Source organism: Ictalurus furcatus, chromosome 1 (genome assembly GCF_023375685.1).
Source record: "Ictalurus furcatus strain D&B chromosome 1, Billie_1.0, whole genome shotgun sequence".
Classification (NCBI taxonomy): Eukaryota; Metazoa; Chordata; class Actinopteri; order Siluriformes; family Ictaluridae; genus Ictalurus; species Ictalurus furcatus.
In genome coordinates, this window is record NC_071255.1 from 34110182 (window position 1) to 34182270 (window position 72089).

Sequence of the window (72089 nt, forward strand, 5' to 3'; positions counted from 1 at the left end):
GATCCCTGGTGTGTATACTTTCCCCTGACTTATGGACTTTACCTAAATTATACAGTCTGACTCGGTCACAGAGGGCAACAGTGTGAGACGTGTAAGATGTGTAGTCTACAGAAAAGACCTGCTCTATGCCGTCCTTCTTTTTAGAGAACTGCTTCAAGACATAAATGATAACGACTAAGTTTATTCCAGTAAATCTGCCAGGTCAAATGAGTCAAAGGTATGCCTTTGGTCAAGTTTGCTGATTACACAGCATCTGGATCCAGCATGTGAACTTTTCTGCAAAAGGCATGCAATGCTACAGAAAAGGTTTGGCAAACACCTGTGCAAACACACCACAGGAGGCTGGGTGGTGAAGACTATTGACATACAGCATATGGTCAATTTACAGCACTCTGGGTATGGCACTTTTCCTGTATCTAGCAGGTAGGTGTGTAATGCTGCAGAATCTGTAAGACATGCTCATGTCAGAAACTTAAATGCTGCACTGACGTACTGTAACTAAGGAGTGTCTTCATGACTAAATATCAGATACATTTTTAGAACAGGTTTTATGCCTGTTGCATCAAGGAAAGTTACGGCTAGTAGCAACTAAACCAACAAAACTGACACACTCATACTGCGACAAGACAGTATAGTCAGTAAGAAAGAAGGAAAGAAAGAACCTCACATAAATAATAACAGATGCAGCTAAAACATAATGTAAAATACGGTATAATTACCTTTTGAGGTAATTTTAAAAACAGGATTATGAACTCAAGCACACTTAACCGATGGGAGTCCCATCCTCACTGAAGAGTTTAAGAGAATCATTCAGTTGCTAATGACTCTCTCCTTTCTGAATCCGTTCTGATCCAGGATTTGATGATCCGGCATTTGATCCAGCCTGCGCTCAGTTAAGTGCAAGTTTTATGCTCGCTGTTAGAGAAAATTCAGTTTACAACCTGTTGGTACAAGGCTGATAAAGTTAACAGAAAATGTACAGCTGGTGTAAGAACCCAAGGCATTTGAGACAATGTTCATGGTTTAGTCTGTTCAGGTTTAGCAGCTGAAACCTGTTTGCAGGTTGGGTCATAAACTGAAGTTATCCTCATCAGGGGTCATCAATTTTTTTACCATGGTTATATTCTCCTGTGTAGGTCTGACCTCCCTGACCTTCATCCCACCCCCTACACTACCAAACTAAACACCTCAACACCTCCCAGACGTTCATACTTCTGACTCTTCGACACTCTTATCCAATCACCCACTGATTCACAGCAAACATGCTAACAATGCTAATTACCATGAAAAGAAGAAGCCTTTATTTGTCAAATTTACATTACAGCACAGTGAAATATATATATTTTTTCTATGTCCCAGCTTGTTTGGAAGGAGGGGTCAGAACGCAGGGTCAGCAATGTTATTGTGCCCTATATGGTTAAGGGTCTTGCTCAAGGGCCCAACAGTGGCAGTTTGGCGGTCAGGGGGCTTGAATCCCCAACCTTCTGGTCAGTAACCCAGAGCCTTAACCGTTGAATCACCACTATCACTGCCACAGTGAGTCACAACTGCAGAAGCATCTATATATTCTTGCATTAAATCCAAACTTCCGAGCTAAAACTTCCCTACTCACTTTATTAATTTTAATAAAATCGCCAATTAAGAGTGTGAAATGTGCAAAATCGGATTTAACAATCCACAATGAATTGCATCATGCCCACCATAACATTCTGTCTGGTTCCTATCCTGCTTTGAATTCACAAGAGCATTAAAACACATGAATATTGTCCCTCAGTCCTGGACTGTGATCTCATGCTCCTGGCCTCTCTAATTCTCTTTTCTCATAACTGGCCAACTGCAGAGGTTCCAGCTGTGGTCATGGGTGGGTGAGGTTCAGCCCAGGCAATGGGACAGAAAGAAAGCGACAGGAGAGTCCTCGATCGATCCCAGCTTGTAATTAAAGCGGCACAATCAAGACGAAAGACTGAAAATTGAAAGGGATAAACCTATTTCTGGGCAGCAATAATGGCAAAGGCTCCATCAGGGTTGTGGTACCTTGGCATGTTGAATGACTCACTATTGCAATTGGAAAACCATTCAGCTCTAAACCGCTGTGTATTTTGAATAGGAAATGCCAGATGGGCCATCTTGGATTGTCATCTGGGGCAAAATGTCAAACGACTTTCTAGTCCTAATTCAGTTACTGGAATAAATGAATTACAGTCTGCTGACCGATGCTTGCTTTTATTTCCAAAGATTCATTCTGTATTCAACATTTCAGATTATCTACATAAACGGTAGAGAGTAAAAGAGGAATATTTATAGCTCTGATGTTTGAGCTTGTGGAAATATGTCATCATCTCTATAACAACTTACACATGGACTTGTATGGTGGATGCTTCATGTAAACTTTTTTTTTTTTGATATGGTGAAGTTTCCTGTAAGGAGATATTTATGTGAATACACCGAGATGTGATGCCAGTCCATTGTATGGCACCATACACACATTCATACACTCATTCATATTTAGGGGTAAATTAGCATAGCCAGTCCACTTCCTGACATGTTTTGGGAGGTGGGAGGAAACCTGCACAGAAAATAACCAGAGCTTAGGATTGAATCAGACCCTGAAGCTGTGAGCCAGTAACGCTACCCACTGCACCACCACGCCCTACTGTGATAACAGGAACTATCAACATTTAATTGGAACTATAAATGATTAAAAATTACAACATGTCATTCTTTAATAAACAAAAAATTGTCATTGGCAAAATGCTGAGATAACACTCTTCAGGACGTGCTGCCATTGCGAAATAATCTTAAGCTTGGTAATAATAAAGGGGCGGCTGTGGTTCAGGTGGTAGAGCGGGTTGTCCACTAATCGTAGGGTTGGCGGTTCGATTCCCGGCCCACGTGACTCCACATGCCGAAGTGTCCTTGGGCAAGACGCTGAACCCCAAGTTGCTCCCGATGGCAAGTCAGCGCCTTGCATGGCAGCTTTGCTACCATTGGAGTGTGAGTTCATGTGTGTGTGTGTGAATGGGTGAATGAGACACAGTGTAAAGCGCTTTGGATAAAATAATATATATTATATAAGTGCAGACCATTTACCATTTAATTCCATGCATACCAGGGCACGTCACACCATGTTGTTAATTATTTTCCTATAACAGCATGTCATATTTTGGTTTATTCCTTACATACTGTAAAGAATACTTTAATTTACTCATATCTTGGGGAAAAAAGTGATTTCTTTCTTTGCTAAATCATTTTCATTCTGTCTCTTTGACAGCTCTCTAAAAAGCACAGACAAAATTTAACAATCTAGCTGTAAAATGAATCTAACAAGCCCTTATTGCTCATAAGGAATTTTCTCTGCAATTCCCGTTATGCTCATAAAAACAAAAAAACAAAGCAAAAAAGATTCATATAGGTTAAATAAGCCTATGTTTGTTTGTTTTTTTATCCATCTTTCCACCAGGCTGAGAAAGAAATAAAAACCCTTTAAGACTTATATGAATTATAATACAATATAGAACAAATGGTGTTCTTAATGTTTTATTAAGTCTCTTTACAGTAGAATGTAAATGTAGGCTTATGTTAACCGCCTACTGACCACCAGTGTGATTTGCACAAATATGGTGCATGCAGTCCTTCTCACCCAGCTAATCGAATACAGATGTTGAACATGAACGACAGGCTTGTGTCTCATTGTCTAAGCCAACAGTGAATACAGATGCATAAAAGCCCCCAGCTGCTGCTTTTCCCCATGAGCCAACAAAATGGATAAATGAATCCATGCATGGGTTGTCTAAAAGCAGATTTCTGACACTGCAGTAATTTTTTACATAAAATTTCTCTCTGATCCTTTATCAGCAAGAACGACTGGATGTAGAGTGCCTTGCGACATTGAAATTGACCACATTTTAAAGTAAAACTGTAACAACCCGGAACTGAAATGGACTTAACTGGAATTATTCACTCACTGGGTAGTTTTATTAGCAACCCCTGCACACTTGCTCTTTCGTGCCATTCTGCAATCACACCAAACATCAGAATGGGGGGGGAAATGTTATCTTAGCTGGTTTGAGCATTTCAGGAACTACTGATCTGACGGGATTTTCGTACACAATGGTCTATAGAGTTCACACAGAATTGTGCAATTAACATAAAACATCCAGTGAGAGGTAGTTCTGTGGGCAGAAATATGATGAGAGAGGTCAGAGGAGGGTGGCCTGACTGGTTTGAGCTGACATGAAGGATACGGTAACTCAAATAACCCCGCTTTACAACTGTGGTGAACAGAAAAATATCTCAGAAAGCACAACATGTCAAAACTTGAGGTAGATGGGCTATAACAGCAAAAGACCACATCGGGTTCTACTGCTGTCAGCCAAAGGCAGGAATCTGAGGCTACAATGGGCACAGGATCACCAAAACTGGACTTGATTGGGGGTAACAAAAAACATTGCCTGGTCTCAGGAATCTCGATTTCTGCTGCAGATGGTAGTGTCAGAATTTGGTGTCAATAACATGAACCCATGGAACCAAGCTGCCTTGTGTCAACAGCTCAGGCTGCTGGTGGTGGTGGTGATGTCATGGTGTGGGGAATGTTTTCCTGGCACACATGGATCCCTTTAATACCATTCAAAAATTACCGACCACAATTTACCCATTTTATAAAGACTGCTTCTAGCATGTGCCATGTCACAAAATATCTCCTTATGGGTACAAATTTGTTCCATAAATCAAGACAATGAGTTCAGTGTGCTCCAGTAAAGTACACGTTCCTCTCCAATCATCAGGCCTGAATCCAATAGAGCACCTTTGAGATGTGGTAGAACAGGAAATTCACAGCATGAATGTATAAGTCATGAATCAAAAAAATCCATTGTTTAAAATAATGGAAAGAATACAGAAGGCAGTCTACCAAACGTCAGTGAACAGGAAAGGAAGCGATTAGTCAGAGAATCAACCAAGAGGTCAAGGGTAACTCTGCTCGAGCTGGAGCGATCCACGGCTTGGATGGGAGAAGGACAACTATAGCCCGGATACACCACAAAGCTGTGCTTTATGGAAGAATGCCGTTATATGAAATCCTGTTTGGAGTTTACCAGAAGGCATGTTGGGAGACTCAGCAAATGTGGAAAAAGATTCTCTGACCTAATGAGACCAAAATGTATATTTTTTTGGGTAGAAACCCAACATTGATCATCATCCTGAGAAAACCAACCCTTCAGTGAAGCGTGGTGGTGGTAGCATCACGTTGAGAGTTACTTTTGGCATCTTGGCTGCTTCTCTGGCTAAATCCTTCTACTTGGTCACTTGGTTACTTTTGTTGGATGTCCTTTTGTAGGCTGAGTCATGGTTGTGTCATATTCTTTCCATTTCTAATGTTGGATTTAATGGTGCGCTGTGGGATGTTCAAAGTTTGGGATATTTTTTATAACCAAACTCTGACACTTTTCCAAAACCAGACTTGTTTAAAACTCAAACCAATAAACAGGGAAATGTATTTATATTGAAATCATGAAATTGCTCACAGGTGGACTCCATTTAACCAAATGTGTGACTTTTGGCATCTGGCAGAACTAGAACTAATTTCACAAAAGGGGAGAATACTTGTTCAATCACAAATGCTTTTTTTTTTTTTTTTTTTTTTTTTTTTTTTAAATTTATTTGTAAATAAATGTGTAAAGTATATTGATTTCCCTCACTTCAAAATTATGGTGGTAATTGCGACAGTATATATTCATGGCATATAATCCAAATTAAGTCCATTTCAGTTAGCCTACAGGTTGTAACTCTAAAAAATGTGGACAAGTTCAAGGGATCCATGAGATTTCATGAGAAATTTGTACATATTTAGATGAGTGGCGGTGATCTGGTTGGATTGTGCATGATTTCATATGTAAAGCCATCAGACAAAATATAGACACAATCACAATCCCTAATCCCAACTATAATCTTAATTCTTAATTTGTTTGTGTGTGCAAAATTGTTACAAATTTGCAAGTGTTAAACCATCTTTGTAGGTTCATATAAATGACCTGGCTCCATTAATGACTCCTAAATGTGATATTTTTTTTGATTTAAACCTTAATAATACTTATGACCGTCTCATTAAACAAGTACACACACACACACACACATTGTTGAGCAAGTGGTAAAGACACGGTGATAGGTGGGGGAAAAAATATAGGAACTCTTGGATAAACATCTCTTGCAAGTGTTGAGCTTGATCTTAAAGCTAATCAGACTAAAAAGAGATCCAAGGATTTCTGAAGACTTGGGTCTTCCATTATTTCCCAGATAAGTAGACGGTTTGTGAATTAAACAAATCCATCACTGCTGCTTATCTCCATAGGAGTTGTGTCTTACAAAGAAAAGTCTCACAAAAGTAATAAAGTGCCCTAGGGTGAATCTGCAGGAATCCCTCATACTAAATCACAGCTGTGTTAATTCCCCTAAGAGAAAATCACCTGGGGTTTACAACTCCAGAAACCAGTGTGGAAAAAATATCCTTCCTGTCTCACCACCTGAATGTTCAAATGAGAGGACAAGTCAGAGTCCTAACATTATCACCATTGAAATTGTCTGTTACGAAATGCATGCAACAAAACTGCAGAAATAAAGTTGTGTACAGAAGAAAGTCGATAAAATGCTCTTAATTTCTGCATTCAGCAGTCAGCTGAGTTTAAGGCCAGTGAAGCTGCAAGATGTGAAAACATCTTGAAGTGTTTTTTTGTTTCCTTCTTGTACCACAGCGATTTGCCAATGATTAGAATGTTTCATTTATTAATAAACAACTAATTTGGCTTTTTATCCACTTATAGTTACATACAATGTAGAAAGTGCATGAAGCAAGATACTTCCTACAGCTGGTCTTCGTTATGGGACCGTATACAGTTTTAGGTGTTTCATTTTTAATTTTACGAAAACTTCAAGTGCAGTTAATTATTTGACGACAAATAGACGACTGCTTGAAACCGTGGGCTGTGTCAGAAACCGCGTACTTGCCTAAATGTATTTCACCCACTATATAGTAGGTAAGTACGCGGTTTGGGACACAGCCGTGCTCTCCTGTTTCCCGTCAAACGGTTGAGCGCTGCCGTGTGTGATCGTGTCCTGTCGCACAATGCGGTGAAAACTCCCACACGTCGTTAATAGTGTGATTAAAGTGTGTACATGTCTGTAACGCACGTCGATAATGCGACTAAAACGGGAATACTCCACGTGTCTTAATTCCATTTATGTTTACTTCGAGTATTCCATTTATGTTTGACCTATACGAGTATTCCATTTATGTTTACCCTGACTTTAATCGGATTAAGGTCATCAATAATCGCTGTTTACATGCTAGTTTCTTAATCAGAGTATCGTCTTAATCGGGTTCATATCGGATTATTGTCGTCCATGTAAACGTACTGATAGTAGAGTTTGGGGATACCCAGACTGTCCATGAAGCAGAGACAGAAGGTATTTATTTATTTATTTATTTCCCAGTGGTGGAGATTTACTGGTCTAAGTATAAGAAATAAAACATATTTATGTGCTGTCATTGTATTACATCCTTAAACGGGAAGTTTAGCACTTTAAATGTCCGTATTTGTGTCTGGATCCAAACCTGAAGTTCAGTAGAAGGTCATTATTTTATGAGTAACAAAACATGAAGTGTTTTAGTCCTCTTATACCACAGCAATTTGCCAGTTACAATTTTTTTTTTTTTTTTTTTAATAAAATAAGCACAGCACATCACACTTTTAAAACACCCTCTGACAAAACAGAATCAAGAAGTGTAACACTGGGGGAAATTTAGTTAAGATGATATGCTTGAGTCACTGAGTTGGATTGTATGTGTGGAAAGTTGGCTTATATTCATAGAATGCATTCGGAATGGGATATTTCTTTTCACACTGGATCTGGCCTTGCTCCCACCCCTCTCCACCCCCCCCCCCCCCAGTCCCCCCACCCCCCCTCTCTCTCTCTGCCTCTTTCATTTTTTTTTCAATTTCAAAGTACTATATTGGCATGATGGTTTACATACAATGGTGCCAAAACATCAATATAGATAAGAAAGGAGAATTAATCATCATCATCATCATCATCATCATCATCATTGAATAAAAATTATAGTATTAATTACAAACAGGAAAAACGTTTCCACCTGTTCAGTTTTCATGTGGTTTATTGGCACGGCAAATAATTGTACATTTGTATTGCCAAAGAAAGTACAAAGTGTAAAAACAGGAGAAATAAAATAAGGCAAAACTAAATAAAATAAAATACTAATAAATGTAAATAAACAAACTGAAAACAGTGCAAACGATGTACATAAATTAAGGACAATATAAAGGCACTATATACAGAATGTGTGTGTGTGTGTGTGTGTGTGTGTGTGTGTGTTTTAGGAGGGACGGGGTTTGCTCTGTAATGGGTCAAAGTGATCCCTCCGCCTTTTGAGCACTGGGACTACCCTCCTCACTCTCACTCCCTACCCCTGTGTAGGTGCTCTGTGTGTGTTCGGAGTGTGTTTTCTCTTTTCTGTGGGACTCCTGAATGGACTGAGTGCGCACTGACCCGCACTGCTGAGCCAAACGGGAAAAAACAGAGAAGGAAAGAAAGAAAGAAGGAAAAAGCGCGCAGACTGCCTGGCGGACTTGAGCTTGTTCTCTCACCCTGTTCTGTAGCCTCGGGTCTTGTTCTTGCACCCTGTCCTGTTGTCTTGAAGCTGCAGGCAGATCATGATGTTCCTGCCGGGGATGTATGCGCTCAGCTTTGCGCTGCTGCTTGGTTGCGCTCAGTGCGCCCGCGAACAAATCCCGACAGGTAAGAGTCTTATTTTTCTAACGGGACTATTTTAAAACATTATGTTTTATACAAGCTCCTGATTGTCCTGGAGGTTTCCTGGAATTTTCCTGGATGTGACTCAGGTTCATCTTCCTCCGAGACACGGTTTCTGTGTTCACACAGTAAAAGTCGCACGTCCAAAATGATCTGGGTGTGTTTGCCTGTAAAAAGGGAAAGGAGCCTTGTCAAGTCGTTATTATTTCAGAGCCCGAGGCTTTAAACCTTTTCAAGATTTAAAAGGGTTTAAAGTAGCCTTTAAAAAAAAAAAAAAAAAAAAAATCACAAATGAGATGATGAGAAAGTTCAAATGAAGATGAGAGCAAAGTTCAAATGGTCACAATTGCACTTCATACCCTAGAATAACGGTATAGTATTGATCTCAGAGGATAATTCCCCTTTATGTATTTAATAACAATAATTTAAGAAGATAAAAGGCACCGGTTTGATCATTTTATAAAGAAATCCCCACTGTAAAAACGACATATTCATTTATGAAGTGAGAATTACATGCTTTGCTCTGTCCCATACTTCTCTGACACTTCTCTGACAAGGAGAAAACCAGACCAGAGTGTATGGATATGATCCAAGTAGAACTTCACCTCAGCTGGAGCAAATCTATGATATTTAGGGCATGAACTGTTAAAGAAGGCTTTAAACATATTACCTTGTGGAAAGCCATCACTTCATAAACATGTGTTTTGTCTTTTCGACTTTCTCTGTTTAACTAAACACAGCTTGGTTGAACAGGAGAGAATTGTGTTAAAATCTATAGCTGAACACCACAAAATCGCTGCCTTATGTTGGAGAGAGTGATGCTTGATTGCTACGTTTTGACACGTGAAGACGTATACCATGTGTACAGTGGGGTTCCCACACAGATAACTCTCTGTGCTTTTGGATATCTTGCATACATTTGGCTGGAACTAACATGACGTAATTATTTGAGGTGCAACGTACAACTGGCTATATGTTAAATGTTTATTTTATGCACCATATATGGGCTAGTGAAATGATCGTCTACTTCTTTTCTCATGCTTTAATCTTTATCTGTGAATAACTCACATGCATGGCAAAAGAAGGAGCGTGGCTCCTCGAAATCCCTAATGTACCCGAGAACTAAATGTAAGCGTAGTGGGTAATGATACACAATTTACTTTAATGGTGCTCCTTCCTACATGAAGAGGAGGAGAAAATGAAGAGGAGTTAGAAATCAGTAAACTAAGACATTGTTTTGGACTTTTCTGGCACCAAGAATATCAACGGCACCGAAAGTCGTAAAAAAATAAATGTATATAGTGTATATGTCATGCTGTATGAAGTGATTGAATCCTAAGGGCAAACAACGCTTTCCTCAGAATGTGGTACGCCACCCTGTGACACAGCATGAGCAGTAAAACGATGAAAAGATGTAGTTAGCATGTGTTAGGCTTCACCCTCCCTGGTTGGTCGCTAAAAGTTAGTAGACCATGAAACCATTGTATAATGAAAATACAAGGTTTGTTGTTCTTTGGCTTGAAGAAAAGGGTTACAACCTTTTTTTTTTTTCTTTTTTTCTTTTTCTTTTCAGTTTACCATGTTTGGTGTTCGAAGTAAACATGACTACTTGAACCCAGTAGAAACATCATGGAGTTCGGAATCAATTAACAACTTTTATTTCAATTAACACTGTTATTTAATGCATCGCTCAAGCCTAATGGTTTCTGTGTAGAGATATGGATAGATATTCTATTCAGCCATCACTAAATATATGACCTCATATATTTACATCACAGCTGGAAAGTCTGAAAAAATTGAAGTGCTGCCAATGGCTCAGGATTTGAACGTGGGAAAGCTGAAAATCCATCACACTCTGTATGTTCACATCCTTTCATAGCAGTCTTCCTAGAATTTACAGGCTGCATGCTGCAGTAAACCATATTCCTTCATATCAGAGAGCAGAGCCAGAATATAACACTCTGGACTCAGCAAGCTGCGGGTGCTGGCAGTCCGAACCCTGCAGTTGGCCTTCGGGGAGAACAGGATGATGGGTTGCCACGTCTTTTATTGAAGCGGCTTGCGAGTGTTTGTTGTTTCTGTGGAATTCTGTGCAAACAGTCACACGATTCTGAATTACAGAGTAATGAGCTGGTTGCTGGTCTTTCTCATGATCGTCTTGAGCCAACGATCAGAGGGTGGATGATGGTGTAGGGCTATGAAGCGCTACTCCTGGTCCTCTGTTTAGTTGCTGTCTGTCTATCCCGTTCTGGACAGAATGCTCAGATTTTCCGAAAACAATCCATTCTCGGTGCAACTCTGGATGTCGCTTTTATACTCTCATTCAGAGAGTATGTGTGGACAGGAATAAATAGCTTAAATGTACATATATAACAGGGGGCTCGGTGGTTTAGTGGTTAGCACGCTCATCTCACACCACCAGGGTTGGGGGTTTGATTCCCGCCACTGCCCTGTGTGTGCGGAGATTGCATGTTCTCCCCGTACTGGTTGAGCTGGTTTCCTTCCCCAGTCCAAAGACATGCATGGTAGGCTGACTGGCACGTCCAAAGTGTCTGAAGTGTCTGTAGTGTATGAATGGGTGCGTGATTGTGCCCTGCGATGGACTGGCACCTGGTCCAGGGTGTACCCCGCCTAATGCCTCCTGGGATAGACTCCAGGTTCCCCATGACCACGAAAGATAAGCGGTATAGAAAACAGAATGGATGTATAGATGGATGCATAAATAATACATATTTTCAGCACTTCCAAATAACTTAATAATGTTTAAAATGGCATTGGTTTGGAAATCTAAACCATACCAATACATCTCCTCTTTTTATTGTTCCCTCTAAAAAATAAGAACTCCTAGCAGGTAGAGGAAAAAAAAAAATACCACCAATCCCCTGAGTGTGTTGGTGGACGAGATGGCTATTATTTTCAGATTTAAGCCAAGCAACAGTAAGAAAATTGTGAGGCAAAAGTCGCATGATGTGTACACTATTCGATAATATGCAGGTCCTCTATTTTCTACTGACCAATAGGAAACACAGTCCCATACCCTTTGTTTCTACTTGGCATACAAAAGCAAAGTTCATGAGTTCACAGGTCAAAGTCTGTGTGAACCAAAAGTAGCCGCTACCGTGCATCTTTTAGTCTTCAGTGAATTACCCTTTCCACATTTTATTGGTCTGACCACTGCTTTAACTTGAAAAGCAGAAGAGCATGGTTTTCAGGTGTCTCCAGTATCACAGCACCAAGGAGTCAAAAATGGTTAATGTTAAGCCATAAATGTTAGAACGCTGCAAAACAAATACATGTGCTGTTTGGATGCTTGTGAAATACAGTAGGAGTTTTATGAATTGACTCAATGAGGCAAACATGAGGTAAGTAGAAACTCCTGTTTGTCGTATTGGCAGCATGTTGGTGATTCACATTTGTTTCTCCTCATTTACAGAATCTGTGGTATCACAGAGATCAGAGTTTCATCCCTGAGCGGAAAATTTATTAAAACTCCGTAAATGTGAGGAGAGCATGACTAAATATTATTATTATTATTATTATTATTATTATTATTTTATTTATTTATTTATTTTTTAATTTCTGACTCAAAAATCCTTGAGTCATCAGCGCTGGTGGAAGTCTTGTTAGTGAATAAATACTGTATAGGAAAATTAGACGTGTTGTTTCAAATATCTCATTGGCAATATTCCAAAATCGCAATGTTACTAAAAATAAAAAGGTTGTCTATGTCTGGGACGTACACCAGTATGTGATGTGACATCCCCACTTTAACTGTGGATGCATACGTTCAAGTCAAACAAGCAGCTCAAATTCTGTAGATCTTCTGCCTCCAGTGCTACAATAAAGACAAACAACTTCCTAATCTTCATTTCATCTCCATTACTGATCGTAATAAAGCTAATCTAGAGTGCAGGCTAGGCTAATTAGCCGATGCTAGCTAGGACTGATAAAATAAGAACATTTGTGTATGTGATTATGCCTTGCGATGGATTGGCACCCTGTCCAGGGTGTACCCCGGCTTGTGCCCGGTGCTCCCTGGGATAGGCTCCAGATTTCCCCGTGTCCCTGAAAAGAATACGCGGTATAGAAGATGGATGGATGGGATGGAGGGTGTTATGTTATAGGAAATGAATCACTGACTTGGTGGACTGATGCAGCCAGACACAAAGCTGATTACAATTTTTATCAGTTAGAGAATGAGACATCATCTTTTTCTATCTGTTAATAGTTACATTTAATGTTGTGGAATGTCTACAAAACACGTTCCTGTTATCGCTTCTGTTACAGCAGCTATAAACGGTCGTTCCCTCACCAGCCCAAAAGACAAAATGATGCAACTTGTCATGTTACCTAGAAAGTGTCGAAACTATTAGCGCTTTCCCTCTGACTGTTACAAAGCACTAACACTGGAGACTCCTTCCATACATATTAAATAAATGTCTCCTACAGAAGACTTTACCATATCAACTTCACCAGATATAGGTCTTTTTAATCCGTTTATGTGGAGTATCCTCCATACAAGTCCCCGTGTAAGTTGTTACTATAGCAACTCTAAGATTTTAGAACAAGCAGATTAAACCAGTGCTTTGCACATGAGCCGCTGTTACAGATAAGTTTATGATTAATTTTCTGTACCAAGCATTCTGACAAAATCGAGAGACATGATGCAGGGCTGCTTTACCAACCTGGCTGTCTAATCTAAACAGTTCCTACAGTGTAGTGATGGAAGCATCTGAGGGTTCAACAGCATGCTTTATGAGTAGTTTATCACATAAAACAGAGGCTGTTCCTGTCTCACTCTGCGTTTTCCTAATAAAGAATTTCCTATGGCAACACTTGACCCAGTTTCGAGAGGGATGTGATGGCAATAATTATCAACCAGTTGAATGTCGTCTTTTTTATCTCTATAATTATGATTATTTTCCATCCTGGGAAAAGTTAAATACGGGAGTTTGGTGTGTTCCACCACATTTTCAGGCAGAAGTCTAGAGGATATAGGTCTTGCAGATGGAGATGATGTCACACATTAGTCATCATCAAGAGGCCATTACGGCAGACATGGAGCAACGTCATTGAACGTGCATAACCTCAGCCGATACATGACATGGTTCCAGGATTATGAGCAGAGATGTGTGTGTTTTTTTACCCACCATCAGCTCCAAGGGCCCACAGGAGCATAGACTTCTATTTTAGTCATGGACAGCTGAAATAACGTCTGACCGAGGATCATTTCCGTTGGTTTATTGCACACTCGGTCCTCAAATTAGGTTTTTGGGTCCAGAGCAGAAACACATGGGCTGCCTACCTTGGTGCAGGAATGTGTGTGTGTGTGTGTGTGTGTGTGTGTGTGTGTGTGTGTGTCTAGTTTCCAGACTAGCAGGTACTGTTTACTGCTGTTATGTACGAGAAGAACCTTTTTGTGGTTACATTAAAATTCTTCCAATTTGACACCGTAATTTCCTTTCATCTAGGTTAAAAGTAGAACGGTGAACGGTTAGGCTGGTGTGTGTGTCTGTGTGTGTGGTTTTTTTTTTTGGGGGGGGGGTGGTTCTTTGAGCTGTCAAATGTTCTACCATCCTAATTCAGTCGTGCTTTGAAATTTCTGGAATAGGGAAACAGTTTCATGTAGGATTCTCAATAGAACTGCTAAGAGTTCTCTCTGAGAGACAACCCAAAGAGCCCTTTAAGACGCTATAAGCAGTCTTTTTTCCAAGTCTCCAGTGGTGCAGAGTTGATCCATGTTTCCAGATTCTGAGTTTCTTATGGGTTCTTTGGATCATTAATGGTTCTAGGTTCTATTTGGAACCTTTGCTGAAAGAAAAATGGTCTGATATAGGGTTCTACATAGAGCTTTTAATGGTTCTCCCAGAGGGACAAAGGAAAGAGCCCTTTGGAATACTAGATGAATGTAGATTGCTTCAGATGCAGATATTCGGATATTTCAGAAAGAAAGAAAAAAATGTCTGTTCGGCTTAGAACAACTCTTAGAAAACAATCGTTCCACAAGGTTTCTTTGGAGAGTTCATGGGTTCTTAACTACTCAAATGGGTTCTAATCAGAACTGCAACAGTTTGTGCCTCACAGCTCCAGGGTCAAGTGTTTGGTTTCAGATTGGCAGAGATTGCTTTTCTCTCAGAGGAAAGCAATTCCCAAGTGTTCTTTAGATGATCAGTGGTTCAAAGGAGACATATTAGTTGCGGTCTGTGTAAAGTTTGTGTGAATGTAGGTTTCCTCCCAAGTGTCTTCAAGGGATCTTCAAGTATTCTTTGTATAGTTAAGAATTTCAGGTTTCTAGCTGGGTTCTGCAATAGGTGAACACGGGACTTAAGTCAAGTGTCAGTAATTTGAATTCTGCTTTAGATGTACTGTTTGGTGTGATTATTGTATTGGGTATTTTGTGATCAGTTACTGATTAAAAAAAAAAAAAAAACCTCTAAAAATCATTTTCTCTTTACATTGTTATTCAATTGTGTGTGTGTATTTGCCCAGTTTATTAATATACTGAATTTGCCTAAATGATATGTTAAAGGATTTTTGGTATGATGTGCCTTTATGTAGGTACCTAGCCATGTAGATGTATCGTCTATGCCGTGCTCTGTCTCTTGCACTCCCTATTTGGAAAGTTTAAACTCCCTATGGCTATACCACAGATCAGAGTTGTATTGAGGTCAGTTATGAGGGTGGTAATTTGAACTGGCAGAACATCGAGCACACTTTTCAATTGATTGGAATGTGTCTTTGTCCCAGGGCTTTTTGCCAACAATGAGCATGGCCTACTTTTTCCTGGATTAAGCACGTTTCCACTATTAATTATTTTATTATTCGAAGGAATTTTGGTCCCAGGGCACTGTGAATTAGCTTATAAATTGGCTATAAAATGATGTCTTACAATTAAAGACCATGCATAGACCCTAAATCCTTAGCCTTGTGTTTTTTTTTAATTATTTTTTTTTATTAGTTTATGGATTTGTTTCGGATAGTTTATTTTTCCAATTCATTCATATGAAATGACTCATTTTCACAAACCTTTCGTTAAATTCATTAAAAAAAAAAGTAATTTACTTACATATATTCCATATGTAAAATCTCAGTAATTAATCGCCAGTTACAGTATGCGATTTGAAGATGATCAATTGCGCTTCATATTAGTGCATCTCCTCATGTATGTAATTTTACACAGCTTCAGGATCTTTTGTAGGATACAAAAAAGTGTTTTCGGACTAAGTGGATTTTCAGGAATACCACAATTCTTGTGTAAACGCTCCTGAAAATGATTTATGAATAGATATCTCCATATACAACTTGATAAATGTCAAAAATGTTAGATTTTGTTCTGATAGTACGCACAATATATGAGTAGATCAGAGTTCTGATGCCAGACTCTGACTGCCAGAGAACCAGTACTGGGCCCTTAAACAAGCTCCCCAACCCGTGTACCATCACTCACTTATCCATAAATTAAAATTAAATAAGACCACCTGTTTAAAGCGTAAGTGCTTATGTGATGTAAATATTTTGAGACTTCATTCCATGCAAGGGCTGTCCCGCCAAGCATTTGTCCATTTTCAGCACAGATGAATTTGATTTGCGATACAATAGAACCATAAAACTTAAGCACCATGATTATGAACACGTGCTGTATCTGTTTCCATGTACAACAGAACAGCAGCTCCAGTGTGCCATATACGACCCTCGCCTGCTGCATGCCAGACTAATTGAGCTGTGCTGAATAGAATTCCGAGCACTAAAAGTATGTCGTTGTTGACCTGACTTTCTTTTCATACACCCAGAGGTGCTGCCAAACCTAAATATGATCATTTATTGTCTCATCCTTATTATGTCATTGATGAGACCTTTTGATGTGATGCATCGCTCAACCCGAATAGTATCATTATCTATTGACAGATATTAGACCTTGGCCTTCCATCTAATATCAGAAAAAACAGTCACTGAAAACCCAACAGAAGTGTCTGAATTTCTCTTGCTGTGTGTGTTTGCGTATAGCTGTAGAATTCCTCTGTAGGAATTTCCATTTTTAATATCCGTTCACTTGATTTGTTGATGAAGCGTCAGTGAAGTACTACTGAGTATGAGCAACATTTATAACGTTTTAGATTTCTTGTCCTTTTTTAAACGATCTGAATTTAAGCTGAATAAATTTACAAGAAAGCCATTTGACTCAAGACAAATGCCATGAAGAAAAATATACATGAAGCATATTTGTGCAGGTAAGGACGTGACGGTTTACAGCAGTGTGTTGGTTTAGACCGGGGTTAAGCGAGCAATGAAGGTCTTTTTTCTCTCTCTTTCTGTGTGTTTACTGTGTTCTCTGAGACTCAGGCATCTGCAGTGCTAACATTTACACAGACGACTATAGTGCGAGTGCCCAGGAAAAGGGGGGAAAATCCCTTTGGGCTGGTATTCATGGTAAATCTGCATTCATAGGCATGGCCGTGCCTAAATCTGGGATACCATAGTAATGAAAAACAAAAAATTAGTGCAAAATGAACGCGTATTTGAATATACTGAATGATAGAATAATATTACATTTATGATCAACTTTAAAAATGTTTTGTGGTGTATAATATAGTGCCAGTATCTGATTACATTTTGTGTTACACAAGGAAAGAGCTCGCTACACTAACTTTTTTTTTTTGTACAGAATTACCAAGTTTTTGTGTTTATGCAGAACTGTGTAAATAATCAGGGGGAGGGGGCGTCATCTAGGATATGTATTATAGCAAAGCCTATACACTTGCACATTCATAGAAATATCCTACGGTTACATGGTTGCCACACAGGCTGGTGTGAACATTTCAGAATCTGCTGATCTCCCGGGATATTCAGAACAACATTCACAACGACTTCTAGAGAATGGGGTGAAAAACAAACAAACAAATCTATTAAGTGGTAATTCTGAGAGTGGAAGTGCCTTGTTGATGTGAGAGGTCGAAAAAGAATGGCGAGACTGTTTTGGTCTGACAGGAAGACAACGATAACTCTAACCACTCTTTACAATCACAGTGAGGAGAAAAGCATCTCAGAATGCACAACATGTTAAACCTTGACGCCGAATGGAAGAAAACCACATCGGGTTCAACTGGATAGTCAAAGACTGGGAAAAGACCATGTCTAATTGTGTAACTTTTCTTTGTACAACTTTAACATATCTGCATTCTTCGTCATTCATTGTTCATGGTTGGAAAAGTAAAAATAAAGTCTGCAGTAATGTTAAATGGCCCATGTGCCCTGACTTTTCCCAGGTTTCCAATGAGTTCTACATGCTTTAACTCCAACTGTGGACTCTGAGTACTCTCTTGAACCAGCATGAAGAAAGCATATGGAAGAATCATATTTCAAACCATTGTAGCATGAAGAGATCTGAAGAGATTTAAAATCACATGGCCAGACAAAAAGAGGTTCCGGTCTATACCACGGTTGCAGTCACTCTGTTGTGAGGGGAAAACACTGTTAACATACAGTATGGGAAACTGTACCTAGGGCTCAAATCAGACAGTGTATAGACAAATCATCCAGACTAGCCTCTGTATGCAATGCCATAGACGCATGGAGCACGAACTAACTGTGTGGTTTACAGTCAAGATCGATCAGATATACATGGAAAGAATGCAGTGCTTGCAAACTAATCCCAGAGGAGAAATTGCATGTGATTGATGATAAACAGCCACTAGTGTGAAAGTGATTGTGATTTCTTCTGTCAGTTTTTGATTTTCTGTGCCAAAGAAATGGACAAAAGATGTTACAATCTCATCATTTTCTAACCTCTACCCAAAAACATTCCACTTTCAGTTTGTCCCCATGAAGGAAGACTACAATAGATTCCCTTTTCAGGAAAGGCTCCAAATTGTTCCTCATTAGAAAATTTTATTAAGGTATCAGAACCATTCAGGAACCATTACTTTGAGTGTACACTCCATGCGCAGATGCTGACTAATCACACAATCAAACCAGCTTCATGTGTCTTTGTGCTGTTTGTCTTGTACCACAGAGAAGGAAGTGTCTCCAGCTGTGTTGGTGTTGGAACAGAAGGCCCAACAATCTCAGTGACATCTGCAATTTAGGGAATAAAGCAGTTTATACTACAGCACTGACACATTCTCAAATCTGATTAGGAAGGAGATGTTGATTAATTTTCTAAAACAGCAGCTCTGTCAGTAGTACTATTTGCAAGGCAAATCACAGGTTTCTACTAATGCTGATCTCCTGAAGGCTTACGTTCCATCACGCAATCTGCGATCGATTAACGTCCGACGCTTAGTAGTGCCTAGTCTCTTTCCAGAACCTTCACACTGACTGTCCCTCGGTGGTGGAATGAACTTCCAACCTCAATCCAGACTGCGGAATCTCTCACCATCTTCAAGAAACAGCTGAAGACCCACCTCTTCCGTGAACACCTAACTAACACCTATCATACCAACCCCACATTATCCTTTCAAAAAAACAAAACAAAACTTGACTCTGGCTCTTACACCTCTACTCTGCGTGCTTTGCTTTTCTAGAGCTCAATTAAAAAATCTTGTACGGTAGCACTACTTGTATTGTTCTCCGCTTGATATAGCGCTTTGCTTGTATTTCCTCATTTGTAAGTCGCTTCGGATAACAGCGTCTGCTCAATGAATAAATGGAAATGTAATGCGCTCGTTCGAAAACATTTTTCTATAGTTACAACTTGCAAAGGGACGTCTACGATGGATGCTCCACATAAATAGGTTTAGAAATGCATTCAGCTGTGGGGAAGTTTCCTTAGACGTTTTTTTTTAGCATTTACGGAAGTAGTCTTTTCCGACACGGGAAAATCTTCAGGACTCGCGAGCGGTCTACGCTTTCCAGCTTCTGATTAACATAACAAGTTATGTATATATTTATTCTGTCTTAACTGTGAAGGAGAGAAATAAGAGAGGCTGATGAGCGAATGATGTCCTACAACACTAAAGTACTTATAAATGGATAAAAAGTTATTTGATAAAATTGTGAAATTGATAACACGTCTGGATACGTTGTTGGAAAATCAACTTCGGGGTGGTAAGAGTGACTCTGCTTCATCACACCCCACCCCATCATTGATTACTTATCTAGAACAACACACCCCCTGAGTGCTTCATACTTTTCACTTCTCATAATGCCACCTTAGTGAGATACAGTTTGTAGAGTGTGTGCTCAGAAGTTTGCATCTCCTCTTCCTGTTTGCTGATGTTATGTGGTGATTGATAGCTATTGTCCCAATGAATGGGGGACTTCAGGTCACACCTGGGTCAAAACAATTGGAGTTGTCTGTGAGTATGGGGAAAGCATACATCAAGGAGAAAAGAATGGTCCTGTCCCTTTTTTAAGTGCACTACTGCACTTCCCCCAAAGTCATTCAGGTATATTGTCTTTAAGGCACTTTAAGTCCTTTAAGAATATGAATCTCATTAAAGCTAGTGAGAATGAGAGACATTAATGTGATTAAAGAGTGAAAGTATATGCAGAGCATTGAAATTCATCTCCATGACATGGCAGTAGCTTCATTTATTTTCCATGTCTTTTTTTTTTCCCCCACAGAGATCGTTTCACACCATCATTTTCAAAAAAGAAAAAAAAAAAATTCTCGATGGTTTTACTGTGACTGAAGAGTGAGTCAAATGTTCTAGACAAAGTGTTTCCCTTGTTTTTCTAGGAAAAGATGGAAGATGTTGCCTGCTGTATGCATTTAGACTACACAAATAGGAATGAAATCACTCTTTTTTTCGTCCGACCTACAGTATTTCTCATTAAGAACAACGATTAAAACCACACTAAAATTGTGCCACGATGAGGTAGCGTCGTATGTAAAGCGCCTCAGGCTTAACATTACCTTTGTGATTCTGTTGCAAAGGAGGAAGTGTGTTAAATGTTTTCTGTTACATTGAACACAGCTGTTTGGCAGTAATACGTTCTCCAGATGTTAGTCACCACCCCCATTCCATTTTTCAAGATTAAAATGCGAATGTGTGTTATGGAGTCATGCCGTCTGGTGCAGTCAGTGCTTTGTCTGTTCGTGACGTCAGAGAAGTGTAACGCAGCTGGAAAAGAGAAACAAGACTCCACAGACGGTGATTCAAACTAACATTCCACTGAATAAAGGAACAAGCCAGAGGTGACAGTGGTGAGGAAAAACTCCCTGAGATGATATGAGAAAGAAAAAGGGAGCTCTTTACCTTCTGGGTGACACTGGATAGTGGGATTATAAATCCTTAGTTTTCTGGCACCCTATGTGGGACTCAATGTTACTTGCCCAGTAATGATGGATCTTGATGGCCTTCACGAGCTTGGCAAGAGCAGCTCTGCCTTCAGGGTTGCTTAATACGAAACAGTCCATCCATCCATCCATCCATCCATCTTCTTCACCGCTTTATCCTTTTCATGGTCACGGAGAAACCTGGAGCCTATCCCAGGGAGCATCGGGCACGAGGCGGGGTACACCCTGGGCAGGGTGCCAATTAATACAAAACAGTGTACTCCATTATTTAATGCCTTGTGTATATGTCCACGAGTCCTTTTTGTCTACTGTTGTGCATAGTCTGGACATTTTGCCATACACCTAACATTTATTCATGCATAGTTAACATAAAGTAGTGTGTATGGATGATGGTCCTTGACAAAAGCTTTGACTTTCCAGAGATTTAGCATCCAGCAGCTTCTCAATCACCCCCCCAAAAATTGCATTCTTGTGTGTTAAAAATTAATAAACATAATTCCTTTTATGTCTGACTCAACTATCTTTTGCAGCTTCTAAGCTGTTGACCAGCACTGATAAGTGGCCATCACAGGCTAGTAGTCAAATACAGAACTCCATTTAAGTTTTTTATTGATTCATTCGTTCATCGATTTATTTCATGTTAGTTTGTACATTGATTTGTTTCTTGTTTTGACTTGATTTTTATTGTGGAGCACTTTTTATCTTTTGATTGTGATATATATATAACAGTGCCTTGACTTGATTACAATGGACAACTGTGATTGATATATAAAAAAAATCAAAAAGTAAAAGTATTTAAAGTATTTAATACTTTTATCTAGCTCTTACTGTATATTGTATGGTATGATTTCCACATTCTAACAGCACCACATTAATACTACTACTATTACTACTACTACTACTATTAATAATAATAATAATAATAATAATAATAATAATAATAATAATAATAACTTTATTTTCTATAGCACCTTTAAAAGTTGCATCTCAAAGCGCTTTACAACAGAAGAAATAAAAATACAATTAAATATAAAGGACGAGAAAAACATGCAATAAGAACAATTTTTTAAAAATACAATAAAAATCACATAATAATCGCAGAAAAGCAATTCTAAAAAAGTGAATTTTCAGAGAAGATTTAAAAATACTCAAAGATTCAGCATGCCTAACCTCAGAGAGAAGCAAGTTCTGTAGTTTTGGAGCAAAAGAAGAGAAGACCCTGTCACCCATACGGCGTAAACGAGAAGTGGGAACAGTTAACAAAAGAGAATCAGAGGAGCAAAGGTCACGCTTTGGAATGTAAGGGGTTAAAAGTTCAGACAAGTACATGGGGGCCAAACCGTGCAGAGCTTTGTAGGTAAGCATGAGAATTTTAAAATCTACATGAAACTTGACAGGGAGCCAGTGCAAGGACTCCAAAATAGGAGTCATGTTTTGGTCAGGATTCTAGCGGCAGAGTTTTGCACATACTGCAACTTATTTAATGTGGATTTAGGGTGTTTCCACACCTAGTTCACTTGAGGCCTCCGAACGCTCTCGGGGCGGTTCAGCGTGTATATGAGAACAAACCAAGTGATCTCAGACCCCCCTAAAAGGACCTAAAAGTGAACCGAGACCTCAGTTTTGTCACTGTTAAAACATAGAAAATTTAAAGACATCCATTCCTTCATCAAAGTAATACACTGTGCAAGAAAGGCAACAGCCACACAATCACCAGGTTGTGAATGGATGTAAATCTGTGTGTCATCTGCGTAAAAATGATAATTAAGACCACGAGATCTTAAGAGCTGACCAAGCAGAAACATGTAATTGCAAACAAGTAAAGGGCCCAAAATCAATCCCAGAGGAACACCACATTTACCCATGCCAATGTTGGACCTTTTGCAACATTGCAAAAACAACGTTTGCAAAAACATCCTGAATTTTTGCATGGAAGGGAAGATTAGAAATGGGATATAAGTTGTTACGATTGTGCAAGTCTAAATTTGTCTTTTTAGGTACAGGGGTTACAGCAGCAGTTTTAAATGCTGCTGACACAACACCAGTACACAGGGAGTCATTTATTGTACTTAGGACAACAGGACACAATGAAGCAAAACATGACTTGAACAAGCAAGTTGTGATAGGATCAACTGTGGAAGTGGGGAGAAATTTGAGAGAAAAGTGCCAGAGAATAAGAAATACTTATAGAGGAAGCAGTAGAGACAAGGGTATTAAGAATGCATTTACAAGCATTGTCAATCTTGGTGCTGAAGAAATCAAGAAATCTATTATAAAGGTGAGCTGAAGCAGGCACAGTAGGGGACGTGCTACATTTGAGCAATTTGTTTATGGTATGAAACAGTTTTCTGGGATTTCTTTGATTATTGATTATTGACAATGATCTGAGAGAAATACAGGGCTCAGTTCTCCAAAACCCCTGTTCTGAGATGAAATATCGAGTTACTCATGTTGTTGATGGTGGGGGCAGTGGTGGCTTGGTGGTTAAGGCTCTGGGTTACTGATCGGAAGGTCGGGGGTTCTTTTTCAGTATTGTATTCTGAATAAATCTCTTTTGATGGTAATCCATTTCAATGTTTCACAATCTGGGTTCTCAAATTGGCACATCACTTGTACTACCATCAAAGGTGGCAAATAACATGGTACTTGTTAAATAAATATTTAAGTCTGGCTTTTAAGTATCTGTACTAGAGTTTTCCTTTCACACAATATTTTAAAGTGCTTACTTTCGACACACTACATTTTCAAACATCACTACATTTCTCTAAAAGTGTACATTTGTAAAGACTTAAGGTGAATTTCGTGTAGAATCACACAGCTTCAAATATTTGATCTAAATTCCGAACAGATCTAAAGTTTAACAGATGTGATTGAGAATAAGACATGGTGACTCAGCAGTTAAGACTCTAGGTTACTGATCAGAAGGTGAAGGATTCAAGCCCCAGCATGGCCAAGCTGCCACTGTTAGGCCCTTGAGCAAGGCCCTTAACCCTCCCGTAAACCATATATCATGGCTGACCCTGTGCTCTGACCCCAACTTCCTAACAAGCTGGGATATGCAAAGAAAAGAATTTCACTGTGCTGTAATGTATATGTGACAAAGGTAGACATCTTTGTCCTTTGTGGATGTTTCTTGTACTTTTATGTTCATACTTTAAGTAAATTTAAGAGTTATTAATTTTACCAACTCTGTTCCAGACATACGATTATTCTGAGTGGAACATTTGGCTATAGCTAGATATTAGCCACAGGAGTCACACATGGTCTAACTGATGATCTGTTGGGTTTTATCTTGACTACAGTTTGGTTGCTTACTCTAAGATGGAGTACATGTTTCACTGATACTTTTTGCATTACAATAATAATAATAATAATAATAATAATCAGAATTTCTACAGAAAATGTACTTTCAGAAAATTTATTTAGATAAGTAATTGCACTTTTACTTGGGTAAAGAATTTAGATGCTTTTATTACTTCTGGTAATCAGTCCTAGCACTCATAGCACCTCTTCCTCTTTAAATGTCCTTAACAGCACTCTCACATGGACAGTTCAACATGAGAATGAGAATTACAAATGAGAAATGAGAATTAATCAATAAGCCAGTTTTCTTACTGAGAGAAAATGCTTCTAGTACCTTTGGGTGCTTGGACCCCTAAATACAGCGATTACATATCTTCTCTGTGTTTATCCATTTAACATGAGGGAACACACTTCTTGAATCAGTTCTCATCGTGTTGACATAGGTTTGAGGTTTGGTTGCAGTTTGGTTTCGAGTAACTTGAGACCCTTTTTTTATTCCATACTGTGGCCAAAAAAACAACATACATGCCATTATGGTGAAGTGGCTCTCAGAAAGCAAGGGATTTTGGCATGGCTGATGTTTTACATTGTGCACTGTACACATTTTTTTTGCCACACTCTTCTGGTTATAAGCAGCACAATATTCATACTAATAGTCATTACAGTTAGTACATACATAATTACAGGTACAATTATTATACTTTCAGTTTTCAGTTAGGGGGAAGTATAGGGTGAGTAATGGATAAAAGACCCAATTGTGACGTTAAAACAATAGAAAGAAATAGATGGCTTAACAATAATAATAATAATAATACAGTAAATAATCTGATTAGTGATTGAAAAAACTAAAATTTTTAAAATTTAATCCTAAAGATGAGTCCATATTTGCCAAATTTTAGCAGATTTATGGTCAATATCATGTGTTCATTTCTCGGGGGAGATGCAATGTGGGATAGTCATAAGTTGTGCAATGGAGCCTGAGGAGATATACTGTAGGAGGAATTTGCAATAAAGACCAACATAATAAACATATGTACTAGCTGAATGGTTAACAGTATCTTGTTATAAATATTTATTGTATTTTAGTGCACAATTCAAACTGTATGCTAATTTTTTTCTCAAATTTTATATATAATTCAAGAAATGAATGATATTGACCATAAATTTGGTCAAAGCTATGTTTAAATCCAAATCATATAAAGGCACTTTTATTTACAATTCCTTTTGGGAATGGAATTTTAAATAAAAGTGCCTTTATATGATTGGGATTTAAACATAGCTTTGATCTGGATATTTTCTATGCAATTGAATGTGACCCTGTATATTTCTTTTTTTATTAATATTATTTCAATTTAAAATGTCTCTTTCTCTAGAAAAACTACTTGTCCTCACTGTCGCCACACAAGAGACTGATGGCTTCCTCCGCTTCATGCAGTCTGCAAATTACTTCAAATATTCAGTGAAGGTAAGACTGACTGTGAGAAATGTTTCGCCAGTTACTCACTGACAAATCTGTTTCTCCTAAAGCACTGACTTTGACTTAGTCTGAATTCTTTAGAGCATTGTGTGATTTCAGAATGTCTGGGTTCTCAAAAAATTTCCCAGACTGACTGAAAAGAGTGAACGGCATTGGTAGCATCCTGAATGTCAAAAATGTCTGGGTTCAGAGTCTGAAGTCCTGCTTCAGCATGCACCTGTGATTGTTTAATTCAGTTTGATGCAAATGGCTGCTTTGGATTAAGATGTGTTTTGTTTTTTGTAAAAAAAAAAACAACAAAAAAAATCTTATGTAGAACATTGCAGTGGTGAATCGTCTATCAAAGCTAGACAGTTCTTGTGTTTTACTGCAGTGTTTAACATAACATGCAAATTGTGTTTGAATACTGGGAGCTTGGATTCAGCTGGCTTTGCTTTGGTGTCTGCATGAATGCTGCCATTTATGGAATAAGACAGAACCTCTATACTTCTCTCTTTGCTCCTGACCAGAGCACATCAGTGCCAATAAGAAAGCTAAAAGAATTGCTTTAGATGAAGAATAGGTAAAATAAGACTTTTATATCAATTTGTCGGTGGTGTTTCTATGTATAATTGAGTAGAAGGGTGTCAAACATGTGACCTAATAGTTTATAATTCGGTCCGCCGAATGATTTTAGTATCTCTGTTCGAAATTGATGTTCTTGTGGTCCGTAATTGAATGGAAAGATTACGGGGAAAAGAGCTAGTATCTGTTATTCCACTAGAGCGCAAAATAGAGGGCCATAAATTCAGCTACTGACAAAATGTGCTAATGCTGTGATTCTCCATCAATATGCAAAACATTTGGCGCTGTATCCAAGTTTCTTTCTAAGAGAACCAAGTGTTTCTTACTAAAAGAATGAAATGGGGTTTACGTTAGTTTTTCATCAGAAGTTGGAATTTCTGAGTTACGAGCTTTAATCCCAGTTAAATTAATTACTTCAGTTGCAACAATATAAAATGTTGAACATTTCAAGGAGTGTGAAGACTTACAAGGGTGCTTGAAAGTTTGTGAACCCTTTAGAATTTTCCAGATATGTGCATAAATGTGACCTAAACATCATCAGGTTTTCACACAAGTCCTTAAAATAAACAAAGAGAACCCAGTTAAACAAACGCGACAAAAATATTATCCTCATTTCCATGAGGAAAACGATCCAATGTTACATATCTGTGAGTGGCAAATGTGCCATGATACACTTCCAAAAATGTGTTGTGAAGATCAGACTTTGATAGTTCCCTGTTCTTTAAATAAAACAGGGTGCTCACTCACACCCGATTGTCATCCCATTGATTGAAAACAACTGACTCTAATTTCATCTTCAAATTAAACTTCTAATCCTAGGTTCATATACTTTTGCCACTCACAGATATGTAATATTGGATCATTTTCCTCAATAAGTAAATGACCAAGTATATTTTGTTTAGTTTCTTTAATCGGGTTCTCTTAATCTACTTTTAGGACTTTTGGGGAAATCTGATTGCTTTAGGTCATATTTAGGTAGCAATATAAAAAATTCTAAAGGGTTCAAAAACTTTCAAGCACTATAAAACCTCTTTTAAGATTATGAAGTTTTTGGTCTTCTACAGTATGTTAAATTCTGAACGATGCATTCATGTAAATGCCGATAAATTAAATCATATCATCAAGAGCTGATGTGTTATTGTTTTACTAAACATTTTTTTTGTCCAACCCATTTGATATTGACCTAAGTGTAATGTGGCTCACTATCTAAAATTAATTTAACACCCTTGAGCTAAACTGCGCTTGGTCTTTTCCAGGTTTTAGGGATGGGTGAAGAATGGAAGGGAGGAGACGTGGGACACTCAATTGGTGGAGGACAGAAGGTCCGACTGCTCAAGGAAGCGATGGAGGCTCTGGCTGACCAAGAAGACCTGGTAATCCTCTTTGTGGACAGGTAAGGAGTGATATGAGGGTAGAAAGAGGATACTAATTTAGGCTAGTTGTTGGAAATGAAAGTCCACTTTATAGACACACTTCCGGTTCTACATGAGACATGAGCTACATGTTATATGAACAGTAGGTGTTTGTATAGATCAATCTTAAGCAACCAAAAAAAAAAAACAGCGCTATATTCCAGATAGGTATCTGGAGACCTATCTTTCTGACCAATCAGATGTGTGCTGTGGTATACAATAAACAATAGATGATCTCGAGCGTTAATTAGCATTATGAATTTAAGATCGCTGTAACTGAACCTTACTGGCTGTCACCCTCCATTATCTACCTACATTATATAGGGGCAGTGTGTTTGTTTTAAGTTAAATTACAGCTACATTATTACCAGGCAGAAACAACGAGCCTCCTGTGGAGAATATACTCAGGCTGAAACACTAAAAGCCAAAACTCACAAAAGCTGTACTGTGGGCCTGAGCTAAAATCGTCTCATTAAGACTTGTGGGTCAGGAGAAGGTTAGGACTTTTCTTCACTTTGCATGTGGACCAGATGTTTCTCGGGTAGAGTAGGCAGTGTAATAGTTAGGATTTTGTGCTATTTGATATGTTACTGTAATTGGGGTTAATATGTAGCAAAATTGCTACTGGCTAACATTCCATAGAAAGCTGTGAAGCGAAATCCTGATATGAATGTAGCATGTATTATGACCCTCAGCAGGCAGTGTTAATGGCTGCACAGCAGTGCTATTATCTCAAGATATACATTTGTCCAACTACAAGAACTTATATGCTATATTTACTTGCCTAGTCATTTTACGTCCATTACTCACATTCAATTATGGCATGCTTAGCATAATGAGTGTGTCTGGCTTGCTGTAATAGACCCTGACATTTATTATCATGATGAGGACTTTAAAAAGGACCTTTAAAAAGGACCTAGTTTTTTCAGCTCTCTAGATACTTACTTGCAACGTGTGCTATTTTTGGTTGCCTAAGCCGGATCCATAAAAACACCTTTCCTCAATTCAGGGAAAGTCTTCATTATAAACGTTTCTGAGGTTTCGAGACTGCTAATTATAAATGCACGTGTCTGAATTCAGAGGTAAATTTCAGGTTATTTTATGGCTTCAGAGTTTAGAGGAAAGCTCATAATGACAGCGTTTAACCAAAGATGACTGAGGCTTGCGCTTGAGCAAAGTATTTGTAAAAATTATAGTGGATTCACCTTCTCTTCGTCTGCTGTTCTTAAAATGGTAAGGTGTCTAGTCAGTAATGGAGGGCTGGTGGATGTGCACGTTGGGATATTGCACCTTGTTTTTCAGTTTGGATAAGAACAAATATATTCATAAATAGTTTGCACCCAGTTAGGTGGGGAAAACCATTCACAGCCTACATTGAGTTTGTGTAAATTTCCATGGAAGGAGACTCCCTAATGTGAACCTTGATTCACTTCAAATCGTATAACTGTCAGTGAGTTACTGCGATTCTACGTACAGATTACGCTTTCAAGTATAGATGAATTTTTATTTTTTTTTTTTCAGTGACGCAAATTTGATAAACGTTTTGTGAAACATAGTCATTTCATATTAACAGCTTGAAAGAAAGCAATCCATATCAAATCCACAAAGGCAAAAAAAAAAGTCTTGTCATTCAGTGAGGCCAAAAGTAATGGTGCCCTTTAAAAGAAAGAGGAGTTAGCTTGTGTTTACGGTAGCTAATGCTCTGCAGTGGCTTTTCAGCTGTCTGAGTTTTGCCTTTTATGGAGTTTTGTGGGTGTGGCGAAATGTAAATCGGCAATGTCGTGAAGATTGATGGGCGCATGCGACAATGAAGAAAACCTATATTTCCAAAAGTTTTTTGTAAATCTGCTGTAGATTTTTACTTATTTTTGACTTTTATGCACAATTTTACTAAAAGGTTGATGTCCATTCTTAGTGACACAGTTAACTTAGTCGGCATTTATATTTATACTTTGGAGGACATTTTTGTACTGGAGACAATTCAATCCAAGCACAGGACTGAGCTGTGGAGTTTAGGCCTTGCTCAACGCCCTACCAGTGGCTAGGATGTGATCTCACATTCCTCTGGGTTATTAGTGCAGAACCATTAGAAGAGAAGTCTTACTATTTACAGACCAGTGCTTAGTGGGTTTGAATTTTAGCATGGGCTGAACAGTGAGGTATGATGTGGGGATAGACGTGCATTTGGACACAAGTGGAGGCCAGATGTGAGGCTGTAGAGTATGCTTCCGCTTTTGGGCATTTATGATGGATGTTCTCACAATGTATGTTAATAGTGGCTGGAACAGGAGCCTTTAAACACCTCTTATTCTTGACACACATTTTCCGGATGGTCCTCAACTGAGTGCCAGACTGGTGACAGTGCAGATGGAAATGTATTCTTAAACTTTCAAGGTCTACTTTAACGTGGAAAAAAAATCGCAGACCCCCCCCCACAGTGCAAATTTGTTACAAACAAACTATTCAAAAATTAGGTGCATTATTTAAATACAGAATGTACAATAATATTTCCATGTTTTATTGAAGCTGATCTGACATTTCTTGCATCAGTAAGGTTCTAATTGGACTGCTTCCTTGATTGAAATAGTTCTCCCTAGGACTTTTTGTTGTAGTGTAGGGACAGCTAATGGGGGAGAAGAACCATTTAGGGTGCTAAGTGGAACTTTTTAAAGAGCATTACAGTATTAGTATACAAAGGCAGTATTAGTCTTTTGACATTTGGCATATCAGTAACGTTCTATGGTTCTCCTTGAATCCTTTTCTGTTCTCCGTAGAACCTTCTGTTTTATGGTAGAATGAAAGAAACCTTAAAGATGGAGAAATGAACTAAGGGACTTTTAGGGTGCTAGATTTTTTTTTTAAATTAGAGATTGAACTCTATCAACTTTGGACCATGGCTGCACCAATAAGCGTCTAAGTGGGATCCTTCCTAAAGGAATTTTTCTTGGAAACATTTTTGAAAGAGTTCTCCCTAGAACCTCATATTGGAACTTGAAACTTTTTTTTCTGAAATTCTATCTAGAAACTCATCTTGTAAAGTAGACTGGTGAAATATTTAATGAGAAAAGCAAACTGAAGAACCTTCAGGGTGCTAGGTGGAACCTTTTTTTATTTGCAAAGAAGTGTACCTTGGTAGCTTTTCCACTTTTTTTTTTTTTTGAATAAATAAATAAATGAATACAATTTTAAGTGGATTGCTTCCTAAAGGGGTTCTCCTTTAAACATTTTCTGAAAGAGTTCTCCCTAGAACCTTCTGTTCTACTACATTTTTTTTTTAATGTCTGAACTTGACATTTTTACCCATAGAATTTATTTGTATTAAAATTGTCATTAGATTCCAATCGACATTATTTATGAACATCATAACTTTGATGAAGGTGGGTTGTGAGTTTCACCATTGTAACAAACTTCAACTCCGTTTTATAAATAGAATAGAAAACCATGGACCCCTTTTCTATACTTCACTGACCCACTTTGAGAACCATGGGTCTAGACCACCAGAACATGTAGAAATTCTAACACGAGCAATTATGTGAGTGCCATTTGAATAAAGTCATATGAAAAGTTCAGACTACAGAACCAAAGAAATAAGACCTTTCTTGCATGAATTCTTACAAATTTGCTAAATTGGGAACCATAGTGATCTATTACTTGGACTCAACGCAACTATATGTTGCTCTAGGTAATTTCTGACACTTTCTCTGTCTCTTTAGCTATGACCTCATCCTCGCCGGAGGGCAAGAGGAGATCTTGAGGAAGTTCCAGCAGATGAACCATAAGGTGGTGTTTGCTGCAGAGAGTGTGATCTGGCCTGATGCACACTTGGCAGAGAAGTACCCGCACGTCCGCAGTGGAAAACGCTTCCTCAATTCTGGAGGTAGGCAGCTGGGGAATGTTTGGAAAGGGGTGTTTCTTCGGGGTTTTTTAATGTTCATTAAGGAGACAAATTATTTGCTAAGGTCTTGCTTTGCACACGGGGATTTACAAAGCTTCTGACTCGTACACACGCCCAAACATTATTTTAACTCTAGAGAAGCTGTGTTCATCCACTGAGCTGGCAAAACCCCGAAAATTATAGTAAGCATGATGACTATATTGAGCCACATAATTATATATATATATATATATATATATATATATATATATATATATATATATATATATATATATATTTATAATATTTAATCTTTCCTGATAAGAATAGGATGGAGAAAGTGTCTTCTTTCTAAACCAGCACAGTCACACAGTGGTATTTCCTGCAGGACAGCAGGCATACTGCTCTATTCATGTCGGAGCGCTTAATGAATAGGGTATTCATCAGAGAGGGAGCGTGTGTGGGGGCGAAAGAGGCAAAAAGACAGTTGAAAGGGTCCACATATGAAGCCAGAGAGTGAGAGAGAAATAGAGTGTATGTATACGAGAACACTAGTTTTTACCACACCCAATTCCTTCGCTGTGGTTCTTCTTTAATCCTTTATCTCCATCTTTTCTTTCCTCGTGTCCTCCCAAGCTTAATCTAAACCAGGAGCTTATCATGTCCTCCAGACACTCAGTCGGCGGTCGTAGAGGCTTGGAAACCACAGTGTTTATCTATTTTAAACAGCAGAATTACCACCTTGAACATTTTGTTCAGTAATGTTGTACACACTCGCCTCCTGGTTTAGACATTGAACTTCTGACCTAAGGTCATGAGTTCAAATCCCAGCACCACCAAGCTACCACTGCTGGGCCCTTGAGCAAGGCCCTTACTTTGGATTTCTCGTTAATAGTGCGTGAGAAAAGGAGCTCTTTTTTTTTTGTTTTTAGGAGTGAAAGCTGACATTTATCTGTTTGAGTTTATGGAATATTATTCTCCTGTCGAACTCCATTGTAGCTGCATTAGCAATAATAATGTCCCCCTTTGATGCCAGTGTGGAAAACAACTGCCAAGTTCTCAAAGGAATAACAAAAATACAGCACCATCCAACAAATTAGCATCAGAAACTAAAGACTAAACACATGACAGATTTTTTAGTCAGCTTCAGTAAGCGCTTTATCCTTGTCAGGGTCCGAGTGGATCCGAAGCCAATCCTGGGAACACTGGGCACAAGCCCACACGCCTCGCATCAATTTAAAGTAATCAATCCCCCTACCAGCATATTTTTGGGAGGAAACCAATACAGACATGGGGAGGGCATGCGAAACCCCGCACACACAGTAATGCAAACTACATGCTGTCCACAAATATTTCAGTATAAACGTATTTAAAGTCATTCATGGTGGACGTTTCCTTTAAGAGCTGAGATATTAAGTGAGCAGATGTGAGAATGTGGTCCCGGCGCACAACGACTGTAACGTTCCAAAAATAACAGTCCTGCAAATTTCCAAATAAACAAGTACATAAATAAACAAAACAAAAAATCTGCTCTAGTTCGCTGGGCAAAGTTATTAGAACATCGCACACACAACATTATCAAATTAGACAAAAAACTAGCATTATGGAAACAGTGTTTAATTTTCTACACTAAGACGCATTGCAGCAATGTTGAAGGAATGTTTATGAACGTTATTTATTTAAGAAACAATTAAATGATTTTTGAAAGAAAGGCGTGTTAAAAAAATTATAATATGGAGAACTAGATCTCGTGTTAGTAGAAAAGAGCTACGTGTGTGTGTGTGTGTGTGTGTGAGTACGGAAGGCCAAGAACAAGAGTTTCCCTTTCTAATTTATTCATGTCTGCGCTCATTGATGGTTAAAATTAACTACTGAAATTATAATTCTAGACCTCGTTGCTTTATTTGGCAAGTAGTAAAGGAAATGTGTTCTTACCACATCTGAACCAGTGTTTTAATTAAGCAAGTGCTTTAAACACTTGATTCATTCTTGAACACTGTTTTCTAGTTTGTTTATTTTAAAAGACCACATTACTGTGATGTTATTTTTATTTCGTTCTTATTTGTAATACGACCTACAAATGTGTTACTGTAATATGGAGATCTTTATATCTTTATAGTACGCGTGGCCGTCTGGGAAAAGATATGATGTCAAGTCTGAATTCTGACAAACAACCAACAATAACAAGATTTATTCTGCCTGTAAGGTATTGTGAGAAAGTACTTCGCGATATACTTCACAGATATACAGTGCTTCATCGAAGTGATGTGGGAATTGTTTCGTCTACTTTTTAATCTTGCCTTAGTGTCATCCTAAATAATAAAGAAGATCATGTTGTGTGAGGAGGCATCGTGATAGACACTGCGGTAAACTCAGTCACACTGCTTAAAGATGTCCAATCTCTTGCTAGCTAAGTGTAATTTCCTTTAGGTAGCTATGTCTCGTAGTGTAATGGACATCATCTAATCTAATCTAATCAGTTTGTAATCTGATGCATTGTGTTAAAATGTCCCCATTGTCCGTACACCGCTGTTATGATGACGTATTAAAATGCAGTTTTCTTCTTTTTGGTGTAACCAGTCTTTAAAATGCTGGGATTTTACTTGTGGTTGAGATGCATGCAAAATAGAAAGCGATATTTCTGTTCAGAAAGGTCTGTAGTTTTCAGAGCTACGTGTGTGTGTGTGTGTATATATAGGTAATACAGGAGCAGTGTACTTTGTAAAAGAATATTTCATTCGTAGATGTGTCGGATAAGTCTAAAGGACATGGCGATTGTTGCATTTCTTTTCGTTTAAGGCTTCCTCTGTATATAGAGTGGGTTTCTGTTAGTTGTTCTACCCCAGAAAGGATCATTTATAATGATTGAAAGGTTTTTTTTTGTTTTGTTTTGTTTTTTTCAAAGTTACAGTTTGGCTCATGCAGTGGTTACACTCCACTCCACAAGTCTATTTATGAAACAGAGTTGAAGAAGCCACTTAAAGGAACGTTTTGTTTCCCATGGATAATCTAAATGAGGGTCTTTGGGTTAGCACTCTTTCTCCATTTTTCTTCTCCCTCAATCTATTTCTCATTTCCTCATTCCACTGTATGCTGTGTGTAGAGGCACGGAGGACGTCTTAATGATGGGCCCTAAAAGGCACGGAGACCCACAACATACCCGAACCCTGCAATTTTCCTCTGCAGCCTGTGTTCCTGAGGGAAGCAGCATGCAGGCCATGATTGAAGAGGAATAGCTGACGCCCTGAGCAGATCGTTGGACTCTCACACAGAAAGCCAGGGCCTTACTGTTTGTTTTTTTTTTTTTTTCTTTGGGGGCGGATACGTTGGGTCATAACCCACACTTTGCAGAGGTTTCTTCAGGCCCAGCGCCAAATGTGCTTCAAGGGGCATTTTCACAACCAGAATAATTGACATATAGAAACCGCTATGACTTCTGCCCAAAGCACGCGTTTCTTCCTCTCGCACACGTTCCTTTATGGAGCGCTGTAAACCCTGTGGAATTGTTTTCCAGGCTTTATCGGCTACGCCCCGTACATCACTAAGATTGTGAAGCAGTGGCAGCTGCATGACAACGATGACGACCAGCTCTTTTACACGAAGATCTACGTGGATCCGCTGCAGAGGGTGAGTGTGTGTGGTGTGTGTGTGTGTGTGTGTGTGTGCGAAGTCCAGAGCTAGCATAAGAGCTGAGCCTGTAATTCAACTCGTGATCTAACCACATGGTACTATAACATGCATGACAACACGTTACTCCCGCTGAAAACAAACAGATGGGACAAAAATACACAGTTCGGAGGTTTCATAAGGAAAAAAACGATTACATGGTCACTCTGTTCATACTCTTGCTTCATATCCTGTGTGTGTGTGTGTGTGTGTGTGTTTTAGGAAAGTCTTAATATGACGCTGGACCACAAGTGCCAGATATTTCAGAATCTAAATGGAGCAGTGGGTGAGTGAATTCACAAAGAATTCCTACATCTATCAAATGGCTTGGAATTGTGCCTTGATATACATGTAGTGATACACTGCTACACTCTTTCCTAGCGTCTTTGGCTTATTTGAGTTATTTCTACCACTTTCTATTGTTTTTACAACAACAGTGTGGTTCTTGTGGTTACACCTCGGTCAGAGTATCATTTAAAGTAATGGAGATTACCTCCAAGTATAAACAGTTTTATTTCCTTGCAGATGAAGTTCTGATGAAGTTCGGGACAGAGCGAGTTCGGATCAGAAACACCGTCCACGACAGTCTTCCCGTGGTCATCCATGGCAACATAAACACCAAAGTAAGCCGTTTCCTCAGGCCCCTTTCACACTTGGGAGGTTTTTTGTTTGTTTGTTTGTTTGTTTGTTTTTCCAGCACACAATTTAGATGCCTGTTTTGTTTTCTGTTTTTTTTTTGGAGACAAAAACTTTTCATAGAAGTGATTTATTTTACCTCCTGACTAGAGGTGTAACCAAATCCGAAATTCATTATTCATTTTGAACATATTTGTTTTAAACAGATAAAAAATGCAGATACAAACAGGAGGCACACTATTATTATTATTTTCTTTAGAAAGCTTGCCAGAAAGGTTCACAAAGAACCTAGTTGATATAATAGTGGGATTCATATCTAATAAATAATAATAATAATAATAATAACAATTGTTCTTGTTCAGGCTCTGCCCGTTGCATTACACCCCTCCTCCTGACCAATCAGGTCGCAAGTTGTATACACAGTATATACAGTGCGTTCTGGCCAGTGCTTTTTCTAGTGTGAAAGCAGACTCGCAGAACAGTACACTCTGTGTAATAAGAAGCTTCTAACTAAAACAAATGTTCCATTTCCTGTTCACAATCAGTCATGTCTGACATGTATTCCCAAACACACAGTCTTTCTGGCAAGCTGCACTCATTTCTATGATTTTACAGCCAAGATTTTTGGACGCATGTAATTAGGGCTGCTCGATTATGGCAAAAATCATAATCACGATTATTTTTGGTCGATATTGAGGACACGATTATTCGTTGACTTTAGAAACATCGTGAATTTCTTGAACTTTTAAAAAATAAATATAAAGTATTTTTAACCGTGGATTTCCTTGAATATAATTCAACTGAAAAAAAATATGTAAAACAAAATTATATATATATATATATATATATATATATATATATATATATATATATATATATATATATATATATATACGTAAATAATGTAAAAAATAAAAATAAATTAGATCACTATGCCTGTACATGTACTTTCCTTACTTATTCGAGCTATGGATAGCTACTTACAGTCTTTTTTTATGCTCTTGCATGAAATTTCCGCGTTTTCTGCATCTCTTTTTACTATATTGATGTCTCTTTTGTATGTTAGCAGAGCACATCATGTGACGCGTTTCGGCAAATCGCGTCGCCAGAAATGAACTTTAAACTTCCTTAGCCAATGAAATTATGTCTCCTGGTTTAGATAGGCCTGTAGTTTCCCGCTATTAGTGAGCTCTAGAAAGGAAATGAGCGTATTTAGTCCATCTGTCATGACGCTAGAGGAAATGAGCTTTCCAATGATACCAAATGTTATTTCTTTTTGTTCCACATCGGACTCCTTGAAACCGAATGCTTTCCAAATGGCTGAAATGGTTTAACCGTTCTTGTCAACCGAAGGCTCTCTTCCTGTCATCTTAGCTCGAGCTGAACTAAAAATGCCTCAGCCTGGTGGGGATTGAGTTTGGCCTTTTAGGAAGGGGTGAAGAAAAATGGCACGCGTTTTGTTTTTAAAAAGACCAAACAAAAACATTGCAAAACGGAATGCGGCACAGTAATCGTTTTATCTCGATTATTTTGTTTTCATAATCGTGGGAGGCCACAATCGAAATTGAAATCGAAAATCACATTAATCGCACAGCCCGACACGTGATTTCTCAGTGGGGTTTGGGTGTACACTGTGGCTTCCAAAAAATCCAGCTGATAGTGTCATAAAGGTTGAAAGCTTGAGCCAAGAAATGAATCTTATTGTGAAATACTGGGGGAAAAATATCTAAATGATAGAGTAACCTCCCCTCCCCTACCAGACCAGCTGTTTCTTTTCTTTTCTCTTCACCTCCACCATCATGATAACTTAAACAAACCCTGTCTGGGGTTGAGTCATCATCTCTTAACCTTTAGACATCTGAATGTGTTGCTCTTAATGACCATTCATCACCGACCTTGAAATGAACCTCCGTTCATTCTTCTCAGGCTCTTCAAGAAAATTCACACAATAACCTATAAATGTAAGCATGGCTCATAAGAAGAAGCAGAAACACCACTGAGCTATTGTCAGGGAGCGAAGTTAGCTGTCTGGTTTATGTCTCCTGTCTCTTTATAAACAATAAGAGCTTCTGTTTCCGTTGTACCCTGTTGACCTCAGTGAAACCAAGATCACAAATATCCCCGTTCCTAATACGGTCAGGTTTATGGTGAATCGATGTAAGACTCGAGTCCAGGACTACTTACAACACTAACAAGCCTGACTGGATGTAAATTTTGAAAACACTTGCATCTGCTGGCCATCTGTTGATGGACTGGGTGGAGGATTCACCGTTTAGTTTTACAGCACTGGCTTCCAGTAGTGAAAAGAGTGTGGTAGAGTGTGCATGTCTGTCTACATGGCGTCAATCCACATCCAGCAATCTAATCACACACAAGCTTAGAACTCTGCTGTTCTGGCCAAGGAACACACAAAATCCATCCAATAAGACTCTATTTAGTCTCTGTCAGTCAGTCAAATTTAATTCATGATCATGATATCACCAAAGGGAATAAAATGTGGATTTGTACCCAGGAACTTCTGTTGTAATCATAAAGACTGACCTGTACTCGTCCCATGGCTCATTTTCACAATTTGATCAGACCTGTATACTGTAGTGATTTATAATACCACTATCCAAGGCCCCCCAAATAGCATTAACATTTGACCGAGGCCCCACTTTTGCAAGATGTCTTTAAAACACATTAAAAATACAAACTTCTGAATATATCCCTGTTTTTTTTTAAATTAATAATTACATCTTACATCTTTACATTACATTACATTAGGAATTGATTGTGTGTGGTTGTCTGAGAGTGAGAAAGAGGAAACATACTAGCGGGAGGGATGGGCACACCAAATTGTTGTGGTCATTCGGGCGCCCCCTGGCTGCCCCCAAGAGGGCCCCCACTTTGAAAACCACTCCATTAGGGATCTAAACCTACTTCTGGATTTCTGTAAAGCTGCTTTGGGACTATGTCCTTATTAGCAGTGTACATATAAAATTGAATTGATTTAAGGTGCTAACATTCACAATAAAAGCATCAATAAGACTAGGGCTGGATGCAAAACTAATCTGTTGACATTTTCATGTTGAAATTATTTTTCATTCACATGACTTTTGAGCAAAATATCCACAATCTTTGAGGAAATAAAGGGTTCTGGAAATATCCAGAAGTGAAAAACAATGTGCTTCCGTCTGACCAATGAGTTATCTTCAGTACAGCAAGGCCTGTACTAGTTGTTCCTGGTCTGCAAAAGAATCCCTACTTTTTTTGGAGAAGTAACTAAAAAGGTGCCAAGAACAATGTCCCAAGAAGTACTATTAGTCCTGGTTGCTGTGGTGGAAATGTGCCTGAAAATATTATGAAAAATCTTCCCACATTCCTTAAAAGGTTCCTGCATCAGAAATGTGCCTAATAATAAAACCATCCCAGTTTGAGACTGACATCTTGGCTGTTTCTATTCAAATCTGTCAGCCGAAGATGATCTTCGGCTCTGGGTTTTTAATACGCAGCAGTGGAGATCGAGGCAGCTGTAAGATAAAATATGGTCAATGGAATTAACTCAGAATTAATCTGACTTTGCCAAGTAGCTAACTATGTTACGTTATAAATCTGCTTCATGCCGTATGTGTGCACCAAAAAGTGTAATTTCAGAGCTGGGATTTTAGACTTACAGGCACCAGGAATCCACCTGCGTTTGATCAAACCACTTGTACTGACATGGATGTTTAAGGACTTTGCTATGGCTCTGTAGCTTTTTTCCATTTGGAGTGTTGTTTAATAATGTTGTCCCTGAAAACTTTAGGAAGCTCCTTCCCCTTCACTATAATTCCTACTTGTTGCATGAAATCTTCCCAACCAATGGGTTTTATAATGATACAATTTTGGTAATTTTGGTAAAAATGGTACAATTTGCATGAGAATTTTTTTGTAGCATTTATATCTGGAAACTGATTTAACTTTTACACACACACACACACACACACATTTTTAAAACAAATTTAAAACTCATTGTATCCAAGTGTGCACATTTATTACACTACCACTTCATCAACATAAAATCTACTTAAAGAGTCAGAAAATATATCTGTAGTAAGATGGGTCATGTTTATCTAGGCAAAACTTGTCCCCTGACTAATTCTTCAGTTTTCTTCCTCAGATTTATTTTAACTACTTGGCTAATTACATCCCAAATGCCTGGACCTACGAGCAAGGCTGTACCATCTGTGACCAAGACATGTTGGATTTGTCTCAACTCGCAGTAAGTAAACCAAGAAGTCAGATTTCATTGAAAACTGCCTCATCATTTGGAATGGGGAGTGGATTTACTGTATATTCCTCCGTGGGAGAGTGTACATTACATTACGAGTTAATCCTGGTATGTGGGACGTTCTTGAGATATACCAAAACTGTCAACACGTCCAACAACAACAACAGTGTCTGGAGAATTGAGTCTAGGAACAGGAAACTCTGTGTTACTGTGGTACAGGAAATGGCTTTCTGGTTTTTACAGAGGGTTTACTTAAACGGGTGTCACCCAGCACTAGGCCACTTTTTAGTGGCCTAAATTTTATGGGCTTCATGCATAAGGCAAGTTTCAGTGGTTGGCTTGAAAATTTGCTCAGCAGGGTTCAGCCAAGACTGGCAGTTTCTAACAAAGCTGTTCAGGCTTATCGGTGCACCAGCTGGCTGTTGTGTCTGTTGCTTAGTGCCTGTCTGCCCTTCCTTAACCTCCCAGTTGCTCACCATGGGATAATTACTGCCACATGGCAATGGCTGGAAGGTGTAGTAGAGCAGTACAGTTAAACCCTTCTGGCTTCTGTCAGAGATGTTCAGATTTCAAAAGAATCATTAAGACCAAAAGAAAAATGACAAAAATTTTGTGAAGATGAGCATGGTTATATTCATATAATTCTTAGTTTCTAGAATATTTGAAACCAAGTTAATTCCAGAAATGTTTAGTAACGTTGTTTGATTTTGCTTCAGTCTATTACGTATATCGTTTTTGTTTGTTTGTTTGTTTTCACCACAGATGACGGCATACATAGGATTCTCACTTACACAGCACTGAGCATGTAAAGTTGAAATTAATACAAAGATTACATAGATGATCTTTTAGAGTGGAACGTGAATACGAGCGATTATTTTTGTATTCGTGTGATTATTTCCACACGTCCACGTCTTTCAGCTTAAATCACATGAAAGTAATTCTTGTCAAAACTTTCTGGTGTCTGTTTTTCCAATGAATAAGCCCAGTCACTTGATTTTGTTATGAACTTTTCCCACACAAATCAAGTGCTGAGTCAATTTCTAATGCAAACACAGCCATTTCTATTTTGTAATTTTGCCTGAAACACACGGTCAAACACTCGCCACATGGGTTTAACATCCTGACTTGTATGGATGTATATTATGACATTGCATCTACAGGCTGTGTCTTTTTGTTGGCCAACGCTGAATCAGTGGTGTTTCTTTACTTATGGGGTACGGCCATTTATCCTCTTCAGTGGTGCATTTTGGATAAATGATGTTCACTGTATGTATGAAAAAAGTGACCATAGCTCAGCTGCTGCAGTAGATCTCCAGTTGTGAGCAATCCTATGCATTGATTTACATTTTTAACTGAAGGCCAGAAACCAACTACAGAGCTGGAGACATTAAGTCAGAAAGTGCAGAATTTTCGTACACTTTCAAAGACTTGTCATTTCATTTACCCTCTCCAGAATTTATAGACCTCTCCAGGGTCTATACACTACTAATACTTTGTTTTTACATGTGTGCTAAAATCACAAAAAAATGCAGTCTTGTACTGTCTTGAACTCATTCGTCATGCTGGAATTGCTGAGCTTACATGGAAAGACATATAGTATGTCCTCAAACTCTTCCTCCATTCTTGCTTTGTTACTAACACCAAGTCTTTGGTTTGATCTCTCTCACTCCCTCTTTCCAAGTCCAAGGAATGTGGATCCAGCTAAATCACACATTTCATTCTGGCTGAATGCCATGGTCAAGGGGGTTGAAGAGCGGGAATGACTGAATCATGTAATCTTTAGATAAGTTTACTGGGAATGTACATTTGAACCCCTAATCTCTGCAAGTTACTGGCACTGGAGGTTTGTGAAATATGTTTAATGCACTTGGGTGTAGGGTCACACTCATCCAAATTGATGCTTGCAACATTGCGGAAGATCATGTATTTCAGTTAAAGCGTTTATCCATAGAAGAACGACATAGAGATAAAACACAACTTGGTGTGTGGTGATAGAAAGAAAAATAATCACATGTAACATGGTTGTGTGGTGCCTTTAAATACTACCTAAAATAATGAAATGTGATGAAATGTGATGATGAACAGCTCAACATGAAGTAGAGTTACTGTTGCCACTCCAAAAATTAATTATTTTCCTATAACATCACATCCCGAGGTGTTTTATTCCTCTTATACCACAGAAATTTACCAACAATTACAAATTTTTATTAATTACAAAATTACACAACACTTGTTTTTTTTTTTTTGTTTTTTTTTTACCCATTTATAGTTACATCATTAAAATATGGCAGCAATAATCAGCATTCACTAGACTCGCATTTTTCCCTTTCATGAAGTTAATAATAATAATGGGGCATAAAAAATGCAGCTGCTTGTTACTTTCCTGTGCTAGAAAACTGAAAAGTACAGCTTTACATCCGATTCTTACCCGGGAGACTCCTTACAAAAACGTTACATAAACATCTCCTTATAGAAAACTTCAAAACAACAAGAAGTAGTTTTTAAAAACAAATCAATTTACATGAAGCATCGGCAATAGTTTCTGTGTGTAAGTTGTTCCTATAGAAATGATCATGTATTAGAATGAGTGCACTGATACAGCATAAACCTTGCAGCTGCTGTTATAGAAAATTAAGCAATACCATTCTGACCAATCAGAAGCGATGATTTAACAGTGCTGTTTTGTAATAAAAATGAAGATACATTTTAAATTTTTATTGACTGTTTATTTGTTAATTGGCAAAAAAAAAAAAAGTGCAACTAAACAGTTTCTCTTCTTCCTTATCAGGATTATCCAAGAGTAAGGATTGGAGTGTTTATCGAGCAGCCGACGCCATTCCTTCCAGAGTTCCTGCAGCGGCTCCTGACTCTGGATTATCCCAAAGATAAACTGGATGTCTTCTTCCATAACACCGTAAGAAACAGTTTACAGGCAATTGAGAAACAGCTTCAGCTGCAAGCTAGTGTTTATGATTCAGCCGACAGTGTCGTCTCTGCCCTGCTAGGAGGTATACCATGAGAAGCACTTACAGGCGTTCTGGGAGGAGAACAAAAATGTATTCCATAGTTTTAAGGTCGTTGGCCCTGAGGAGATATTGACCCAAGGAGAAGCAAGGAACCTGGGCATGTAAGCTTTTTTGTTTATGCTATATATTTTCACAGCCCCATTGCAAAAAAAAAATGTTACATAAGAAGGCTAACGTAGAATGAGTTGAAATGAAGTGAAAAAGGCTAGTTTATGATCAAATAATGCCCTCATGTACCTGTCTAGTTTTAAGTATCTGTACTTGACTTTTTCTTCCATGTAACACTTTTTTTTACTCCTTTATTTTCAAAAGAAAAATACATCTTTCTACTCAAATCATTTCACATAGATTTATAAAGTTAAAATGTGACTTTTTAGCATCAGACAGGTTCAAGGATCTAAATTTTGCATTACACTTTTGTTTTGTTTTGTATTTCACTTTGTATAATATCTTTGCAGTTTGTATTGTGCCAGCAAGTTCTATTAGTCTGTATGGATTTATGCAGTTAGTATCATGCTAGCTAACCTAACCTTTGAGGAATTAAGCTGTTGTAAAACTTAGCTAATAACTCTGCTGATAGAAACTCGCTGAATGCTAATAGCTAGTTGTCAGAATAGTCTACAACATGCCTTGATTAATGCAAATAAGGAATAAAGGTGTTGCTGGACTTGGCTAATAACTGACACAAACTAGCTGAATGCTAATTATCATGGCACTTCACACTTATCAAGGCAGTTTATATTGTGACACTAGCTATTAGCATCCAGCTCATTTGGAACATCAGAGACGTTGTCATGCTACCTTACATAATGAATCTGGAATAAAGCTGTCTTAACTAATAACCATGATTTTACAAACTAACCGAATGCTAATAGCTAGCGGTCACTATACCAACTTCCTTGATAAATACAAAGTGTATCATCAGAGTTATTAGCATGCTAGTCTTAGCTAATGTTTTCCCACATTGGTTCTTTGGTGAAAGAGGCGCTAATTTACAATCAGTAACTAGATGTTAATAATCTTTCTTGTCTTTTTCACACTTCAGCTAAATTTAAGAGATTGTACTTTTTCGACTTAACGTAAGTAAAGAATTTGATGCTGTACCTCAGCTTGTACCAGAGGAAATATTTAGATATGCAGTTGCACTTGTACTTAAGTAAAGATTCTGGGTGCTTTTCCCTCCTCTGACTTTATACCTGATGGCTTCTAATGTTTTTTGTTCAAGCATGAAGCAACTCTAAGCCCTGGTTTCTGGATACCTGCTCTTATGTTTGGTGTGTAAGCACACAGTTTTACATATGGTATAACACACACACTTGCACACCTGGCTTTATACGTATACCATGTTGGTTGTGGAAGCCATATGGAGTATGTTTAGCCTCTGCTACCCATAAATGCTTCTGTAACATAAGTGGCCATAGCAGGACATCCATAAAACTTTATCTAGCAAAGTTTTGCCCAGGCCTAGAGTGTGTTTGTTTGAGAATATATATGAGATGAAGATCTGTTAGGTTTGTACAAATGATGGCCAAGAATCAGAAATGAGGAAGATAAAACTAACAGCTTTTTTGTGTTTCTGAGCAGGGACTTGTGTCGAAGAGATCCTGAGTGTGACTACTATTTCAGCATCGATGCTGATGTCATGCTCACAAACCGACAGACACTGAAGCTACTCATAGAACAAAACAGGTATTTCTCCTGATTTCCTGAGGTCGTCTTCTTATCACTCAGCTGCTAATCCACAGGAATGTTTCTGCCTTCCAAAATGCTTGCTTCTTAAAAAATAAGTACACCCGTCCTGCGTCCAGTTTTCTCTACATGCTATAGAGACACTACGGAAATACACTCTCTGAGGTCTAAACTGTCACGGTACATTATGCAGAATACAAATGTTCCTCAACCCACTGCCCTGAGGATAGCTTCCTGACCATGGTTCAGTATTTAGCAGTGTCTATACAGTGTTCTATACAGTAACCAAAACTCAGATATTTACAGAAGCGCTGGGAAATTCCTTCTGAATTATGGGGCGAATTTGAAAATGGTACCTTTAGGAACCTTTTCTCTTGCTTGGAAGATGCACTATAATTTGCTGTAGTGTATCTTTCTCCAATGATATGTTGTCCTCATGACAGCAACATTCATCATTTGAACATGTCGAGCTGTTGCAGGAGATGAAATGTTTGAGTGTTGGGTCACAGAATTTTAAAATATTAATCCTTAATTTAAATTGTGATTAATCTTAAACGGAAATGTTTTTCAAAAAATGTTTTTGCTCTAGCTATTCAATACCTGACATTTGAAATGACACATGGCAAGATGACTAATATTGGATAAAAGTTGATGCCATTAAAGGTTGCACACTTAATTTTTTTTATAGTCAATCAGTAATTCAAAAGTCTTCTTTTCCATTGTTAAAACAAAAACCGATTCTGGACATAGCGCAATTGCTCAAGAGCAAGAGCAACCTCTAGATCATCTGTCCTCATCCTACTTGACCTCTCTGCTGCTTTCGACACTGTGAACCATCAGATCCTCCTGTCAACTCTCTCCAGCCTGGGCATCACTGGAACGGTTCTGCGCTGGGTGGAATCCTATCTCTCTGACAGATCCTTCAAGGTATCATGGAGGGGAGGTATTTCTGAAACTCAGCAACTCACAACTGGCGTTCCACAGGGGTCAGTTCTGGGTCCACTCCTCTTTTCTATCTACACTACATCTCTAGGGAAGGTGATTGAGTCTCATGGCTTCTCATATCATTGCTATGCTGATGACACCCAGCTCCATTTATCCTTCCAGCCTGACGATCCATCCGTCTCTGCACGCATCTCTGCTTGCCTGTCGGACATCTCGGTCTGGATGAAGGAAAACCATCATAACTTAACCTGGCAAAATCTGAGCTTCTCGTCATCCCAGCCTGTCCCTCAATCAACCACAACGTCACTGTACAGCTCGGCTCACTCACACTCATGCCAACCAGGACGGCCAGGAACCTTGGGGTGATTCTTGATGACGGCTTGACCTTTACAGACCACATCTCAGCAATTGCACGGTCCTGTAGGTCCATCCTTTACAACATCAAGAAAATACGACCCTACCTCACCGAACAGGCTACACAGATACTAGTCCAGGCTCTTGTTATCTCTAAACTGGACTACTGCAACTCACTGCTTTCAGGCCTCCCAGCCAGCTCCATCAAACCCCTTCAGATGATTCAGAATGCTGCAGCGCACCTCATCTTCAACCAGCCCAAGAGAACCCATGTCACACCCCTCTTCATCTCCCTCCACTGGCTTCCTGTAGCCGCCCGCATCAAATTCAAGGCCTTGATGCTCACCTACAAGACCTTGTCTGGAACAGCACCCTCCTTCCTCAACTCTCTCCTGAAGGCCTACGTTCCCTCTCGCAATCTGCGATCGATTAGCGACCGACGTTTAGCAGTTCCAACTCAGCGTGGCGCAAGGTCCCTTTCCAGAACCTTCACGCTAACTGTTCCTCAGTGGTGGAATGCACTTCCAACCTCAATCCGCACCGCAGAATCTCTCACCATCTTCAAAAAACAGCTAAAGACCCACCTCTTCCGTGAACACCTAACCAACCCACAATAATAATAATAATAAAAATAAATAAATAAATAAATAAATAATTGCACTTACTCCTCTACTCTGTGCACTTTGCTTCTTCTGGAACTCAATTAATGGATCTTGTACAGTAGCACTACTTGTATTGTTCTCTGCTTGATATCACTTTGCTCGTATTTCTCTCATTTGTAAGTCGCTTTGGATAAAAGCGTCTGCTAAGTGAATAAATGTAAATGGAAATGTAATGCTCAACTCACACTGTCATATACACACTGTACATTTTACATTTCCAGCTTCAATGTTTTGTTTTGTTTATTAATAGAAAAATGAAAAAATAAACCAGTGTAATAAATGCGCATAGTAATTCATCGGTGTATCATATTGCACTATTTAAGGATGTACCAATTCTTAAAACAGACTCACGTGGATGACCGCAGGTGAAGTTTCTGATTCTGTAACGGACAGCATGGAAGCTCGTGTCAGTCAACAAAATCCTTCTTGTAGCTCAATGAGCTTTGCTTGAATGGAGGATGCGATGTCTAGAGCAGCATCTGGAGGATTGTTCCAGGCTGATAAAAACCCAGTACTGGTCACAGTAGTGTCTGAAAAGGAGTCTGGATTGGTTGAAATTCCAGCAGCTGGGATTGGGATTAAAAAAATAATCTTTCGTACACCTTTACACTTCATACAAGGTGGACATTAAAACAGAAATGTAAAAAAAAATATATAGATATTTTAAAAACAGTGTGCAGTTAATGGTAGTATTGGTGTCATTTTGTGTGAAATATTTTCAGACTAACAAAGTACACTTAGCTGCTGTCTTTATTCTCACCATCTCACTGTTTTATTCACTAGCACATGTACTAGTCGACGTCTCTTTGCAACCCCTGGTAGCCATAGTAACACTTTTATGGGTGATCCTTATTTACACCCTGCCTGGTCCTATATTTCAGAGAGTTTTAAGGTCAGATCATTACCAAGCTTTCATTTAAATGGTAATGATTTTTACTCTGACTGACACGTGCCCTTTGGCTGCCTCTGTCTTCTTCTCTTCCTTCAGAAAAATGATCGGCCCTCTTGTCACCCGTCACAGCAAACTGTGGTCCAACTTCTGGGGAGCTCTGAGCTTGGACGGCTATTACGCCCGCTCTGAGGACTACATCGACATCGTGCAGGGAAAGCGAGTGTGAGTGAACTCCAAGAGTTCTTGGAAAGACATAACAGAACCTATATTATAGAATTTATACCAGATTACCGTGGTCTCGCTTTCTAGTATTAGAACGTAAATAAGCAGTGACATATTTTCTGCTAGATTCGATTCCAAATCACAGCGCCTGAGTAAATTTGGCAAGTAGCTCACGCACAGTTTTATACGAGCGGGTTTGGGAAGACGATAATTGTTGATTATGTCATGCGATCTCACCGCAGACTGAAAGGGTGAAATGGATAACATGTGTTTGTTTTTTTTTGCTACCAACACAAAACCATGGACTCTGTCCATAGAACACAAATAACAAGTTGAGAAGTTTAAAATGAATAGCCAGCCTGTAATCAAACAACGTGATTTATAGTGGTATTGAAATCTCCATCTCTGTCTTTGTAACAGTGGCGTGTGGAACATTCCATACATGGCCCATGTTTACCTCATCAAAGGCGAGACGTTAAGGAACGAGCTGAAGGAGAGGAACGTTTTCGTCCTGGCGAAGCTCGATCCTGACATGGTTTTGTGTAGAAACGCCAGGGAGTTGGTGAGAACGATGGCACAAGAGCTTACATTACAAGGATTAGACTTAGCTAGGAGTATTTTAAACAATATTCTTACAAAGCATGGATCACAATGGATTATTGTTAATACATTCTCAGATTAAATTTTTGGAGGCAGTGTGTAATTCTTCTTAATGTCACCGGGCCTCATTTATCAATCTTTTACTAAAGTTGTGTTGAGATGTTTCCAAACGGAACTAAAAATTCTTGCCAGATTTACCAAAGTTCAACTGTACTCCTGCTAAAGGTTGATTGGCATTTGAGTCAGAGCTGTTTTACGTTTAGTGACGCCATAAAATTCCATAATTGATCAATCTGACATAGAGCTGAAAAGATCAACATTATTTATGAGTAGATTTGTTTATTTCCAGCTTGATAAATAAAGCCTAAAGCCTCCACAATTCAGACAGTGTTAGTTTACAGATGTGATGTTTCTTAATGCCTTCAAACATCTGCTGCACTCCTGTAGCAAAGACATAACTGGCAAGTAAGCTTAGTGTATCAGTATGCTGTTTGTGTCCAAGGCATGACCTTTGTGTGTTTACGTTACCTACTGTGGTGCATTCGAGGTTTCTTCCTTTTTGTTTGTGCCACATCATCCTCCCCTCCTCCATGCATTACCTGTGACCTTTAACCACTGAGAATGGGAATGTCCAGCTGGCATTCTTAGCCCTCCTCGCTTCTCCCTCCTGATGCATTAATCCATTAACAATTTCAGTTCTGAAGGATTGCAAGCTAGTTTTTTTTTATTATTATTATTCAACTCTTAACCCAAACAAGAATTTTTTCACCAAATGTGAAGGGGAACCAGAAACTTGACTTGGCAATACAAACCATACACACTCTTTGGGTTCCAGATGGATTTTTTTGGGGAGTTAAGGGTTCTTCCTTTCCTATAATCTATCTAGTACCCTAAAAGTTCAAGTTCAGATAAGCCTCCGAATAAAACCCCCTTTGATTAAACTATCCAAAGAATCTCCCAAAGGACGTGTAAATAAGTTCTACTCAGAACTCTTCCGGATAGAAAAAATGAACCTTGGTTCCCCATGGGACCAAACCAAATACAATTAAGTTTCTACATTTAACTTTTTTATATATATATATATAGAGAGAGAGAGAGAGAAAATACATACAATCAGTTACTCTTTAAATGGGTTCCATATAGCACTGTAAATAATTATTCAGTGAGCACTTATATGTCACAAGTATAACTGTACAACAGAAGATTTGTCCATCAAAAAGGTTCCATGTAGAATCATTTTGGAAGGCTAGAACCATGAATCATCCAAAGACTCACAGAAGAATAACTGCAAGAATAGACCTACAGTAAGAATTACTACACACTTAGTGAAAAAGCTTAATTCTGGTACCCCTAAGGAATTTTAGGAACCCTTCATGGTTCTATATAAAACACACTGAGGAAGCTAAGAAACCATAAACAATCCAAAGAAACCCATGGAGAACAATTTAATTTAAGAATGTTCAGGAGTTCTACTTCTACTTAGTTATAAAGAAAAATCCTCAGTTCTCGGATTCTAAATGAATTTTGAACGGTTCCCCAGAGGGCTGAGGCATTTAAACTGCTACATTTAGCATTTAGTTTGACAGTGCACATACAACATCTCAAAAATACACTTAGAAAAACAGTTCCATCTAGTACCCTAAAGAATTCTTCGGTTTGTCCCTGTGGCCAGATTTCCTCTAAAAAAAAAAAAAAAGGATCCATGGAGAACCATTGTTAGAAAGCTAGAACTACTGACCATCCAAAGAACCCCTGAAGAAACTATTTTCCAAAAATATACTTGATTAATAACTAGGTAGAGAAATGGGGTTTTAAAAAAGTTATTTGGGTTGTCCCATTTGGAACATCCTCCAAATTTCTATGTAGAACCTAATAACAGACTGATTTCTTATCAGAGATGAACCACTTTAGGAATCTAAGACCCCATAACCGTCCAAGGAATTCGGACAAGTGAGAAACCCCCCTGAGAAACAACTGGTTGCTTGGGGGTTCTTTGGATGGTTAATGGTACTAGCTTTCTTAAATGGTTAACATATGACTAGACAGAGGTTTGAAAATGGATTAAAATATAGCACCATTAAGGGCTTTTAGTTCGCTCCTTTCAGAGAACCCTCGAAAGAACCTAGTAACAGAGTAAAACAAAATAAAGTAGAACTACTTAACTCAAATAATTAAGAACCCTTAACCATACAATGAAATGATTAGATCTGTGTTGATGATTGACTTGTGTGTGTTGGTAGCTAGAACAGCAGAAAACTCGAGATCCTCCAGAACTGATTTTGGAACCACGTTCCAGTCTCCCTCAATCAGCATGAACATGAAACCCATCACTCTCAGCTTGGCAGAGTGTGAAGTTTTATAGATTTGACTTTAATTCTCCCAGCATGTGAGATGAACGCAGGTTCTGTGGTTTACAGGCAGTGTGGCTTTATCGTGTGCAGGAACCTCCTCTCTGCTGAAAGGGTGCTCGAGTCTATGATGTCTCCATCATGTGCTTTCTGTGTAACTCTGTTGTGTTCAGAATGAACGTTACAGATTTCACATGGTGCTTTTCCTTCATTCTAGACAATACACAGAGAAAAAGACTCTCCTTCTCCGGAATCATTCCATATGCTCAGATCCCCAAAGGTTTTATTATACTTTTTGATTATTCTGCATTATACCCACATCAACACAACCATGTTTTTTACTGTTAGAAACATAAGTATCTCTTTTCCAGTGGTTCTAATGTCTGAATACTGAATACAGAGAATACAGCAGTAGTATGTTACCCTTATAGTGTATGTGTGGTGGCCTGGGAAAACCCTCTAAATATATATATATAGTGTCAATCTAGCATGTACTATACATTCATGTGAAAAAATAAGTACACCCCATGGAAATTGTTGGCTTTTTTGACATATTTGGACAAGCAAACATTTGATCATCTTTGAAACCGTGCCTATTTGAGTGGTTTGAACAAAACCTCAAGAATAAATAGCTTTTTCAATCATTTATTCAACAGAAATCTCAATCCATGGAATATTTTTTCTGTAGAAAAAGTAAGTACACAAATGGCCTCAGAAGCTAGTATTGTCCCCGTAAGCAGAAATACTTCCTTTAGGCGTTTTTGCATAATTGTCCACCAGTCTCTGACATCGGCTTGTTGGAATTTTTGACCACTCGTCCATGCAATATTCTTTCAGTTGCAAGATGTTTGATGGTTTTCTTGCATGTTCTGCCCGCTTTAAATCCCCCACAACATTTCAATGGGATTCAAATCCGGGCTCTGACTAGGCCATTCCATAACCCTCCGTTTCTTCTTTTTGAGCCGTTCCTTGGTGGATTTACTCGTGTGCTTAGGATCATTGTCCCGTTGAAATGTCCACTTTCGGTTCAACTTCAGCTTTTGGACAGATGACCCCACGTTATCTTCAAGCACTCTGATATGATACAGAATTCATAGTTGAATCAGTGAATGTAAGCTGTCCAGCCCCTGATGCAGCGAAGCAACCCCAAACCATAACATTTCCCCCACATTACTGTATACAATACAAAATAATGAACGATGTCTCACTTTATCAAAGATTTTAAGCAAGCTTAGGTAGCAAGCTAACAAATAATTATCTTTACTTTTTTTTATAGATGGGTTTGTTAAACTGGCTGTGTGTTTACCTGATGTAATTTTTTTCAGAAAGCCTAGGCAAGTTTACATTTACATTTATTCATCATCAGACTTTAAATTGTCTTATTCTACTGGCAGATAACTTTGCTTCTTTCTAGAATAATTAAAATTCTCAATAACAAAATTATCAACCAATAGAAAAAGACTATTTAAAATGTAATAATAAGTTGTCAATAAATACGGTAGGTTGAATAATCCTATATTTGGTGTTTTGTAATCTCATAATAAGAAATACTGCACACATTTGACTATATTTCAGATAGTTCCACTTGCTAAGATATCATTTTTGCAGTGAAACCATTTTGTGTATCAATTTGCCTGTTTGCCAGAATTCACCCAAAACGACATCTGATGGGTTTTCCCAGGTCACAATACATATATGACTTAAAATCCTATTTTCTGATACCCAATTGCATAGCATTGGATGATATTATATATGATTTAGATTATAGTATGTTCTAGTTTTATTAGATTATACTGTTTGTTCTAGTAGCCGAAGCACTGCAGTCACACCAACTGGTTCATTTAACACTGAGATCATTTGGAAAGCAGTCTGAACAATCTCTGCCAAATCCTTTGGCAGAAAGATGACAAGTTACATCTGTTAGTTTTAATCAAGCTGAAGAGAAAGCACCTGGGTTTTAGATGACCTTTAGTCATAGTCCTTTCAATTTTCCCCATCCTTAGCGTGAGGAGAGTGAAGATCAGGAAGCAGGAATGGTCACCTGCTTCCAGGAATTCCCTGCAGCAACCTGTTCCCCCTCCCCCACCCCAAATCTCTTAGACCCTCAATAACATAAAGCTTATACCGTAACTCTAAAAAAAAAAAACTCCTTGACCTATCTCGGTCTAGGCATTAACACCTGCTCCAACACTGTAATCCAATGCTAGTGATGGTTTTATTGATGTATTGCATAGTTTAAGTGATTCATTTTGAACCGGAGCAGGTGAAGCGTAGACTGAGAGTGTCTTGGAGACTCACATACTGTACCTAAGAGTAAGATCCCCTCACCCTCTTCTTCTTAGGGTGCTTTCATATTTATTAGTCCATTTGCAAAGTCTGAATCAGAGTTGATACTTCTGGTTCGCTTGGTTTGATTTCACATTTCATATAATTAAAGAAGCAAAAAGAAAACAAAGAAGACGACTGGCTGAGGGTTGTGTATGGCTGAAAAAAAAAGTACTCGCAAAACTCTCATTCATTGGTCAGAAATGCGGCGATGGAAAAAAGTGAACAAATCTTTCCCAAGTGCATGCAAAAATCACAAAAATCACCCAAGAATGGAGAACACAGAACTGGCGCTCAATATACATGAGTAGTTTTAAACATTTTATGTATCATCCAACGTATATTTTCACTTTTTGTTTGTCGGACCAAATATTCAGAAATGCATCACACTTTTGTAACGCTACAGGTCTGTCCTTTCTCACAGTTTGTGTCTCGCAGGTCAGTTTAGCCGCTCCTTCCTGCAATTGACTCACACTCACATTCTCACCGCACTTGAGTTCAATTGGAGGAGGACCGAGTCCACCTTTGCATAGTCATTCTAAGACTGTTTTTTTTTTTTGTTTGTTTTTTTTTTTTCTTTTCTGAGTGCGATTGCTGTGTCACCAATGTGGAAAACACACCAGGGTTCAAGTCAAATGGACTAATGTGAAAGCACCCTTAGTGGAAGAAAATCACTATTGCTGGAGTTGTCCATTCCCTTCCTTCATCCTTACCTTACCTCCCTTGCTGCTCTTTTCTACCATTTAAAAAAAAACAACAAAAAAAACCCCACACAGATCGACAGATATTCATAATTGAATTCTCACTGAATCTTTAGGGACCCAACACGCAACATTAGGGACTCAACTACACTTGATCACTTGTGTAATGTCGGCCATCTTGTTTTCAGCTGAAATGTAACATGAGATCTTTGTATGCTACAGGGAGTTTTCATGTACATTACAAACCGTCATGAGTTTGGAAGGCTTATTTCTACGGCCAACTACAACACGTCCCACTTGAACAATGATTTATGGCAAATATTTGAGAACCCAGTGGTAAGTATCCAGATGTTTCTCTTCTTCCTAAACTGTTTATATGGAAAGATGTCTGAAAACTGACTAGAAGATAAACTTCTGTAAATCTTTGCATCTCTTTGCATCATTGGTTAAGAATGTGCTTGCGAGTACAGATGGTTCTGGAATGTAATATGCACAGCTGGAGCCCTTTTGATTATTGATACAGTAACTTGTGTGTTTAGTCAGTATGACAGCTATATTATGTTTCTCTTTAAGGACCTTTGACAAAACATAATATGGCACTAATCTGTTTTCCCCCCTTAGGACTGGAGGGAGAAGTATATCCATCCCAACTACACCCAGATCTTCACAGAGAACCGTTTGGAACAGGTAGAGACATCACTCTAAAAGTGAAATTGAATACATCCTATATATGTAGCAAGTTGACTGAACTTCCAAACCTCAGTATGTATCTGTATGTAATGTTTATGTGTGTGTGTGTGTGTGTGTGTGTGTGTGTGTGTGTAGCCATGTCCAGATGTGTTCTGGTTCCCTGTGATGTCTGAGCGAGGCTGTGATGAGCTGGTGGAAGAAATGGAGAACTTCGGCACTTGGTCAGGTGGAAAACACGAGGTCAGCCAAACGCTGTTTGGAAATAGACCGACAAATGATCAAAAAGAGAGTCTCAAATATCCAAATATTTTTTTCCCTGGTAATTCCGATGTAGTCTTGAGGTTATGAGGCTGCTGGGAGTGTATTTAAACACCATGTGCAGGACATATTAATGCAATCACTGATGACCGAGGGTTGAATAACAGGATCTGGAATTTATTCTCTAGCAATTGCTTCCTTTAGCCTATTGTCCAGAATTGTCCAGTTATATTCTTGCTGCATGACCCACGTTCTCTTGTGATTCATTTTATGGACAGATGTCCTCATCCTGGCCCAGATTCAGCAAAACAGGTGCACCCAAACCATGATACTACCACTATCGTCTTTCACAGAAGGTTCTTATGCTGGAATGCAGTGTTTTCCTTTCTCTAAACATAACGCTTCTCATTTAACCTAAAAATTTCTATTTTGGTCTCATCGATACACAAAATATTTTTCATTTTAGCCTTCTGGCTTGTCCACGTAATCTTTAGCAAACTGCAGAGGAGCAGCAATGTTATTTTAGGAGAGCAATGGCTTTCTCCTTGCAACCCTGCCATGCACACCACTGTCGTTCAGTGTTCTCCTGATGGTGGACTCATGAACATTAACGTTATCCAATGTGAGAGAGGCCTTCGGTTGCTTAGAAGTTACCCTGGGTTCCTTTGTGACATTGTGGACTACTATACGTCTTGCTCTTGCTCAATCTTGGTTGGTCGATCACTCCTGGAGAGGGTAACAATGGACAAAGGACACTGTTCACTTGTTATTGTAAGTCATGCTGGAAATAAGGCATAGGTTTCTTCAACTTTTTAAGTAATAAAACACTTTGAGGCATGTCGTTTATAGAAAAATAATCATTGACGGGGTGGCATGATGTGACCCGTCATAAAGTGGACAGCTAATGTTGTAGAGCGAACATTACACAAAACAAGTTCGTTCCTGTGACGTATATTTACGTTCGAGAACAAGGGGTTTAATATAACCCTGTGATTTGAAGCTGCAGTACTGTCAGAGCTGCTGTTACAGAAAATGAATCAACACGTTTGTACCCCCCACATTGAAGAATTCAGTAGTGCTGTGGGATATTTTGTTCATATAACTATATCATGTGTGTTGAATATCAGAATAACCGATGACCAGCACATTCCTCGCATAAGCACGGTCCAATTTTGCAATAAACATCTTTATACCTGCACAGGATAAGCGCATCGCTGGAGGATATGAGAGCGTCCCCACTGATGACATCCACATGAGACAGATCGGCTATGAAAAGGAGTGGCTGCACTTTATCCGAGAGTTCATCTCACCTGTCACGCTCAAGGTCTTCTCGGGATATTACACCAAGGTGTGGAGACACGTTTGCACTGTGCACTGTTAGATCCTTCCTGACGCTGGAGAGTAATGCTAAGTGAAATCATGTCTATAACCCCTGAGACAGGTTTAAAAGGTGGATCTCTGCAGTAGATGTACTCTTGTCTATTCGCCTTTCAAGCCCTCTGCTCGGTTTGTCTCAAGGAATGTGGCCTACAGTGAATTCTGAAAGGGGAAAAAAAAAAAAAAGCAAACAAAGGAGCTCATTCTTTATTGATGTTTGGAACAGAAGCTGTTCTTTGTGGAATGCATGTGTTTTAACTTGACAAGACTTTGAATGAAATGCTTTCCTTGAAACCAGTGCCTGTGTTGTGTTTCATACAGGGCTATGCTCTCATGAACTTTGTGGTGAAATACACTCCTAACAGACAGGCCTATTTGAAGCCTCATCATGACTCATCCACCTTCACCATCAACATCGCGCTCAACCATAAAGGCCTAGATTTCGAGGTACTTTTCTTTTTTTTAAATGACATTTTAATAAAGTTCTCTGGGTTTCCAAAATCATGCCCAATTGGCGAATTGTTTACATCCATCCGGAATATAGTCTAGCAGCTCATTTTGAAAGGTTTTAGACATACCTTTTGTTTAACTGTATTCGATACGGCAAATATTTCAGCCCAGCTACTCTCAAAACCACACAGAAGACCTGAAATTAGGCTAAAACAAGTTGGGCTGGAAAGAGTTACATTTTTCTTTTCTTTGTTTTCCCCTCAGCCTTTGCATGGGGAAATACAGTCACTATGGTGGGTTAGATTTCTGATATACCGACGTTATCCAATTCATAACTCCCTGCTCCGTCGCCCAATCTCTGCAATATATCTTACAATGGTTAGAAATGGTTCTGTACATCCTAGATGCACGTTCTGCAGTTACACTTTGCTTTTGTTCGTGGAAATTTACTAGATTCCGATTATTTGTTATAAAACAAGATCTCGGTGGCCGCAGAATATTTTTAACTAGCACAATTTGATGTAAAAACCCTGGCAACTCTGTCATTAACAATCCTGTTTGTTGCTCCTCCCCCCAAACATGGGTCAATGGGCCTCTCTTGGCGCTTGTTGTAGTTCCTATTTTTGACCACCAGGTGCAATTACAACTTAATGGAGCTAAATGGGGCTATATATATATATATATATATATATATATATATATATATATATATATATATATATATATATATATATATATATATATATATATATATATATAAAATTGCTGGTCATTCAATTGAGGTAATTAGTATTTCAGTGGAATTTCAAGTGTATGGAGTTGTGAAGGAGGATTTTATGAAGATTAACTTTTACATCGCATGTGTTACGGTGTTATTTTCCATCCTGGTCCGTCAATGTGATCACAATCTTTTACTTAGATTCTAATAAAGAGTAAAGTTATTTTGTTTGCAAAGATGAATTTTCGACACATGTTTTTCTCTTCTTTTTCTTTTCTCTTCCAGGGTGGAGGCTGCAGGTTCCACAGGTATAACTGCTCGATAGAGTCTCCAAGGAAAGGCTGGAGCTTCATGCACCCAGGCAGACTAACGCATCTTCACGAAGGACTTCCCACCACCAGCGGCACACGCTACATCGCAGTGTCCTTCATCGACCCTTAATTTCGTTCTCCGAATGGCGAGTTTTTAGATTCTGCGTGTCTGATTTGTTGACTTTTTGTTCTTATTCTAGAAAAGTTTTTCATTTGCGCCTTTTGTGTCTTTTACTGCTGTGCAAAGAACAAAATGAGTTCAGTCACCAAAGATGCACACAGATTACAGACATACACACACACACACACACACACACAGTTACAATAATTAGGATAGTTTTTATTTTTATTTTTGCACACAGTAGTGCTTGGGAAATAATCCCTTTCTTCCCTTTCTTAAAAACCTATCAGTTAAAACCTAAATTTTTTTTTTTTTTTTTTAGGTTTTGTAATTCTGTTCATCAAATTATTCAGGAGAGAAAACACCTGCTGTCACTTTTATTCATCTCCAACTCAGAGAAATATATTTTATTTTATTTTTACCTCTGCAAATTAACAAGCAGAGAAATGACAACCGGATTTGATTAGAATTCCGGTTGAACTGAAGTTCAAAAGATTTTTACTTGAAGTGCTAAGTTTTCTGGATGCAGCATGAGCTTAGTTTGAATTAAGTTATATTCTTGGTTGAAAATACACCATTGGAAAATGTTTGGTCTAGGACTAGGACTAGGCAGAGAACTGTATGTACCCTGAAACTGGCCTAAAATGCGATACTGTAAAAACCCAAAGTCAAAAGATGTCCATCACGTCCTCACTTCCGGAATTGAGCATTGTGGAGATGTCAGATATTTTACTTTCACTGAAAGTTGTTGCTTTTTGACTGAACGTTGAGCCTCAGCCGCATCCATCTGTTTTAACTTATTTTGAAGAAAAAAAAAAAAATGTTACAAATGTAATAAATGAAGATGTTTAAAAAAACAAAACAAAAAAAAAACAAAGCTGTTTCATTTTTTAATTGTCACTCGACGCTTCATTTGTAGAAAACGAGGCAAAAAGAATGCTGTGGTGTGAAATGAGCCCTACTGAAACTACAGAAATGTGCAGTCACACGCCTGAGCCTTCAGCCGAATCAACTCATAAACACACACACACACACACACACACCAAGAAATTCCACACCTCACACTTTTGGAGAATGATCAAATACGTAACATGTAGGTCGATCAGGCAAGTGCGTAAATTCTGTTTATACCACAGTGCAGGTGAATTCTTCAATCTGATTGGTCAGAAGGTGTGTATCATTTTTCTATACTTAAACGGTTTTGTTTTTTTTTTTGTTTTTTTAAATATCCCTTTATCTGAACTTTGTTTTAGCTGTGTATCAAATGTTACATCTTAACCAAAGCATCAAAAACCATCTTTTTATAAATGTCTAGCTTTTCTTCTGGTCTGGTTTTCTTATTTATATATCGCTCTGGGAAAATGATAATGATCATGAGTCTTTATTAATCACATATATATTCCAGCACAGTGAAATTCTTTTATTCGCATACCCCAGCATGCCAGGAAGCTGGGGTCAGACATGATGCAGTGCCCTTGGAGCGGATAGGGTTAAGGGCCTCGCTCAGGGGCCCAATAGTGGCAGCTTGGCAATGCTAGGGCTTGAGCCTCTGACCTGCTAATCAGTAACCCAGAGCCTTAAACACCAAGCCACTAGTGCCCCATAGTTGTGCCTGAATTCTGGCAAACAGCCAAACAAGGATGCAAAAATCTGCCAACAATGTTATTTTTCCACCTTCAAGTACTTCAAGAAAACAAAATTACAGTATTTCAACAAAATGACATGGAAATGTTCCTACTTTCCAAAACTTAACGTAGCATCTGCCTGCAAAGATCATGTTCTGTAAGCAGCCAGTTTTTCAGTGATAAAACAATAAATAAATCTGTCGGTCTGCATGAAGATGCATAAAATATGAGACACACTTTGATCAAGTTGCTGAATACTTACATGCCGTAGCAAAATGGACGCAAGTCTAATCCAGTCAGTTTGTAATCAGATGGCAGTTGTTAAAATGTCCACCATACTCCTGCACTGTCACGTCATCATCAAAACAGAGAAGAGCGCATACACAATCTGTACAAAGTTTTAAAATGTTTAGGTGAGCTAATTAAGAAAAAAAGAAAATTAGTCAACAGAACAGAAGTGAGAGGATACATCAGCAATGTTAGCGTGAACAGAGATCAGGCTCGTGTTTGAACAACATGAGTGACTTTTACCTCAGGTGATGAGACAAAGACTGATGTGGATGATGCTGGTAAACAAAGTGAGAAGTTATTTTCCATCAGTTGATTAGGTTAAAATGGAGTCTTCAATGAAATCTTTAAACATGGTCTTCTTCCATCCATCCATCTTCTATACCACTTTATAGTTTTCAGGGTCACGGGGAAACCTGGACTCTATCCCAGGGAGCATGGCAGTGTACATCCTGGACAGGGTGCCAATCCATCACAGGGCACAATCACATACACATTCACACACTACGGACACTTTAGACACGCCAATCAGCCTACCATGCATGTCTTTGGACTGGGGGAAGAAACCGGAGTACCCGGAAGAAACCCCCGCAGCACGGGGAGAACGTGCAAACTCCACACACACAGGGCCACGGTGGGACTCGAACCCCCGACCCTGGAGGCATGAGGCGAACATGCTAACCACTAAGCCATCGTGCGCCCTGGTTTTCGTCCTTTTCGCATTTAACCAAAGTTTAAAACCATGGAACTTAAAAATTCATGCAAAAGAGAAAACTTTCAGTTCGGGAAAATCTGTAGCATTGAGAGCTACTGAAACATAATCGTAGAAAATGGTGGGATTTCAAGGATGTGAAGCGTTCTCTCACATAAAACTCCCATTGATGCATCCCATGAGTGGTATCACAATGCACATAGTACAGTAATGACCTAAGATTTTCTGCTATACACTGGTCGGTGTTGGGTTCATTGGAAAGAGGAATTTGAGATGCTTTGGGGAAATCAAGCTCATATATCCTATATATTTGCAGTGCATCTGGGTGCTTTTTTTAAAAATTTTTTTTTACGAGAAATAGGGATGAAGTCATGCGCTGTGATTTTATCAAATCATCATGGAGGTGTAATTTGTGAAGGCGATTCAAAGACTCCCTCAGAGTCTTGTGGGACATGGGAGGAGATTTTTCTCATCCTGGTGTTGCTCCGTTGCGTGACTGGGTGCACGTCTGAGAATTTCCACGTCCGTGTGTGTGAAGAGGAGAAATGGGAAAGGAGAGGAGGGAGGGCTCGTAGTCAGGAGAGGGCACGCAGCACCAGGATAAAGAATAACGTTTCTTTGTGGACAAGAGAACCACATACACACACTCTAGGCCTCTGAAAGCTGGCATTGATGCCGTACAGCAGCACAGGAAACCTGCCAAGCTAATCAGCTAACAGATTTCCAGAACACCAGTACAGTCATGCAGAGTTAGGAAGAAAAACTTCAATCTCGTCTGAGATCAGTGTGTGTGTGTGTGTGTGTGTGTGTGTGTGTGTGTGTGTGTGTGTAATTTGGTAAATTCTGACATTATTTGTGATTATATATTTATAATTTATTTAAATAAATGCACATAATTAAATAAAACCAGATGCCAATCACTATCTAAAAATAAATGAAACATGGGGGAAAATTGCATGTAAATTGAATTAATCGTTAATGAAATCACCTGTGAAAATACATTATTCATGTGTAAATAAATAAATAAATAAATAAAATTACATGAAAATCAACACTTAAAAATAAAAGAATCATCAGTAAAAAAAAAAAAAAAAAAAAAATCATGTGAAAATAAAATGTGAAATGATCACATAAATCATGTTTAAAAGTAAATCACGTGTCAAAAATTAATGATGTGAAAAAAATGAATGAAAAAATAAATCATGTACGAAAATCACATGGCAAATGAAATACAATGAAAATAAAAGAATTGTTCATAAAATTGTACGTGAAGATAGATAGATAGATAGATAGACAGATCCACGTGTGAAAATTAAAAAAAGGGGGGAAAATCACGTATAAATAAATGAATCATGTAAAAAAAAAATTTTAAAAAATCATGCACGCACGTACACACACACACTCACAAAAACAAATCTAGTCAAAGATGTGAAAGCAGTCTCCGAATCCGGGTGTGGTCATAGAAACCAAACTCTGGTCCATCTAAAGAAACCACACCATGTGTGAAAGCAATTCAGGCCTGGGGCTTGACCTCAAATAACGTGATTGGTTGGACTTGTCACATTACCTCCTGCTTCAAGTTTAACAATGGCTGGGAAAGATGTGTCGTTGGTCTGAAAAGGAGGCAGAGTATCTATAAAATGGACTGCAGCAGTTTTTTTTATTCACGTGACCAACTTCATCTGAACCCTTGACCAGCATTTTAAAGTAAAATGTAACAACATTTAAATAATACATTAATTACATAAATATTACTAACAACAATAAAGTGATCCTCTTGAAAAAAAAAAAATGGGTTACTCGAGGGTTATTTGAAGGTAGTTAAAGGTTCTAAGCTTCCTAAATGTGTTCCACGTGGAACTTTTACTGTTAGGAAACCCCTCTATTCTAGTACTCTATATAGAATCTGCACGTAAAGTCCAAATGAAGTGACTTGAAAAGTGCAGAGTTATTCCATGTGTTGATGTAATTTCCACTGAAACAGGAAGACAGGGTGGGACATATTGACTTGCTCCTCCTCCTTTTTAAATAGCCAATAGCATTTAGCTTGTCTCACAGCCCAGGCTAAGCCATACTTGACTGTGAGTACCATGGATTTTTATAATATTGGGGGTGGGGGACTTCTGATTCTAGAGAGCATGTGATTGGACGGAAAATCTGATGAGAAGCTGAAGTGCAGAATGATGTCATCAAAATTGTTGATCCCTATTGGTGGTAGAGAGAGAATCTGTCATTTTGAATGTATATATCTTCTAAATGTGAATTTTGTCACTGTTTTGGAGCACACATTAGCTTATACATAACGTTAAGGCTAACATATTCATACTAAAAGCCACAAAACGTCAATTTTGATTTTTTATTCTGAATTTTGACTTTTACATTCTGGCCAAATGTAAAAAAAAAAAAAAAATGGACTAAGAAAAATGGACTCAGATGTGAAATCAGACCAAAATCTTGAGCTGGATTTACATTTTCACCCTTTAGCTATAAATAAATAAATAAATAAATAAATAAAAACATTCCACGTCCCAGAATCTGATGATAGGTTATTGACTGTGAATGTTAGTAGAGCTTAAGTTCTGGTTTCTGGCTGTCCCTACATAGTCCTTTATATGCCATGACTGTTTAGGTCCAAGTCACATTGGCAAAAAAAATAATTTCCACTGGTTTGGAGAGCGGAAATGTGTCTAACTGCAGAGTATGGTGTATCAGATAATCATCACTCGCTGTGTGACACAGTACACACGGTACACACTGCGGCCATGACCACACCAGTGACTGGGCCTCCTATCAATTTACAGATTACAGTACAGAGCACCACTCACAGACACACACATACATTTGCATAAAGCTGTTTATCTATACGTCAACACATGCGCTTCTGACATGAAGTCATGCTAGGACACATACAATTTACCCACAACATACACAGACACAGATACAGCGTCTATGCAAGGGTGGATAAATAATGCATTTATTAGCTTGCCCACTAGGCAAGAAAAAGCTACCCAGTGCCTTATTTACTTGCCTGGAAACATACCTGGCCAGGCTAAAAAGTGGTAGCTACTGTAATGTATTAATATAGTTGAGCAAGTTAGCTATGTGCATAAATACAGACTAAGAGATATGAATGAGCACAGCTGTATACAAAGAAAATTAGGCACCCCCTGGCTAAATTCCATATTTTGTTGATTTTTGAAGTGAAAAGAATTAAACAAAACTTATCAGGACTCGTTACTCAGGTCAAGAACTGTCATTAGAAATAACAATCCCAGAGCATAAAGTCTCTGACTCTTCAAACTTTGGCTTAACATTCAACAAACATGTGCTCCTCTAAGCAGCTGACTGAGGATCTGAAAATGAAGCTAACTGATACCCACAAAGCAGAGGAAGACTATAGATAAAAAAAAAAAAAAAAACTATCAAAACACTTCCAGCTCTCAATTTACAATTGCGCAAAATGCCAATATGAAATGGTAGTTCAGACAACTGTACAAATCAAGGCAAGCTCTGGAAGACCAAGCAAACTTTCAGATAGAACTACGTGTATACTGGGCAGAAAGGCAAATCAGAACCCCCAAATGACACTAATTACCTGCAGGAAGCCGGAGTTATGGTGCACCATTCTACTCTGCAGCGTTGCTTGCACGAGCATATTCTGCATGGAAGAGTCAACAGACCCTTACCAACAAGCCTGTTTGTTGAACCTACTTGTTCACTAGAATAACTACAAAAAAGGGGACACACTCTGCTTCTTTACCGCATGTCCACTATGTAAAAACATCCACATCCAAACATACTGTATATGCATATTTCTGGCTTAGTATCCCTGTCAGGACCTTTCATTTTTATGAATTATTAATGCATCTAATTAGTGCTATGCTACACTTAAACCTAACCCCCAAACTTAAACTCAGCAACCAGAAGCTCCAGTAGAAAGTTCCCCACCAAGATATAAAAACCATGCCCACACACAGAGTTCAATCATGTGGAAGATATCCTAACCACTAAGTGCCTCCATGCTGTTCTGCCATGCTATTTTACTGCAGAGTCTTGGTTTATTTCATTCATAGTTCTTTTATCCAAGGACAAGCCTGTAAAATTTGGTAGTAGGTCAGATGGGTACAGATTGAGGACACGATGGCACGGTGTTAGCACAGCAGCAGCATTTTCCCTATTCTCACCTACCAGCAGTGTAAACAGAGCGCACATTACAGCAGTGTTACTCATTCTGCAGACAGAGACAGGCTTTCTTTTAGACCGCACAACTATTCTTGGAGATATTTGCATATATCAGTCACTTATACAGTATATCTGTACACCGTGTGCACTTTTCTCTGGAATTTTAAGAGTCTTAAGTGTCTCATTTGTCACAATTTCATGAGGTTTCATTCTAGATTTAAAACAGCTGTTCTCACACTGCGATGTGTCTCCGAGTCGAGTGTAGTTCTCGAGAGCAGCTCTAATTCTTCAAACATACTTTGGTTCCTTATGTAATCGTGGGCAGCTCAGTGGTTAGAGCTCTGCACTTCTGACTGGAATATTGGGTTTACCTCAGGATAATCTCAGAATAGTCGGAGAGAACCTTGAGTATTACTCTCAACCCATGACAGATTGCATTCTTCACTTGTAGCTTCTTTGGGATTAAAGTGTGTGCGATAAAATGAATAGCTGTAAATGGAAATATCTTAGTACACTGCTTTTGTGTAGAATCTGGGAGGGAGGTCAAGAGACTATAATAGGGCTTTGAATTTAACAGCATGTCACATCACATTGTGAGATTGATCCATCAGACCTTCGGCAAGAGCTACAGTGCCTTGTATTCAGCCCTCTTGAATGTTTCCACATTGTGTAATGTTACAACCTCGAACTGAAGTGAACTGACTTTTTGATTTAACTAGTATGTCTAACATATGAAGGTGCATATGTTTTGTTAAAAAAAAAAAAAAAAAAAAAAAAAAAAACTCTGTCTGTTTACCGAATAAGCATTCATAGCCCTGAGTTGGTACTTGGTGGAACCAGTCTTCATGGACATGTCTCCATGTCTCCAGCACACACTGAGTTGTCTGCACCCCTGGAGTTTCGGTTTGACTCCAACCAAATAGGAGGATGTGGATCATGTCTAACTCCACCCCCTGGACGTTTGGCTCTGAAGTGAAGGGAAATTAGTATTTTCCTCCAAGTGTGTTTAATTACTGCTCCTTGTGATTCAATTATAGCGCTGTAGACATGACATCAGTGCTGAAGGAGACACAAGTCAATTTTCAATGAATCAATTCGTTGATATTTTTTAGAGCTGTAGTGCTGTCTGAAGTGCTGTACTGTTTGTATTATAAATTTCCATTTTGAACAAAAGTATTGTTTTTTTGTGAACACGACAACGTTTTCAACTAAAAACTGAAAACCTTTTACGCGGTTCGACTGTTTGTTTACACGACGACGGCGTTTTGGGGCCTGAAAACGCAAACTTTTGAAAACGGGTTTCAAAGTGCAAGTTTTTGAAAACGATGCTGTTGTCGTCTCCGTGTACACGCACAAAAACGTGAATCTATGAAAACGATGACATCATATGCACGCGTATTACGTGTTCAGTCTATAGGCATGCGCACGAGTACTTCAAAACAACGAGCGAGACATTCAAAACTACAGTACTGTGTTTGTGCTTCTCAAGATTTTGAGTTTATTAACGCTTCTCCAGCAAAGTGTAGATTTACCGCATCACTACTGCGACTTGCAGAAAAGCATTTGCTCAGAATTCTGACCTGGAACACAAGAAAATTTGAAAGATGGGGTTGAAGACAGAAAAATCTATTTAAATAATGAAAAAAAAACCCTTTATGCACATTTCATGTACATTACATTATATTACATTAGGGACGTCTCAGCATTAGGGATGAAACGGTTACTGGTTTCATGATAAACCAGGATAAAATTCCCAGACGGTTAGTATTAACGTGTCACATTTAATTAGCATTAAAACCGTACGCGATTATCATGATTTGTAAAATTTGCGGTAAATGTTATCCACACACTCACACTATCCACAATCGGATTTCATTTATCACATGACGAGAGTGAGGCGAGCCGACCGACAGGAACAGCGAGGCGAGCAGACCGACAGGAACAGCGAGGCGAGCAGACCGACAGGAAGAGCGAGGCGAGCAGACCGACAGGAAGAGCGAGGCGAGCAGACCGACAGGAAGAGCGAGGCGAGCCGACCGACAGGAAGAGCGAGGCGAGCCGACCGACAGGAAGAGCGAGGCGAGCAGACCGACAGGAAGAGCGAGGCGAGCCGACCGACAGGAAGAGCGAGGCGAGCAGACCGACAGGAAGAGCGAGGCGAGCCGACCGACAGGAAGAGCGAGGCGAGCCGACCGACAGGAAGAGCGAGGCGAGCAGACCGACAGGAAGAGCGAGGCGAGCCGACCGACAGGAAGAGCGAGGCGAGCAGACCGACAGGAAGAGCGAGGCGAGCCGACCGACAGGAAGAGCGAGGCGAGCAGACCGACAGGAAGAGCGAGGCGAGCCGACCGACAGGAAGAGCGAGGCGAGCAGACCGACAGGAAGAGCGAGGCGAGCCGACCGACAGGAAGAGCGAGGCGAGCAGACCGACAGGAAGAGCGAGGCGAGCCGACCGACAGGAAGTGTGAGGCGAGCTTACTGACAGGAAGAGCGAGGCGAGCAGAACGACAGGAAGAGCGAGGCGAGCAGAACGACAGGAAGAACGAGGCGAGCCGACCGACAGGAAGTGTGAGGCGAGCTTACTGACAGGAAGAGCGAGGCGAGCCGACCGACAGGAAGAGCGAGGCGAGCAGAACGACAGGAAGAGCGAGGCGAGCAGAACGACAGGAAGAGCGAGGCGAGCCGACCGACAGGAAGAGCGAGGCGAGCCGACCGACAGGAAGAGCGAGGCGAGCCGACCGACAGGAAGAGCGAGGCGAGCTTACTGACAGGAAGAGCGAGGCGAGCCGACCGACAGGAAGAGCGAGGCGAGCCGACCGACAGGAAGAGCGAGCCTTGTATTCAGCCCTCTTGAATGTTTCCACATTGTGTAATGTTACAACCTCGAACTGAAGTGAACTGACTTTTTGATTTAACTAGTATGTCTAACATATGAAGGTGCATATGTTTTGTTAAAAAAAAAAAAAAAAAAAAAAAAAAACTCTGTCTGTTTACCGAATAAGCATTCATAGCCCTGAGTTGGTACTTGGTGGAACCAGTCTTCATGGACATGTCTCCATGTCTCCAGCACACACTGAGTTGTCTGCACCCCTGGAGTTTCGGTTTGACTCCAACCAAATAGGAGGATGTGGATCATGTCTAACTCCACCCCCTGGACGTTTGGCTCTGAAGTGAAGGGAAATTAGTATTTTCCTCCAAGTGTGTTTAATTACTGCTCCTTGTGATTCAATTATAGCGCTGTAGACATGACATCAGTGCTGAAGGAGACACAAGTCAATTTTCAATGAATCAATTCGTTGATATTTTTTAGAGCTGTAGTGCTGTCTGAAGTGCTGTACTGTTTGTATTATAAATTTCCATTTTGAACAAAAGTATTGTCCTGTACTTTTAATCAGCTTCATATTGGAATATCTGTATATCTGTATATGTTATTACAGAGCATTTCTGTAGAGCGAGGCGAGCCGACCGACAGGAAGAGCGAGGGGAGCAGAACGACAGGAAGAGCGAGGCGAGCTTACTGACAGAAAGAGCGAGGCGAGCCGACCGACAGGAAGAGCGAGGCGAGTTTACCGACAGGAAGAGCGAGGCGAGCCTACTGACAGGAAGAGCGAGGCGAGCCGACCGACAGGAAGAGCGAGGCGAACTTACTGCCAGGAAGAGCGAGGCGAGTTTACCGACAGGAAGAGCGAGGCGAGTTTACCGACAGGAAGAGCGAGGCGAGCCTACCGACAGGAAGAGCGAGGCGAGCAGACCGACAGGAAGAGCGAGGCGAGTTTACCGACAGGAAGAGCGAGGCGAGCCTACCGACAGGAAGAGCGAGGCGAGCCGACCGACAGGAAGAGCGAGGCGAACTTACTGACAGGAAGAGCGAGGCGAGTTTACCGACAGGAAGAGCGAGGCGAGTTTACCGACAGGAAGAGCGAGGCGAGCCTACCGACAGGAAGAGCGAGGCGAGCCTACCGACAGGAAGAGTGAGGCGAGCCTACTGACAGGAAGAGTGAGGCGAGCTGACTGACAAGACGATGGCGGAAGATTTGCTTTAACCTAAGCGAGTTTCTCATTGTACTGTTTTGTAGTTGTTGTGTTTTTCCATTAAGAATAATAATGAACCCACCTTTCAAGCAACTGCCACGCCCGAATTACCGCTAATTTGAAAGCGAAAGTGAAGTGCGTGCGGCTGCACGGGCATTCATAAGTGATTTAAAAGTGAGGGGGAAAAGAGTGAAAAGCGCCAACAGAGTGCCCAAGCCCCCTTTTGCAGCAACTTTCTTCTGCCAAGCACTGCAGACAGAGATACCATCTTCTATTAAGTTTCCCTCAGCATTAAAAAAAAATCCAAAATATGACCACACTTCGGATTTGGACGTTTTCACTTAGGGGTGTACTCACTTTTGTTGCCAGCGGTTTAGACATTAATGGCTGTGTGTTGAGTTATTTTGAGGGGACAGCAAATGTACACTGTTACACAAGCTGTACACTCACTACTTTACATTGTAGCAAAGTGTCATTTCTTCAGTGTTGTCACATGAAAAGATATAATCAAATATTTACAAACATGTGAGGGGTGTACTCACTTTTGTGAGATACTGTATGTCTTATTTGCTATCTGTATGTTATTTGCTGAAAAATGAGAGTAGGGAAAATCGAGTTGAACGTTGTTAGGTATAGGTAACAACAGTTGGGACTAAAAGTTTGATCCACACTCCTATAAAAAGAAAAGAGAAGGCATGAAATTAGGTGACCACCAAATAATGGACTGAGTAAAGTCAGGGGCGGAGAACGTAGCTCAACCCCGCCCCAACTTCATGCTGATTGGAGCAAAACCTTTCGCGTTCCGCCCAGCTAGGAAGAGGTAAAACCCTCGGACGCCATGGAAACAATGACTTCTCTTCTACCAACACTTTTCAAAAGGTACTTCCCAATCAACATCTTCAGGGAGTCCTCATCGACTAACAACTGCTGCAAGAGTCTTCTTCAAACATCATCTTCCAGGAATTCTCCACTCGACCTCTTCAGGAGCTCTCTCTTCAACAAACATCTGCAAGAGGGCTCTGCAATCAACGTCCGAGTGAACTGTTTCCCGCAAAGCTTCCTAACGCTAGTTGGGAAAAAACCAGAAGGACCATTCATTCTCCGTCAAAGCTACTTTCACCCCCCCTTGTTTTGTATTTGTGTGTGTTGTGTTCGTGCTTATGTGTTAGTTTATTTTCTGTGTATTAGAATAGTTTAATAAAGTCTCATCTGATTTTAAAAGCAGGTGTCTCTTGTATATATTTATGATTTATTGTCTTAAGTTGTCCGATCTGGTTACTGTGCTCAAAATTCATGTTTACCATCAGGATATTATTACCGGTGGCCACGAGACTTAATAAGATACATTAAGTTGAACTCATCGCTGGACGAATAGTTGATCATCTGTTGAAATATGAAGTTTGCACATTTCCCCCGTTTTGAGCTCAATCTAACAAAAAGAAAAGCTTATTTTCCCTACAACTAACTGCACATTACAGCCCCGATGATTTAGTAGCACTTTGCCATTAAGATAACCTCCACTTTTCTGAGAAGGTTTAGCAGTAGATTTTCGAGCACAGCTGTGGGGTTATCTAGAATGTTTATGCCTCAGTAATTACTGCTTACTTAATAGTGAACTCCTAATAACATACTTACTGAGCAATTAACTAGTAGTTCTTAGTAGGTAATGGGGATAATATAAGTGTTATTGAAGAACTACTTATTTGTTCCTGCTTAGTTCCTGTATAGTTACCGATGAGTTGTTGAATGGTCTTGCAAGGCATTTATTTTTAAAACTAAAATATGATCACATATGCCTTTAAAAATGCATTACACCCTGCAGTATAGTAGTAACTAATATTGCTTACTTTTTTTTTAAAGAAATGTTTTAGCATCTTCAAGTCTGAGGCCATGGTTCTCTGCTGGAAAAGAATGGGATTCTTCCTTCCTATGAGAGGAGAGACATGACCCATGGCAGAAGAGTATTTTGGGATCATATTTACATGTGATGGAAAACAAGATTATGAGACTGACAGATCAGTGGTAGCAACGTTACGGTCATTGTACCAGTCTGTGGTGGAGAAGCCATCTCCACCTATGGCCGTGAGCTGAGAGTAGAATAAAGTTGCAAGTACAGTACAGCGGAAATGAGGTTCCACAGCAAAAGTTCCTGGGCTTACTATCCATGATTGTGTGAGAAGTTCAACAATCCTAGAGAACCTTGTAGTAGAACCACTGCTGCTCCTCCAAATCAAGAGGAGCCAGTTGAGGAAAGCGTGGGAAGATTACAAGGATGCCCCATGGTCAACTCCTGGTAGACCTGTATCAGACACATCCTACTGATCGGAGACCTCTGGGAAGACCCATGACACACTGGAGAGATTATATCATACAGATGGCATGGGAATGTCTGGGGATCGCCCAGAAGGAGTCGGAAATCTGTGGGTGGGGATAGAGAAGTCTAGACTGACCTTCTCAGCTTGTTGCCGGGATGGAAAATGAAATGGATGAATAGATGTTTGGAGATCAAATTCAGAGCAACATATTAATGCTGAAAACATAAACATCAAATACAAAATTAGTCCTAAAACTTCATATGACTTTTCAATCAAATCAGATCTAAATGTAAAAGATGCATTTCTAGACTGAAATTACAAAGAGGGTAACGGATTTTCCCCCTTACTACAACTATTTGCTTCATGAGGCATCACTGTAACTCTAAGAGACTGAGGGTATGACATCACACGCACTTCCAGATGGCTTAAAGTGTGTACAGCTTCTGGGCACAGCCCCATGTATCCAATAAACATTTCCTCCCTGTCTAAACACCCAACTGTAAAAACATCTCACAGTGAGCTTTGAAAGGAAGATGTTCATAAACAATCCTAGTCCACACGACTGTAACGGAGGCCCTGAAGCGCTCATATTCTAGTTCTGTCCACACACTAACACACATGTTATTAGACCTCCACAGTCCTGGCCATAAGTGGACTTTTTTTTTTTCAGGTGTGTGACAAGCTCATTCTCCTAAACACCAGTTACAGTTAATTGGATGGTGTATATTCAGTAGGACTGTTTACCAGAGCAGCTAAGCTCTATTTAGACAAATTACCCAGCAACGCCCTGGAAAAACAATCAAAGGCCCCAGCATGTCCAAACAGAGGTTTATTGATTTGTGGAGAAAAAAAGTCAATTAAACAGATGATTTAAAATGTATAGAAAAATAATTTATAGAATACATAGATATGTATGTATTCATTAAAATGATCCTAACATCACCTAAAATGTTTAATTCATATATTAATATAATATCCATATATATATATATATATATATA

The 72089-nt window shown here is 39.1% G+C and overlaps 1 protein-coding gene across 1 annotated transcript; it reads left to right on the top strand.

Annotated features, from left to right (window-relative positions):
- Nucleotides 1–8454: 8454 nt before the first annotated feature.
- On the top strand, nt 8455–59255 carry plod2 (procollagen-lysine, 2-oxoglutarate 5-dioxygenase 2). Its single transcript, XM_053636765.1, has 20 exons — nt 8455–8808; nt 25738–25829; nt 27662–27798; nt 31531–31694; nt 35206–35318; nt 35580–35643; nt 35883–35980; nt 40135–40236; nt 43034–43159; nt 43251–43372; nt 44856–44960; nt 47910–48035; nt 48456–48597; nt 51201–51263; nt 54232–54345; nt 54631–54696; nt 54835–54939; nt 56159–56305; nt 56656–56781; nt 57788–59255. Exons 1-20 carry the CDS (start codon nt 8724–8726, stop codon nt 57941–57943), a joined length of 2253 nt encoding a protein of 750 aa, XP_053492740.1. The 5' UTR covers nt 8455–8723; the 3' UTR covers nt 57944–59255.
- Nucleotides 59256–72089: the final 12834 nt, after the last annotated feature.

Bases quoted from the DNA above. Each gene is read 5' to 3' on its own strand.
- plod2 (XM_053636765.1), top strand. From the start codon at position 8,724: ATGATGTTCCTGCCGGGGATGTATGCGCTCAGCTTTGCGCTGCTGCTT. The intron at 35,319-35,579 runs GTGAGTGTGTGT...TGTGTGTTTTAG, and splicing joins ACGTGGATCCGCTGCAGAGG to GAAAGTCTTAATATGACGCT. The intron at 44,961-47,909 runs GTATTTCTCCTG...CTCTTCCTTCAG, and splicing joins CTACTCATAGAACAAAACAG to AAAAATGATCGGCCCTCTTG.